We start from the raw sequence: 62,574 nt of genomic DNA, 5'->3' as shown, positions 1-62,574 counted from the left end.
GTTAAAGTGGAGGACACCAACTCACACACACAGACCCTGCAGACGGAACAGTGACTCCTCTGAGGGTAAATTGAGGTTACTACATCCATCGTCTAGAGCAGCTATTCATTTCCGTCATAACTTTGAAGGGATTCTCCCAAAGGGAAGACATATTTTAACAATGAGTGGAGTCCTTGACTGATCCATGGAGGGTCAGCAAGTAACCAGCAGGCTGATGGTGCAAAGACAGGTTCAATCTTGCTGTGAAAACATCAACGTGAAGCATGTTATGCACCTATAACTCAAAATATGAGAACACATAATGAAAAATCTTCATTCAGTCGTCACTGCTAACATCAGCTGTGCTGACAGAATGTCAGCTTACATAGAGTTCAAGCCCAATTTCCTCTTGCTGTCTCACCAAGTTGATGTCTGCTTATTGAGAACATCCCTAAGCTATGACCCATTTCTCTCACCAGAAAGCAGAAGTTTACAATGAGATAATAAAAGTATAATTTGCATTGTCAGATAAAGAAGCATTAAATCCTAGCTGACAGTGTGCCAAACAACCTGCATTGCAGTGACATATCAGTTTACATATTTATATTCAGCTACATTTAAGATTTTAGGCGTTTGGCTGACAATCTCAGAAGGTACAATTGAGTGTAAAATCAAACTAGAAGAGTGAGAGAAAGAGAAAGGCAGCCAAAAAATAGTCATAAATGAAAAAGAGTGGCTTTCAGCCGGTACATTATTAATGTGACTTCAGAATTCCACCCTGCGTTACCTTTTTCATTTATGGTAGATCAGCAGGTGGTGGTGCGAACGAATGCAGGAATGAACAGTGAATGAAAAATGACCATGGACCTTTGAGTCAGACCAGCCCACCAACAATCGCCCAACAACTAGAATTACCACCTTGCATGTCACCTGGCAACAGGCCAAGTAGCATCCATGCCTCTCTGGACTCCTGTAGCCATGGAGCTGCAAAGGAGCTACACATTATAAAACATGAATGCTTCACACAAATCTCCAGCCTGGCACAGAAGATCTATAATAACTCACATTTCCAAGATGAGCACCCAAGAGTTTTTGAGAACATTATGATGTCACAGTGAAGTTGGCCCTTGACCTTTAGGATATGAAATGTCATCACCTCAAAATTTTAATCTATTAGACATTTGTGTGAAATCTTGTAATAACTGATGTTTAAATTTTGCATTATGGCCCATAACTTAGTATTTTTTTGGAGATCACAGTGACCTTGACCTTTGATCTCCAAAATCTAATCAGTTGATCCATAAATCCAAATGGGCAATAATTTGAGGTCAATTTTAATTATAACTTATTTGACCCTTTCAATATATATACTGTATAATATACTGTATATATTAATTACATTATTATTATAATACAAGAGTATATAGATAATAAACTAAGAGTAAAGCTCTATAGAGACAAATGTTAAAGCTGTCTACCAGTGAACATCGTGCTAAAAGGGCCGGAGTGAGTTGCTGCAGTGAGGACAAGGCTGTTCCTGGAGAAAGTGGACAGGTGTGGATGGAGGTGTGGGGGAGTGTTGGGCAGCTAATGATGTCTACCAGCCTCCAAGCTATTGCTGTGGAATTTAAGAAGATTGAGGCACTAAGACACAGAAGGAGTGAGGAGAGACACAAAGAGGAGGGGATAACACAAGCCTGGACATGCTTTTCCACGCCACGTGCGTTCTATGCTTTGAAGGTCTTGTTGTAAACGCTTCTCCCTTTACACTTTCCCTGCTGCACCTCTGTACCTAAATACCTACAAAATCTAAACCTTCTTTCAGCAGTATTCAGTTTTTCAATATCAATCATCATAGCTGTCACCTGTACCTCTTACTCCAGCTGTGCCCTGAGCCCAAATACTTCATCTGTAACCTCTTTATCAAAGTCCAAGTCATATAAAATGACACCCCCATCTCTTCTAACCCTACTTTTATAGCTTAATAGTTAATTTCCTGTGAAATGACTTTAAGGATATGCAAGCAGATGTACTGGAACATTCACTGGGTTCCCAGCTGTCTTAAGCCAATGTCTGTTTTCACTCATCAAAATTAAAGATGGGCTGTGTGATTAGGGAAGAGATGCTGTTCCTAATGTACAATTCACCTAAATGTATTGTATTGGATGTATACACTGTATTTTAAATAGTTCACCCTTCTTCATATTTTCCAAAATATAACATTTTTAGGCATGAATTTTTTCTTCACATTTTACAACTATATTATCCATCATACAGCATGTATATCAACTTGACTTTCTTTTGTTTTGGCCCTACTGTTGGTGCCATCTTCATGCAGTAGCATTGGACAAGAGAGATATTCTGGCTGATGCTACTGGACGGATAAGGCATTCTGGCTGTGTGAAAGGGCCTAGGGGACTGGAATGTTTGCCACAGGTCAGGAGTGGTGCTTTCTGCTCTTTTGTGTGCAGTCTGCAGAGGAGGTGTGGAATGCAAACTTCATGAGAATAAAAGGGACGAAAGGGAAAGAGTAGCTGGGGGTCGGTGGGCGGGAGGGAGACTTAAAAACAGAGAAAGAATGGGTGCAAAGACTAAGAAAGGAGTGAGCTGGGAAAGTGTTTTAGGGGTTCTGAGGCAGACAGAGAACACAGTTAATTGAGAGAGTGCTAAAAGAGTAACCCACGAGCTGCATCAGAAGAGGAGAGTTAAAACAGTTGCTGCAGCTGCGGGCCACACACAATGAACACTCCACAGAGAGTGCTTTGAGAGCAATGACACTCTGAAGATCATAATGTGGCATTTCTGGGCACCAGTTAATGACATTCTTAGACACATTCATGGAGTTACAGCTCATCATTATACGTCATTCATGCAGTCACAGGCCTTTTGAAAAGCTTTACTCAAAGCGTAAAATTTCGATTGGACTCAAAAATGTTAATTAGTCAAATTAAATATGAAGTCAACAATATTTGTGGCACAAGCTTTCTTCACAGGAACAAGCTGAAACACAAATAACATTGCATAACATTACAAAATATATGTTATTCAGAGGTTTTCCCAATATGGCAGAGAGAAAAAAAGAAATCAAAAAGAAACAACAGCATGGTGCCAGTTACATCTGATCTTAGGCAAACAAAGCCCAAAAATAGGTTCCCAGGGGGGCTGTCCACTTAGCCACTGTGGCACCATGTTGCAGCACTCCTCTGACCAAATCATTTGCTTATTCTGATTTCAGTTTAAAATACATCTTATATTGTCAATTTAATTACTTTAATGTATGTCTCATGAGTTTCCTCACATATTTGCATGAAAACTGGTGTTAATAGGACCTAGCATCGAAATTAAAATGTCTTCCACACAGAAGTAAAGTTCAAAGAAATGCTGGTTTGAATGATATTCAGCGTCTGTGTTTTGATTGACCTTGAGTACCCCTGCAAAGACTAGTTTTAAACCTAAATGCCTGGCTATTTAGATCAAAACACAATCATGGTGCTTTGTGCTGTAAACTAACGGTGAAGAGGAGTGTACACAGCAGGGTGAGCTTGAGTGTGGATGCTGGTTACGTTTATTTAGTCTATTTGTTTGAGCAGTTCATTTAACAGACATAGTCCTTAGATGTTAATTAGTTTAGTCTCCCGTCATCTCTCAATATTATAATTATCACCAGACTGGCAGTTCCACTTACTGGCCTTGTGCAAAAGGGAAAATTTCCACACACTTTCTCGTGGTCACATCCCTGGTTTGGCTACTTAACAGCAGGGTTAAGCAACTGACTGTGTGGAGTAATATGCCTGAGAACACAGCTCTGTATCCAACTCTGGTTCTGATGGTGATCTTTTACGTTTCAAAAATATATTTTTCAAATTCCAGCAGATCATACCAAGGTCAAAACATTTTTTCCTCTTACCTGTAATACAATAGATTGTTTGGTGTGAGTTTCTGAGTGTTGGAGATGTCCCCTGTACAGATTTCTGCCTCCTCTTGGAGATAATGGTTAATAATGGATAATAATTATATGGCACTCGGGTTGTGGTGCTCAAAGTGGCAAAAAAAAAAGTAAAAGCTCTTTTCAGTCATAATTTCTAGAAAGAGCCATTGCTGTTGAGTTTTTTAAATGTATTTTATATTTTGTCTTATAGTCATATATTCCATTATATTAAAGAAGACAGAAATCTCCACGGCTGATATCTCCAACACTCTGCAACTCAAACCAAAACAATCTAGATTCATAAATAGTACTACAGGTAAGAGGAAAAATATGTATATTTAATTTGGGGGTGAACGGTCTCTTTAAGGGAAGAACAGTGATTACATACCAAGCTGCCAATCTTATCCTGTCTTTTAGCCCCCAGGTAAACCCAGAATACCTGTTGCAGGGTAGATTTGTATCACAGGGTGTGGTTTGGTGAATTCTTATGTAAGAGCACAGGCTTTCTGATATATGGAGACACTGTTATCAGCAGTCAGTGAGTGGCAGACTCACGTTTCACTTGAGGTGATTTCATATATCAGGAGTTTCTAACAGCTTCTGACAGATTAACCTAAATCTTCCTCCACGAGCAAAATGTGCTTTTGAGTTTTCTTGATTTTATATTCGTAGTCTTCGGTTAAGGATGTCAGATTGCTTTCTTGTTTGGAAATCACTGACAAAAAACACATTTTACACAATACCTCATTAAAGCAGTGAAACCACATAGCTTTTATACTTCGGATATGTATTGCATACAGATGTTGGCTGTTTTTTTTACCACCCTCATGTGCAGAAAATTGAAAAACTTGTTATCTAAAGCTCATTCATAATTCCTGCTATAAATCGTGAAATGAAGTGACAATGGAGTAGCTGTCAGGCTCCCACACTTATACAAACCTCAAATTTAGATACAATCATCATTCACACTCATCTTTAAATCCTCATTATACCACAATGACAGAAAGTAATAATGTTTATCACACAATGTGCAACCAAATGACATCACAAGCCTATTAGGAAGCGGTGGTGTAAGATTTGAAATGATTTGTGAGGTGGTTATTTCATAATGACTGCTTAGAAAAAAGGTATTTTCCCCTTTAAACATACATAAATCTTTTTTTTTGGCACGCTGAAAGAGTCAGCTACCTCTTCCTTTGCAAATCTGCATGCATATCTTTCCTGACGGTTGGCCTGTGGTCCTGTTCTGGCATGTTCTTCAACAGAAGGAGAAGACCGGAGGCAGACTCAATTGAAAGCCCATTTTAGGGTCCCTAATCCTTAAAAGTCATCAGTCCCTCTTGAGGATTAATAAGGTTTCACAGGGCCTAAAATGTAGCGATGACAGATTACCTCACTTCACCTTCCACCCTCTCAGCGATTCAGTGATAAGAAAAGTCCACCATCATTTATCAGCACAGAATGACCTGTAGAGGGAGAAAGAGATACTTCAAATTTGTAACACCATACAACATGTCAGGGCTATGCTTTAAACTCCCATACTGTAAGCAGTATTCATGTAATTCCAAGGAACTATCGAATAAATAAATAAAAAAGGCTGTAATTAAAATTGAGAAAAATACGGAGACACATCCTCAAGCTTTTTGTCCTTCATCTCCTGCCAAACTTCTTCTGTGCATTTTTTCAAACCCACTTATCCATAAAAACATGTCCAAACACTTATGCAGGATAATGAACTGTCTTAGTGTTTCCACATGATTTGTAAGTGTGCAGAAAACAAAGTTGCTCTTTTGGTCTCTGCTGATTGATTATCAGGATTAAGAGACCACCAGCATGAAGTGACTTCATTCTCCATGTTGATCACTGTTTAGCAGCATTTATGTGTTTACATCAACATGAAAAAGGATGATCTATTTACCTTACATCAATCATTATCAGTGTAATGTATAAAAGCCTTTTGGTTAATGAAAGTTGACAAGCTACTGGCATGAGACAAATGGATCAACTTTGATTTTAATTAGAATTTTCCTGGGCATTACAGTCAAGTCATGTGTGGAAATTTAAATGTACGTATTGGGTCCCAGGATAAATCAATGCATGTTTGGTGCCAGTCATGTGGAAAACCAAAGCCTGGATGTCGTTAATATCAGGTTTATTTCTTGATAAATCATTAGAAATTTGAGTTTTTCTTGGTTTTATTGTTTGATGTGTGTTATAAATAATGATTATCTGCAAGTTGTCCCGTAGTTGGACAAAGGTACATAACACATGTACTGGAAATATTTCTCACCCAGAGCTCAGACTACCCACTGGACTCTTAGTAACTATCTGCTAAAAGCTGTTAGGAATGTGGCCCTGACTCAGGCTGGCTAAGCTGGTACTGAGAAGGGAGACGGTGGGAGGTCAGGGGGTCCGTTGTTTACCTACCAGATCAACCTCAATCTGTCCAGTTTATCTTGGTGTTTCCATCAAACCTCATTATATCTCTCACTCCCACATCTTTTTATATTCTCTCTTATCACTCTCCAACTTGTGCTCACATTATTTACTGCCTATGAGGCTACAGTAATGTATCTTTTATCGTTAATTTAGGGGCCCATTATTTTAAAAATTTTGAATTTTTTTTAAATTGATTTTTATTTTGTTGAACCTTTCCGTTTTTGACATTTAATTCAACATTCATTCACCTTAAAGAAGCAATAATATGCTCTGGAGTGACATCATAACTGATGTTTATTGTTTAATAAATTGCAGCTTAGATTTGGGTTTGGCAAGACATAATATGGAACAGAATCTTTGGAATAAAGAGAGAATTATATCTTTAAACTGGGTGTGTTTCTCTATTTTCCTGTGGTTTTGAGAGTCTTCTCCCTTGAGAAATTACGGTTTGGCTTCTTTTCTCTGAATGTTCTCTGGGATTTCGACTCCCAGTTACTTTACAAAGGCCTGTTGTAGCTTGGACTCTAGAAACCTTATCTTTGGTAATTTTCCAATTAGACAAGGTCTTCACAAGTCTTATCTTAGAGCAAGTCTCAACTGAATACCACAGTCTTCCTAGAATTAATTAAGCTTCTGGCTGGGCTATATCCAGCCTGCACAGGTTACAGATACTGTATAGGCTGAAGTTTTGGCAGATAATTGGGACAGATGTCCCTGCAGTATAAAGAGATAGGTGACTTGTCACAACCAATTATTTCAGGTCTTTTGTGTCACCAGTGTCCCTATTAAAACATTAACTTACCGTTGCTAAATGCAAACCCAAATTATGTTATACCTGTAGAAACATGAGGTTAAACATGTACAAAATGGATGTGGAAACAGGAAAGAGCTAAAAGACCTCAGATTAACCCTCTGGAGTCCACAAAAGCGCCGGAGCAGTTACCATGTCCAATTTAAGGCCTTAACCCTTTTTTAACAAAGGTAAAAAACACCTCGACCAAGTGTAGTAACATGATTTTACTTTTTTTGCACAGATTTTTCTAATTAAGCTTTGTGCATTTAGCATTTGTAATGCAATCTTTTGTGTTTACTGCTTTTTTTGTGTGTTATTTGTAATTTCTTTGTGTTTTTTGTGTTTTATGGGGTTTTTTTTCTGTTATTTTTTGTGGTCATATACACTGGCCCTATAATTATTATTTCAATCATCTATATACATTCTACAAAGAAATATGAATTCAGTGCTTTTACTTTAAAATAGCAGTTTTTCATGTAGTGCATTACTTAGTGATTGTCTGTTATTATGTGTCCTCATTAGTTGATATTTCCAAGTAAAATGTAATTGAGGGACATCAGTGAATCTGCAATTTACTTGTGTTTTCATTAAAAAAACAAACAAGTGGATCTATTAAATAAATATTACTTAGAAACAGCCTGAGTAAAGATTACAAACACTTTCTGTGTCTAGCTTTTTTAAAGTAAATGTCACTCCAATTTTTTCGGTGTAAGTGAGGTTGTCTTGAAAACAATGATACCAACACGTCATGGTTAAGATTTTTAAGTGGTTTATACAGGCAGAATGAAAAAGAGCCCAAAACCGACAAAAGAGCCCCAAACTCCAAAGGGTTAAGTAATGTGAATGCTTAGACTTCTAAGGATTAAAGTTTCATGGGTGTGCAATGACACACCTTTTTGTTTTGAATAATGGGTTTTAGCCAGATGCTTGTTTCCCCTGAACTAGCAGTCCATGACCTCTAACCTCTAGCCTCACTGTGGTCAAGCTGCAGCCTGAACAAGCATGCACACTGCAGCAATGCTGGACTGAGATTAGACTGAGGGTGGAGATAACCTGCCATGGTCTGCTAAATTATTGGCTCTATGAACTGGCCAGGGGTGTTGAAATGTTGAGATTTATTTAACTACTACTGTGTGTGAAGTTCAAAGCTTGGATACATCCTCCAGCTTCAAATGACTCAGCCGAAGCTCTGATCTTCACAGTCAGGTCAAAGTAAGTAAGCAGGTGATCAAATAACACGTATGAAAAAAAAAAAGATATACATATTGCATCATCAGCACAACAACACAGTCATTATCATGCATTTTTGTGATGAAAATCACTACATTCAATTACTGAAAAACCCTGTTCAAATCTATGATTATTACATTCAGTTGCTGTATTTGTGGTTGTCATATATAAAAGCAAAACTAGTTGTATCTGCAAAACTCAGGAAACTGACAGGTTACTATTCAAGGCCATTGTGCTCGACATCCTTTCTGTGGGTAATGATCACCATTAACAAGTGAGACCTCTACAAATTATCGCTGGTAATAAAGATGATTTAAGATGGAGTTTTCTTTTAGTTTTTTTTACCCTCCTATGGGAGGGAAGAGGCGGAGGAGGTGGAGAGCAGAGGGAGGGAGTGATGGTGAGAGGGAGAAATTGAATGAGAGGGGCAGAGCGAAACTGTGAGGAGCCACCACAACAAAACTTCTCCAACAATCAAGCAAGTGGAACTACAGACTGGCTTCTCTCCTTTTCTCTTCGCATGGCTGCTGAGTTTCTGCAAATATAACTTCAGTATAGAGTTCTGGTGGCGGAGGAAGGCAGAGGGGGTCTCCGCTTGGAAAGATGGAGAATTTAATAAGGAGCAGGTCGCGCAGGAGAATACCGCTATTTCTTTTTATCCTGCTTCACGTAACGACGACACAAGCTGGTAAAGTATCTAGTTGAACGTGAACAGTCCACTTTATGTAACTTTCTATGACTTTTTTTTTCATGCACTTTCATTCATTAAAGTTATAGCGCAAAAATCATCTATAGTCTGTATTTAAGTTTCACTTTGAAGCGTGCAAATGCAATTATACAAGTTTCATTTTTGTTTATACATCCATATTAATGATCCACGTCATGCACAAGGTGTTTAACTTGAGGAGGAATTCAGCGTTTCCTGCTCCAGTTTGCATTGTAATTTCCAAAACATATTTCCAAGGTTTTAAATTTGAACGCGTCCTTCCTGCGTCAGGTGAGCAGCAGCGACCTCAGGAGATGTATGATGTCATGTTTGAGTTTGCTTGTGACCAGCGTCGGTTTACTGTGAAAAGGTTTAACGTTGGCTTGAGAAAGAGGTGAATGGCTGAACACTGACCGAACAGAGTAGATTAAAATTCCTGTCATGGATCTGTTTAATGTGCCCTCTGCTCACATAGGTCTTAAGTGAAGGCGCTTAGCACTAACACTCTTACTGCCTTAGTTATGATTATTCTGGCACACTTAAATATTTTACATGTTTTATTGCGGCTTCTACCTCAGGTCATATTTTACACACTGCAGGAGTGAAGTAGCTGGACTAATTTGTCAACGATCCACCTGCAAGAAGAGGGCCTGGTCTGTCCAACAGCTGTGTCTTTGACTGTCCTGGTGTCCACATTTGTTGCACTTTCAGGCTTGTTCAGCAAGTTTTGCACCCAATTTAAGACTTCCTTGTTCCTAAGATAGCCAGTTACATGCATACATACTGTATGTCAGTTAGCCCAGTGCTATCTTTGACCCACACAGACCTCCATGCCCTGTGGCCGTCTCCTGAGAATCTTCAACTGGCAGGACACTATTTCCTTGCAGGTGCTGCGGTTTAGAGACTCTGTGATGGGGCGACATGCCTCAACAGCAGGAGTTAACCCTGTGGTCACCAGAAGTGCTAAAAGATGTCTCTTTCTCACTCGTGGCTTTCCAAATGCACCCAATTTATGGTTGGCAGGATTTGTTGGCAGACATAAAGCAATGGCAGGAGGAAGTGGGCCAACTGACATAATCACATTCAAGTGACACAGCGGCTGTGGTGTCCACTGCTCTCTAATGAGAGCCTGTGAAGTGAGAGGCTGAGATGATTTAAAAGTGCATGGGACATATGGTGGCGCTGATATGGCGGTCTTAGATATGTGCATGTGGCTGATAATGTGTCTCTGAGTCTGTGTGTGTTTGTGTGCATGTGAGTGTGTGTTACAATGCCAGAATGTTTTCCCATATGCTTTCTGTGTGTGTTTGAGAGAGATGAGAGAGTACTTTGTAGTCATGTTTGCTGACAGGAAGTGAGACATTCTTGCACAAGTTCACAGCTAGTTTTAGTTAGAATCCTCTGTTCTTTTGCCTCCACACATTTTTCCTCAGTTTTCTTTCTTTCTTTTCTTTGTTTCTGTTCCTGGGAATAGGGGGTGTTTGTTTTTATTTTATATGCCTTATCTCTTCTTTTACATCATCATTCTCATGCGCTGCCTCATCCTTGACTGGTTCTATGACAGAGGGGAAATCGTGCATACAGCCCCCTCACTGTTTCCCGTTTGATCCAGCCTCCTTGCCAATCCTGCACCAGACTCCCAAAGGAGGACGGCAAGCCTTGTTCGCCTTTGATCCACCAACAAATTAGTGGCAAATGAAAAAGGCTGCTGAATTTAGCAGGATAGAGAATAAGAAAAGAGAAATCTCACGCCTGTTACAGCTCAAGTGTTTTCTACTGTTATGTTAGTTTGTGTTTCCGTAATGGAATCATTAAACATCAGAAGAGTCAGAGATGCTGATGTCTGTCCCTAGTTGCTGATGCAGCAAATGTCGAATCAAACTGCTTTGCAGTTTTTTTGATGAGGCAAACGGTTGGAATTCGCCCAAGTCTTAAATATGTAGAAATGATGCTTAAACACTTTGTGGCGCCGGACTGCAATCTATAGTATTCAACACACATCTGGCTTCCAGAAACTCAGTAACTCCCTTTCCCTCAGGCTTCTATGGCTCTTTCTGATCACTGGATGCCTTGAGAAGCTTTCTGTGGGACTATAGTTGGAGATGCTTCCTGTAGAATTGCAATGAGCCGACATCAGAGGGGCTGGCTTCTTTGCAGTGTCCCCTTGCATGTCATCTGCCTCTTTATCCCACTTTATGGCTTCAGAAAACTTTTATCAGTCATCCATCACATGCACATGCACATTTTAGTAGAGGCCACAGTATTAAGCTTTCCTTCCAAAGCAATTCATAGGGTCTTGAAAACAATATGCTATCCTCAGTGACATCGTGACCTGGCTCATATTTCAACTTCTCTGAACCTGCCAAGTGTCCTTTAGACACTAAGCTGCGAACACAGAGGCCGGCAACTTGTTAAGAATTTCTTTAAAGTGTCCCTCAGAAGCACAAAGGAACAGAACTTCTAAAGGAGCATGTGTATATACTTGTCGTACACATGGTGTGACTGAATGTGTGTGGCATATGGTGTTATACTTTGATTTTTCCTGCTCTGGTGTTAACTCCATAATAGCTGCCCCAATGTTACCATGTCTGAGAGACTAAATGAAAGCTTGAAGTTGAAGCTTGAATGGGCTTGGTCATGTGTATGCTTGCATGTTTGTATCTAGGTAATCCTTTGTGCCTGAGGTATGCATGCACATGTGGATAAGCACTTGTGTTTTTATTTACTGTGGTGGTGTGTTACATATTTATGAGAACCTGATATATGAAGGATAAAGAGATGAGAAAGGATTTTGCAACACAATGAAATGTGTACATGGTTCCCCACCTCTTAAAGACCGTTTAGTGATTAGAAATGGTGATTGACTAGGTTAAGGGCTAATGTAAGGCATGCAATAGAGATTATTGTAAGGGTTAAAAACATCCTCACAAGGAAAGAAGTACAAATGTGTGTTTCTGTGTGTTTCGTGTAGAGTGCCTGTCCAGTCATGGGCCTTGAGGGGCAGGTGTTTTCTCTATGGGCCAAGCAGCTTTTGGCCTGTCAGCTCATCATGCTGTGAACAAACATGAGAAGAACAAACTGTGGAGATTGAAGAATGTGGTGCTGATGTGAATTGGAAGGAAATGAGCAACCAGATGACAGAATCTTGCAGCTTTAACACCAAAAGTTACAAAAGGACACAGACACTGACCCATATTCAGCAGAGCACTAAATTGTTTTGATCATTAAGACTTTTGGTCATTCAAGTATAATCTTAAATTGCTATTATTTGTTAATATTTGAACAATATGTGCATTTTCCTCATGTAGTACAACATTAGGACAGTATGCAAATTAATGTATCATTGGTGCAAAAGTCTGAAATGTAAAAACCATGATTTCTGTAGTCCACTAAATATGATGATTGAATGCTAGGATTGTAAGTCTGGACAAGATAAACACAGTGCCTGTATTTGTGCAACTGCTTTATATTATACTGTACACTGTATAATACATAATACAGTGAGGAACTTTAAGTTCAGAAATTGTTGTTCATGTCTGTAGTTAGTAGACAGTCAATCAATGGATTCCCCACAGTCTATATTAGAGCGGACCAATTTTCTGTGATATTGGCTTGTCATAGACATAACTGTATATATGGGTGTCTGCGCATGTTTTCTGATATGCACTATTATGAAAAACCTTTTTACTGAACATTATAATTCTTTAAATTCATAGTATGCCTTTAGGAAAGCACCCTCTGAGTACATTTAAATTGTTATCTGTGTAGAATTGGTGCACAATGCACATTGAAAAGATCTAATTCCATTCCAACTTAAAAAAGCAACATATCAGCCATTCGTTATCAGTTAATTTTCCCTCTCTAAAATCACAATCACTCCCAATAATCCTATTATGGTTGGGCTCTAGTCCATATACTGAATGCATTATGAGTATGCACAATAAATGGTCACAAACTTTTTAAAAAGAAGATAAATTAATGTACACAATATTGCTTACCCCTTTGCTTTATTCCTCAGTTGTGACCATGTTTCACCTAATGTAAAAGGCTTTGTAAAACCTACAGGAAGCAAAGGGTATAGTGCCCTGGTAAACAGCTGTTCCTACCGGATGCTCTCTGTAGTATCATCTGCATGTATATCCTGAACATTTCCTGTTGCTGGTAGCTCAGGTCTTGTCCATCCTCTCCATGGGCATTCCATTCATTTTTTTCAGTGCCCACGCAGTTCAGCATTAAACTCAACAGCCAAAGATTTTTTTATGTCACCAGTAACCTTTGTGTCTGGTTGCTGTTGGTTCTCTTGTATTTCTTTAAGCCTACACAGACAAGAGAATAAATCATATACATATTAATAATGTGGAATTACAAATAATCTTTGCAATCTGAAAATGGATTAAAGACTTAATGTTAGACACTGTTGGTTTCTTTCATTGTCCCTTTATAATATTCATGACTTCATAACCCATGACCCCTAATAATATATTAAAAGCCCTTCTCAGCAGTCGTCTACACAACTGCTGACTTGACTCGCTCCTAAACTCTCAGCGATAACTCAAAGCAGACCAAACCACAAAGCACAATGTGGCAGATAACTATCATTGCCGATCAGTTTGCACGTTTCCAGCCCAACAAATGTCTCCAAGTTACAGTACATTTGCCTTTCTAACATGCTCTTTTTTGTTTTAATAACCCCTGTTTACAAGAAAAATAGCAATGTGTTTGACAGATAAAAGAATAAAGTGATTCTGAGAGAAATTTTGAGTAGGGCACGAGTCCAAAGTGCTGTTTTTCTCCCTCTGTGGGCGTTATAATTGAGCTACATATAAACAGTGTGTGCAGGCTGTTGGGTCATACGAGTGTGACGGTGTGTGCAGTCAATGTTTCAATTTTATTTGGCTGCTCATGTGTTTACATTTTCATCTGTTCAGAGTGTGTATTAGCTCTCCTCACCTCATAGTGTTCTTGTCCACACACAGCAGTGACCCAGACAAAAGGTCACACCCACTGCTAATTAGATTAAGGTTGCTCTTCATGGAGCCTTGGAGAAAATGTGTCTGGATTTATTCCACCATTTCCACTAGATCTGCAATGCATTTTTCATTATTAATCACATTTTTTATTTTTTTATTTTTACAGATTTCACAGTTTTCTGAAGAATTTCTCCCCAAAAGTAGTTTTTCCAGAGAATTTCTGAAGAAGAGTTTCCTTTCCTAATCTCAGGGTGTGGTCCATGATACTATGAGAAATTGCCATTGCCCAGATTCATTTTGGCTTCATTTCTTGTTAAAATTCCCCAGTTCCCAGACCCAATTGTTTTTGACAGACTCGTATTGTGTGTGTGCGAGTGGTATTTCAGGCTGAGCTGGGAGTGTAGGTGGTGTGAGTCATAAAGAATGTCTTCAGAGACAGTTGCTTTAGAAACACAGAGAACACATTATGTCCATGTATGACTGAAGTGCTGCTGAGTTGTATAACTGCAGGGCATGGGGAGACTGTGTCAAGTGTCACAGAGCCAGGGAAGATTCACAGATGTAGACTGTTTCGTGGCATTTCCAGTGGATAAAGCCTGATCTGTAAGGTGGAGTGTTCAGCTCTTTTCTCCCAGGAAGACTGTGTACAGCACTGGGCAGACAGACATTGTCATAGAAAAAACCACAAGAAGGCAGAAATGCCAGATGTCTGTGAAATTGCTGGATGTTTCCGCTCCTTCCCATGTACTCTGACCTTTTGGCGTGATTGGAAAAAACACTCTGAGTCATCAGTCCTTAGAGATTTTGTGATGCTATTTCTAACATGTTGAGCCATATCTGTGAGTGGTGGGGACAGCATATTGCACAGGCTGACAGAAGGTCATATATTCTGTCTATCACTCTTGCTATGCTTCTTTGTAAGTAACATCATTTGACAGGTGAGGTGAGGACATGGTTACTACAGTGTCAAATGAGATGCAAGCAGAGCCTGCTCAGACAGACAGTGCTGCAGGATAGGTAAAGAGGCTGCAAGAATTGGCAAAACTTAAGGGGATATAAATGGACCCAAAGCAGGGAATAGATAAATTTCTTTTATTGATTGCTGCACGGATCCAAACTCTATATGGCTGCCTGCCACAAGCCTGGGGGTTTCCTCTTGACGCTAAAGTTGGATGTGGTGGTATTGAAATGGTGAAATAGGGGATATTTCAATCCACAGGAATTTTTGGTATTTTATGTGGGTCATGCTTGTATTCAACTAGCTTTTGATGTTGTTGCAGCAGCTTTCAGAGTTACATCCTCTAAAGTCCAGCAGCAGGTTTTTCCCACGTTCACAGAATCAGCTTGGCAAACTTAACTTATTAACAGTTTATTTTGCACACTTGGGTGTGGGATGCCTATTATTCCCAGCACGTTTAACTGGCAGATCATTGTGAATGCAGTTTCTGTTTTTGAAGGAATTTCTAATGCTTGTCTCAGATTTCTCCCTTTGGCATTGTTTCACATCTTGACTGTTCTCTGTTGTCTTGAGAGGGTCAGAGGTCAGCAGTGTCCTGACAGCCCATAGCTAGAACATGTTTAGAATTGAACAGTTTCTTTTTTTTTAAACTCACATGGTTGAGGCAGAAATGTGTATTTTTTTCGGTTTATTGGGTTCACTCATTGTGTTTGGATTACTTCAAATTAAACAATTCTGCTGAAAAGTTAATTGTGTTATTTTGTCTTGAGACCATTCGGTCAGGTGCTGTTCCGGATGGGCTGACAGAAACCCAAGAATCTCTTATAATTAGACCCATGTTGCTTCAATTTAGAACATTATTCAGACTGTTCCAAACATTGCTGCCTTATGACCTCTCTTCCTCCCTGTGCATGAGTATGCATGAGAGAGACAGAGGAAGAACAGGATGGATAGATAGACAGATGGAAAGAATAGAGAGAGAGAGAGAGAGATAGAGAGAGAGAGTTTACTGGACTCTGACCTTTCACTAAAACACATACTTTAAACTTTGCTATCCCAAAGGAAATTGATTTGCAGTCAAGGCCACAACCAAGCTACAAAGAGCTCATTTGGGATCAGACAAAGACAAAGACACTCCTACCTATTCAATTAAATGCAAACATAAAGGATTAAGGCCCAGACATGGTGTAAAGTTCAAAGTAAACTGTTGTGAATAATAAAGCGCTTTAGCAGAAATGTAGATGTCTACGCAAGCTTTTAGAGTAATATTAACTTTGGTCTGGCATGTCTTTGTTTTTGTATGAGGGGCGTTTGAGGATGCTGCTTGCCTTTTTGATCACTATAAGGTCATAAATGTAATTTTTGTTGCAACAAAAGCATTTCTTTTACTGGCCTACTTTACTAGCATTTTCAATATTGGCCTATATAAGGCTAAAACACAAAATGTGAAAAAAAATTGTTTTGTTTGATCTAAGTGTGGGCAATCTCAGAACTCATCAGCTATCTGCCTGACAACGATTCAGCCCCTTGGTGCTAAGTTCAATACTTGTCATGTTCTAGTGTAGCCAGTGGACATCCAGAAAATGGATGTGTAGGCCATGACTTCCATTTGCTCGTCATTGTTTACAGTGTGATTAGCAACTTCATTGATACTGTTTGGAGATGGTTCAGGTCCAGACAACATTTAGATATCTGCATTCATATACAAATTATAAAAAATAATGAAAATGTCAATTATTGTCAGATCATAGCCTATGTGTTCTGATATTGAATTGAGGCCAATTTGTTATGCTTTATTTGCTCTCTACACGGACAGTCTACCTGCATTCAGTCAAAGCCGACTCAAACGTGATTTATAAATACTACCAAAACTACAAACAGATAAACATAAATCGGAATGCAATATTGCACCTATCACATACAGATATCTATTCAAAGAGGTTAAAGTGCGTATGACTGGGCTGTGACCTTTTAGAGACAAAAGGTACCTTATTCTTTGACATTTAGCTCTTGGTTCACCGTCATGATGGCTAGAGCAAATTTGAAAATAATCCTAAATGACTGTGTGTGGGTGAACTTGTCCATATAACTTGCCTAAGGTTTATTTTGTTAGAAGCCAGCAGCTTGTGTAATTATTTAATTTTACACAGCTTGTTTATTACTCTATAAACATTCAAAATTGAAGCCCTTAGGTCTTAAATACCTTTAGATCTGTACCTAATATTCTTTCCCATTGTTGCAGCCTGGCTGTAATTCACAGCTTAACCTATTTACAGCTCCGTTGCCATGTAAGGGGACCAAGAGGGCGAGCTCTCAAAGCTGCTTGGAATAAATGGCCTCTGCTATGCAAATAAATAATGCCATAAAATGTAAGGTGGTGTTTTTCTGCAAGCACTGTCTGGGCAACTGTAAACTCTCTCCACATGTTTAATTAACAAGGAGAATAAAAGGCGAGCTCTGTATGAGCAGCAAGAGCTACAGGAGGTAATTTGGGTTTAGGATCCTCATTTCAGATGCCTGGAATGCTTAGTGCTGAGTTGCCCCGAACAGAATCTCTCTAGCAGCTGGTGGGAGACTGGCTGCTCACAAAACTCTGATCCTGGTTAATGCTCACGGCAGCACTTTATCAACAGAACATCTGATAACATGAGCAGCGGACTGCAAATAAAGCTCAGGCTTATTGTAATGAGAGAGCCAACACTGGGAGAAACCGTATCTCTATAGAGGCATTGTTGTGTCAGAAAAATCCACATCTTAGCTATTCATGAGTTTGATTTTCCTGGTTGTAATTAAAATTAACTTGTTTACAGAGTATTCATGAGTATACTATCAAATCCATTGATAGTTTTGCAGCAAATGGCCTTATTCAATTTTGTTTCCAGATATTTACATGCACTTTTTGGAAAACACAAGGGGAAATGCATGCGGAACAAAAAAACAAACTTACCTTATTGGCAGTTTTTTTTTCTCAGGAAAATAAGTCTCAAACATTTATTACAAAACTAGCTGACTTGTTAGGGCAGATGTTTTAGCAGCACGAATATATGAATCACTGATGCACTTATTTGTGCCAGTTGAGTGTTCAAATTGTGATAAATGAGATGCGGACATATTGTTGCTCGCTGGTGCAGGGAGAGCAGTGTGCAGGTGTCAGCTGTCAGGTGTGCTGCAGTAGGATTATGGGTTAGGCTGTGTTCTACCCCTATCCTATAATAACACCCACAGAAGCCTGGCCACCTGCCGCCACATCTCAGAGGAGCTCGTCTCTTCCGACTCTGAGGAAGCAGGAAGCCTCCACACTTTAAAACCAGCTTCCAGCCACACTAAACCCTGCTCTTCAGCCCGGTAACAACCAGCACTTAACTGAGCCAGACAACAAAGTGCTGTCACAATGGCAGAGTTTAAGTGTTACAATGACATGACTAAAAGCATGCTGCTGCAATCTGCCACCCCAAGTCCCACCCTATTATAAGTCGTTTTCAAAGAATCCTATTAACAGAAATAAAAAGAAAGCAGGCCTCCGGCTTATTTAAAAGAACATCAACAGTATCTTTACTGAGACAGAATTAGCTTCAGTCTATGGGCATGAAATAAAATAAACAACCATATGACTTCTGTATGCTCTAACAATGTGCAGATGATTAATTATTTCCTGTATTTCCATTTCTAGTTGATCCCATTGATGTTCTGCAAGTGCTGGAGCTGTCAGAGAACATGGAGGGGGTGTCCTTGGAGGCTGGTTTCTGCAACAGCAGGAGGGGCACGGCGGAGACGGACATGTCCTACAAGATAGATAAAAAGATTCAGCTCAGTGCTCCCACCAAACAGCTCTTCCCTGGTACTGGATTTTTCGTATGAGGATTTCTGAAATTGGCAAAAAGCTCTCAAATGTGTCACTTTTGTGAGGAATTCTTCCCTCAGTAAAAAAAAAAACCTTAAGACATCTGACTTTGAACTCCCTTTACACCTCCTCTTGGGGGCTCACTGCTTTCATGGGCAATATTTTCCATCACTATTATCTTTACTCAGGTCTCACTGGCAGCGGGAGGTGAATGCATGTTATAAAAATATCCGCTCCCTGCTGTGTTCTCGCTTGTATGACTTAACAGCATCCTCTCCTCTCCTCTCCTCTCCTCTCCTCTCCTCTCCTCTCCTCTAGATTCAAAGTTTCCTGAGAATTTCTCACTGATGGCTACACTGCGAGCTAAAAAGGGCTCCCAGTTCTTCCTGCTTTCTGTGTATGACGACCAGGGGGTGCAGCAGCTGGGACTTGAAGTGGGCCGTTCGCCCGTCTTCCTGTATGAGGATCAGCATGGGAAGCCAACACCAGAAATGTACCCAATTTTCAAGAAGATCAACCTAGCTGATGGAAAGTGGGTATTTTGAGGGCCTCTAATATCTCCATTCAAGCATATATTAATGCCTGCCTGTCTGTGGATGTACAACAGATCAGATTCACAGAGCTGTGCAATTTTTTATTAACTGTGTCATATAACTTTCCCAAGCCTTGATACACCTGATTCATACAGTGATTGACCTTGAGCGATCCTAAAGGGAATAGGATGCTTGCTTCAATGATTTGACTTTATCAAAGGAGTTAAATAAATCAATCCTTCACATTTTCAGGCTCAAAGGCCCTTCTGGTTTGCTTGAGTTGAAAGAGGTGTGAAACAGCTCTTTGCATCAATGATTCTACTTTGCAACAGATGAAATACTTGCACTACATATTCCACAATACCTCCCTCCAAGGGAAGCAAATGATACTCAAACTCAAACTCTCACTCGGGCTTTGTTCTTTCAGATGGCACAGGATAGCCTACAGTGTGCAGGACAAGTCTGTGACCCTGTACTTGGACTGTCAGAGAGTAGAGACCCTGGATCTTCTGCGAGGGAACAACGCCGTTGTCAGCACAGAGGGGGTCACTGTGTTTGGGACACGACTGCTGGATGAAGATGTATTTGAGGTATGGGAGCCTCTGAAAGAGAGTGTTTGCATTGTTGTCATACTCTTAAATGTTTCTGCGTGTTTACTAAAAAGGAATAAGAGAAAAAAGAACAGAGATTGTGTGTGTTTTTGTGCATACTAAGGCAAACCAAGGAACTAAGTGAGATTCAGTATCATGTGTATTTGCTGTTATTAAGTATATATAGGTTTCATTTCATTTTAGGTTTTTCATTAGGGACTGTTCCACAAGGGTAATATGCAATGCAGATTAGCTGAATCATCAGACATGGCGGGGGACTTTCTGATGACCTTGTTTTCATTTGTAGGACTATTAATGATACTTTCTTAAGATGTCAGTCTTTCCCACACTGCATTACATTTCACCATATATAGTGCACTTTATCCACACTGCTGCAGACTTGAACATTTTTACAGCCTGATGGAGAAAGTGAGGGATTTGGATAGTTTGTTGGTCAGATTAGAAAACATCTTCATGGTGCACAAATCGCCAAACATTGCTCACATCCACTTTGTTTTAAAATAAAAAAAACCTTTAAAGACCTAAAACAAACAAGCTTAAATTTTGGAGATATGTGCATAAATGCACAAAAATAGTACAGTGGCTTTCAATAGCTTTCTCTATAACTTGAATATATTACCACATACACGCATATCATATTGTACCAGGCCACTCTCACCCTCCCTAGCCCTACTTTTAAAGCTATTTAAGAAAAGATTTAAAAGGGAACCAGAGGTCTCCTGTCAATCAAGTGCTGCAAGAACAAAGCAATGCTGAACCTCTGAACAGAGGTGTTGGGGGAGGGAGTGGGGATGAGGGGACGGGCTGTTCAGACATGTCCAGAATCATCATTTCCACTGCAAAGCCGAGAAATGACACATTCTCTTTCACTCTTGGACATGTCAGTCGGCTATAGATGTGGTGATAGCGTGGATGGCCAGCGGTGCAATTGGACATTAAGAGAGATGCTTGACTCTGAGTGTATGTTGTTTGGTCACGTCTGGTGATAGTCAGAACTAGCAGTAGCAGGGGATGTAACGTATGTCACAGATAAGTCTTTCCAATTTGGCTGAAAAATAAGATCATGTACTATTCTTACGTAAGGAGGAATTGAATATGTGTCCACATGTGTATCAGTATGCTGGAAAAACACGTAACTCACGTATGCTCTGGGAATGTCCAATTCGTTTTTTTTCTCCAGCTACCTTTATTGTCATAAGTCTTTCTCTGTGTTTCCAATGACAATATCAAATCCCAACTCCATTGTCATTCCCAATGAGGCTCCAGTCTAAATCTCTCACCCACAGCATGAAATAGAGATCAGCTCAAGCCCCTTCCCCTGCCATGTCCTCGGGGCTCTGCAAAGCAGCAATAAAGAAAAGGAAAGATAGACAGAGGTAGAAGGTACTGTCAAGTTCAGAGAAATGACCATCTTTTCAACCCTTTTCCCCCTCAGTGTCCTAAGAATACCCTGCAATTTAAAAAAAAGGGAAGATACTCTTAAACTTTAAGAGACTACAGAGGGAGGGTTGTTATCTCTCCCTTATGGCTTAATAGACAGAAACCACAGCCTTCTTCACTTTCACCAGGAAAAAAACAGATGTCCTCAGTTCTGACGAGTAAACAACTTCTGCCTCTGGGTTTTGCGCGTGTAGTCAATAACTACCTTTAGTTGTCAACACATTAACCTTTCCTTTCCTATGACCTCACTTTTAACCTCAGCTGCCACTCCCATGCTATAAACTACTCTCCACTCCCTTCTTACCCTATTCCCTTTCCTCAGTTTTTAAATAACTTTATATCCCACTTCAGTTAAGAAATTTGTCTCCTTATGAGCTCTATATATTTCCCTTTTCAGAAGCAGTAGAGACCATTTAGTCTTTGGCCTTACTCCATAAACACTCCCATGGCCTGATTCATCATCCTAGCCGTAGAGATATGATGATGATGATGATGACGATGTTGTGGTTTGCGGTGATGACTAAAACCCCTCCGTTGATTAGATCCATCTTTTATTCACATCCATGCACATTTTGTGGTCATTGTGTATTGACATTTACGCTGAATAAAAAAAATTATCTGTTTCAGATGTTTTATTAATAAAATTTACATAGGGTGATAAAATATGACTTTCAGTGTGTGGATTTACGCTATGCATTCATAGCTATGCATTCATAGCTATGCATGTCTGACTGCACATATCTAAGCACCAGTGTTGTACACCTCGGGTGAGGCTGGTACCAGGGGAGCAGAGATTAATCAAGCTGACCTCTGGGCCTCTGTTCCCAGGCCCTGGTTCTGGGGGAGGAGGCCGGTGTTCCGGCCCAGCTCTCCCAGCGTGGGAGCTCAGCGTGGGAGCACGGGGACCGTGGTCAGCCGCTAATGTCTCTATTGCTTCCAGATTGCCCCACAAATGACTAAAAGTTTGGTGTCCAAATTCAACACTCGGCTTGCATTTGCAGTAAAGCAAACATCAAACTGTCCACAAGTCTGATCCTTCTTGGCCGCTGTGTGCCCTGTTTATGTGCCTCCAACACGCTGACTGCTTAGATAAGATCCAGCCCAGCGTTTATTTGTTAGGAAATTCAGATCCTTTCTATCTTGATTAGTACTGGAAATAAGATGTTTTTGGCACCCTGTTACAGGCATGTTGAAACTATAGGACTTGTCAAGCATATCATTAAAGGGCAGCTTTCTTTGAATGCTTAGCAACCCAATCGTTTTACCACACAAATCGCAGAAGCACATTAAATCGGTCAAGGTCTGTTAGAGTCATATTTTGTCCTGGTAATTAGTTCAGTCTGATGGTGGTCAGATGTTTTTGGTTAGTATTGAGCATCTGTTGCACTTTAAGCAAATGAGGAGCATCAAAATGCTGTAATCCTAAACTTTTGGATTTTCCTTCACCCACACAAATGTGACTCACACAACACAAGTTATTTTTTAGAGATCTGATTAAGGCCCCTCATATAAGGTATCTAGTGGGTTGGTTAGCTGGCACCAAACACCTTAAATCAGACAGCAGGGGAAGCAAAGAGGTCACTCTCTGAAAGATTAATGAAGCTTTGCCAACAGAGCCATGGGTGACCTCATGCAGGATGTTTTCCAGTCATCTGAAATGTGTGGATTCAGCTGAGGTGATTTCCTTTTCAGCCCATCCTAACATGTCCTCTTTAGATGTCCTTGCCCTGTCCTAAATGGAGAATGGCAGAGCACACATGATTTTGGGCAACACTTTACTTGCTGTGTGTTTCTAATGCTGAGTACCCCTGCTAGGCAAGAAAAACAGGAAAACTTCTCTGTGAAAGTGTTGCCTTTGATCTCAAATTGAGATTGGATTAGATTGGATTAACTCCCCATTGCCTTTCTCTCTCACTCATTCTCTCTGTCTCTCACCTCAGAGTGCAACAATTTCCTTTGCTTGACACTGGCTTTTGGCTAAAACAGGAAGAAAGAAGGATAAGTGGATAACAACTCCTTTGATGTTTGGTGTCAAAAATGAAAGCATAATGTACATGGTAATTCCAAGATTTACAGTTTTCTGTATGGTGATCCAGGCTTTGCGTAGACTTGTAATGCTGATAAGGCATGAGCCGTATTGGAAGATATATGAGCTTGTGGCGGGTAATGGAGAAGCAATATGTTTTGATTTATTTCACCTCTGGCCGCTAAAGCCTAATTAAAGAGATTACAATGGGACTATAATTACCACAGCATCAAGCAGTTAATCTGACTTGATTTATCACAAATGGCTGCCCAGCTGTCCCTGGATAACATTTCACCCGGCAATATGTTTGCAATGGCCTGTCAGTTACATAGATTCTTATCGCTAATGTAATGTAAATGTTGTCAAACACTGTACCATGAGGCTGCTTGCATTTGTTTGATTGAATTACTTTCTGACTTGAGCCATGCAGCTCACGATGATTTTCACTATCAATGAATATTCTTCTGAATATTTTCCTTTCATCATTAATAAATCTATAATATATTTTTAAAAAGTGACAATGTCCCATCACAAATGTATTAAAGCCAAATTTGTTGTGCTAATATTGCATTCTTAACTTATACGATTTATTTTGTAGTAATATGTGACCGAGAAAACCAACTGTAAACCACTGTGTCTGTTTTACTTGACAATGTTGTGCTTTAAAACACAATTAACAAGTAATTGACTAGTTATCCCAGCACTACAAAGCATTATATAATGTGGACTTAGGACAAAAGTGATGTTGAGTGTGGCCATTAAAGCTAACAGTGGCTGTGGGCTTAGTGCTGCAAGGTCCCGCAGCGCTGTCTTTGTGCATGTTTGTGTATACACACTGGCTACGCCTTCAGGGTGAGATGGGAAGTGAAAGGTCCTGGCAGAGGGGTGAGAAAGTACTATTTGACTGTTTCGTGTACACAATCAGGCCCCTCCTAGAGTAATGGGAACACAGAAGCAATAACAATTGAACCAGTAGTGACAGCTTGATGATGCTACGGTTTTATATATTGCTTTACATCTTGGTATGCAGCCAGTCTTTTTGCTTTCATAGTGTCTGTGGTGTACTGTTACAGGTTCTGGTCTTCCCTTCACTGTGTAGTATAGCAGCTGCGGTATGTTTCTGTCACTGACATGATTCTGCTTGTATCTCCTGTATGTCTGCTTTATAACATGACACTTGTCTATCATTTCTGTCTGGTTTATTTCAGGGAGATATTCAGCAACTACTGATTCTGAAAGACCCCCAGGCCGCTGCCAACTACTGTGAAGACTACATACCAGACTGTGACTCTGCTTTGCCCTACAACACCCAAGCCCTGCAGAAGGTCAGTACTGCCACCAACAGGAGGTGGCAATGTCTACTCGAAAAACCTCTGCAAAGCTTTAGGGCACCTCAATTAACTATAAAAAACATGCCAGACACTAAGTTCCGGATATGTCAGTTTATTCTACCTTTTTCTTTGTATTTCCCTAATTTCTTAATCATATGAAATATTATGAGCGTCTACTTTTAGCATTCATGTTAAAACATTATCATGTCCTTCTGGCTGCTATAGTGGGCTTGCAGAAGCCCTCGGTTCACAGCCAACCAAGTAAAAGGAGCTCAAGCATGTCTATCAATAGAGCTACAGTACGTGTCCCCAAGACTCATATGATTTACAAGCAGCCAACAGCCGCAGCCAAGAAGAGGTCTGAGTACAGTGCAGTATACTTAGTGTTTGCAAAAAAGAGACTTGAGAGATTGAGACAGAATAGGCCATCAGTCAAAAGAGAAGTGAATTCTTTCAAATGCAGCCAGCAGTGGAGAATTCTTAAGTTCAGGTGCTCACATACACACACAGAGCCAGGAACCTATAACTCAAACATGATATAAAAGCTCTTCCCCTCCTTAAGGCGTGCATAAAAAATTGATCAATCACAGATATGAATTACTGGTTATTTCTTTGGTGGTGTGTAAAAGATAGAGATATGGAGGAAGGAAGCAGCCAGAAAAATAGAGTCTGAGAGATGTAAGTGTGTGTGTGTGTGTGTGTGTGTGTGTGTGTGGCTGGAATGGAATGGAATACATATTTTTAATGGAGCACTTTAATGTCTTATGTATACTTAATGTGTATGCCTAGAGCACAGGGTCATATAAGTGGACCCTCATGTGAGTGCATGTGTGTCTGTGTGCGAACGGACATTGATTATGCTCCAGAGATGGTTCATTAATGATAGTATGAGCCATTTCGATAGTCGTCCAGCTGGCTTTAAAAGAGCTACAGCTGAGCAATGAGTTCTGAATCCAGAGCATGTCAACATCTGTCACCCTACTGACCTACTTCCCATCATTCTCCCTTACACACTGACCTTGTTTACAAGTGGATCTAAATTACTGATATCTTTCACAGACTGGGCCTTCAGCCTCATTCATATCACTGACATGCAAAGGACATCACTCTGCAGAATGACACAACCCATATTTGCTCACTTGCTAAAGCACACTAAGAATTAGCACCTCTTTAGGATCGCAGACAGGGTGACCTCTGACCACACAAACAAATATGTCCTCTGTATGGCATTAACAGGAAACAACTCTACATCTGTTTGTACCTTCTTATTTCATGTTTGCTTTAGGTTTTTGCCAGCCTGATGGGAGTCACAGTAGGTGTCTGTCCCTATAAGGTTGTCACAGGACTTTACTATTGCTGGCTATTTTCCTTATTGTATTTTTATTCACAACAGTGTCCGTTTGTTTTTCTCCATCATCCACCTGTGCCCTCATCTTGCATTTCCTTTTTCAAAGAAGAACTCCCAACTTGGGTCTGATGCGCTGATACAAAGCGACCAAGCCGATGAATCAAAGGAGCACTCTAAAAAGGAAAGGAAAGGCAAAAAGAAGAAGAAGAGGGACTCTAAAGGCAAAGGCAAACGCAAGGGCAAGGGCAAAAAGGGATCCAGAAAGAAGAAACATGAAGAGGAGGTTCTTGAGGATGGCTTCCTCAGCGTGTCCACAACACTGCCTGAGTATCTATCCCAAGAACCTTTTCAGCCCACAGAGTTGCCAGAAATTAAGAGCACCATAGAAACTGTCATCCCCACTGAAGACTTCAAAAAGACCCTCATGGAGATGCCCACACATGAACCTGACTCTACTACTGAGGCCCCCACTGTGGTGCCCAGTGCCTTGCCTGAATCAAAGGTTACTGAGGAGGTAGACAAGTTTAATTGTAGATGCCCTCCACCCCAACCCACTACTGCCATTTGCAGTTCTAACCGATCACTTCCCTCCTAACCATAGAGAGCACATCTTTCTTGTCCAGTTGCTTACCACCAGCACTAACCAGCACCATCCTAATCATCATCTCTACTACCAGAAAACATGGAGAATTCATCTTAAATGAGACATTTTCGATGATCTCACTGTATGGCTTCTGTCTGTGTGTTATTTTTATTTTTTTTATAAAACAAGCTGTGGTACATGCATACTCCATATTCAAAAAGCATGGTATGCATGGTACATACAGTATATATCTTCCTGTATGTGAACCTACAGAATAAGAATCGGGTTTACAGTTTGTTTATTTATTGTGACTATATGCTCCGATACCATAAAAATCTTTTAAATTATGAATATGCCACAACTGCATATAATTTTTAAAAAAAATCAATCTTGTTGCAAAAACAAAGAATGCTTGTGTATGTCTCCTTGTTAAGAAAACTAATGTTTCATGCTCACGCTGCTTATGTAGCTGTTTCACTACCTGCCATCCTGCCACATGAATCTGATGTAGTCCATCAGCTAATTACACTGAAGCATTGTAATTAACTGCACACCTGTCAACCTGTATGCCGGATAATCAACACATTCCCATAAAATCCACCTGTTTTGCTAACATTAATATTATGCGTTATAAAATGTGCCTATCCTTGGCAGCACTGTGCGCTAATGAGAAGAGCTTAGTGTCCCCTGGTTCATCTTTGCTATGACTCATTTATGTCTGTGTGTTGGCCTGCAGGAGGATGAACCAGTGAAGAGGCCAGAGATGGAGGACCATGGAGATGACCTTTACAGAGACCTCTATGATGATCTCTCAGTTTCCACGGTAACAGTGGGGCCAAATGCTACTGAATATGAGGTAGGTTAAATGCAAATGTCAGAAATGTCTTGGCACAAAAACACTGAGAGGTTATTGTGGGTTTTCACTACACCTGAAAAGAGTTTTCATTACTTAACAGATTCTTGAATATGAAGATTACAAGAATGAAACAGAGTCGGAGTATGAAGAGTATGAATCATACGAGGACTTTGAATTTGCAGAGCGGGAAAGAGCAGAGACGTGGGATGGAGAGGTAAATCTCAAACTGAACTCATACATCAAGTAAGTGGCCATGACTTCAATTGCCTGTGTCAAGTGATTTCTAACAACCCACATCTATTCATCTGTTTCTCCTCCTCAGGCTAGTCTCAGAGCAGAAAAAGGCCAGAAAGGAGAGCCAGCTATTATTGAGCCGGTGAGCTGCTGGAGACATTTAATGAACAGTCCAGTAGCAGCAGCTATAAGCATGGGAATGAGTTGATACTCTCCTAATGTACATGCCATTCTATCTGTGCTTGTTTCTAGGGTACATTAGCGGCAGGACCCCCAGGTCTACCAGGGCCACAGGTAAGCCTATTCACTGCCTGAACACAGACGAAAATGGACATTTTGACAGTGCCTTGTCTCTGTAATTAAACAGGATTTGGCATAGTGTAACAAAAGCATGAACTGTCCAGATGGACTCAAGCCATCAGGATGCAATGTGGTGTTTTCATAACAGGAAACAGGGTTTTCAGGGGACGACCCACCAAAAATACACCCCTGCACTATAATGCAAGATGATTGCACTTTGTGAAAGAATATTTGATGATATTTTGAATAAATCTATTAACGCATAATGAAAGAATAGGCATGAGCCACAGTCCCCAAAGTGACTTGTTAGGATGGATGGGTTGAGCAATATGTTTTTTTTGAGTTGTGGTTCGTTGTAAGTTGTGTACATATCAATGTGTCACATATCTACTTACACTAACCCCAATATTTTTTTTTGCTAGGGGATAATAAAATGTATTGTATTATATTGTAACATACACAAAGAAGTGAGCATTCACTAGCAAGGACCAGGATTCAAGAAATATGATTGAGTTGTGAGGCTTGGAAAGAGCTTGTTCTTTTTGCCATGTTGTCTGCGTTGTGGGAAAGCTTTGATATGGAGTCTGCTGTAACACCCCTCAGAGGGACAGGGAGAGACAGAGACAGGGTGGTAGGGAGGGGTGCACAAAGCCAGAGTGAAAGAGGAGGGGAGGATTAGGTGGGTATATAGAGGAGGGCCGGAAGTGGTGCAGCTGAGGTGTGGTCCAGCTTCTGAAACTCTGCTATGCAGATATAACTAAAAGTGCATCTTTAAAAAGAAAATAGTTAGTAGTTTAATCCAAACTACAAAAATAAATAAAAAGGGATTGATGTTAAGCATTTGCAGGATTAGAATATTACGTAGAAAATTATTATTTTGTTGAAAATTAAGCCATTTAAAAAAAAAATGTTTGAGTGCTGTGAATGTGTCCTTTACAGGGGCTCACTGGCCCAGCTGGACCAACAGGCCCACCAGGACCCAGGGGAGATCCTGGTGATTTGGTAAGTGTGACTAAGGCCTGGACCTGGGATGATTTTGTTTAGTTTGACCCCCCTTCTCCTATGGGAAAGAGCTGTGGGTTCTAGTGTGACCTCACATTAAAACATGTCCAGTCCTGAACTGATCCTGCTGGACTTCAGGGACCAATGCTGACTCACACATTTGACCTGATTTTCCTTTGCAAGTGTGTGTCCATGATTCATCACAATGGAACACACTCCCACGCTCATACACCCATACACACACACACTGACAGATGCTCTTTCATTTTCCAGTTGTTGATGGTTTCTATCATTTTGCTTCCATTCAGAGTCACATGACTTTTGAGCCAAACACCTGCTGGTTCAGCCCACACAACAAATACATCTAGTTGTACTCTAAAGATATTATGATGCATTTGGCACCAATATCAATAAGCGATCAAAGGATGAACAAATGTAAAATATCTACAAATAATATCTCACAAACGTGAAACACCATTAAACTTTACTTTAAAAAAAAAAAAAAAACTAAAAAGAGGACAATACTGCTTCTTTATGCATCAAATGTACTGTTCATCACAGCTTCATTTCTAATCATCCATTTATAGGAGTATATTAACAGTCTGGTTTAAAATAACACTATAATGAATTTATTCATATTTTATTTACCTAGTATATGTTTTAATAAAGTATGCATGGTATCATTTTAAAGCAGAAATAGCCTCCAGGTCCTCCTGAAACACAGGTATTGTAAGCATTACATATGAAGGATCCAAAGGCAGAGAGAAGCCTTTGTTCATGCTGCAGCATGAGACCGTTAATCACACTTAAACCTGTCCACAGTGATTGACACATATGAATTAGCTCATGTCTTTAAGGATTAAGGTAATACTTACAGGGACATCTTGTAGGCATTCAATGCTTAAGGTAGAAAATCATCAGTCTAGAACTTATTTTAATACATATTCAGAAAAAGTATTCATTTGTTTCAATAAACAAAGAAAAATGTCCATCAATGAGGTAAGATCATTCTGCTTCACTTGCTGCTTTAAATTAGTCATGCAATTTGAAACAAACAGAACCAAAACCTTGATCCATAAAAATAATTTATTACCAATTTGAATACTTGAAATAACTTTAGCATTAATCTGATGAACACAATATTAATGACTCAATGCTGCATTAAATGACTTGTTAAAATGGATATTTAAAGTGTGTAAACAGAAGATAAGGCAGTGTGTGTGACATGCCCTGTGGAAATGGAGCAAAGGTTGTTTTTACAGATAGGAGTGCTGTTTTTCTCTCCATTTAGACCCTCTCTCTCCCTCGCACACACACACGCACACACACACACACGCACACACACACACACACACACACACACACACAGAAGCTGATGTTTATCCCTTTCCCCGACCTCTTTTCAGGGTCCCCCAGGACGTCCTGGTCTTGCTGGGGTTGATGGGATTCCAGGTCCCCCAGGAACCCTGTTGATGCTACCAGTAAGACCTTACAGAACACTCACGCATGCTTGAGCACACACAAACACACACACCTTTTACCCAATGTGGTGCAGTGGCATGACCACAAGGGGGTGCTGTGTGATTGAACTTCATTTACATTTGGGGAATCCTGCAGTGGGAACTGATCCCTCTTTTTTGTTGCCTCTAGTTCCGGTCTGGAGGTGATTCCCAGAAGGGACCTGTAGTGTCTCCACAGGAGGCGCAGGCACAGGCCATCTTGCAACAGACACAGGTACACTACACAGAAAACTGTATCATGAGACACAGATCATGCCATATTATAGCATCATTAATTGTTGACATGATGAACACTTTATTGCATATTAAAAGTGCAGTGCACATAAACCACCCAGTTGTATTTTTATTCCAGATATCAATGAGGGGACCTCCAGGTGCAATGGGTCTCGCAGGGCGACCAGGCCCAGTGGTAAGGCACTCTGTTGACCTTGACTAACTTTGCGTCATACCTCAGGGGCTCCTGCAACTTTTGAACTCAACTTTACATTCTTCCTGACCAGACACAAGCTCCTCTCACCCTTAACTCATCATTATGCATGCTCAGTTTGGTAGTTTGTTAAAAGTGCTTCTGAAATCATAGCAGGGTTGCAAAAATGTTTTAAAAAATTAAGAGGATTTGCACTTGAATTTGAGTTGAAAAGCTGAATTGTTCCTCTGCAACATGTCAGGCTTAAATTAATTTGTGTTTTTATTTTGCAGGGAGTTCCAGGTCCCACTGGGCTCAAAGGAGACAGCGGAGACAGTGGTCATCCTGTAAGATGAGACATTATTTTTACTTCACTACTAGCTTCCATTATATAACTCTTTTTGTACACTATTAAATTCCTTTAGTGCTCTTGCCTTCCTTGAGTCTTGCCACACATTTCTTTAGTCCTATGCTCTTTCTCATATAGGGACCACATGGGTTACCGGGTCCTCAAGGAATTAATGGAAAGCCAGGAAAGAGGGTGAGATATCTTGAGTAATGCAGGTTTCCACACTGCGTTTCTGCATATTGTCTTAAAGCACAATGTACTACAATGCAAAACCTATTTTAACTGGATTGTGTATCTCGTAGGGGCGTGCAGGTGCAGATGGAGGTCGTGGAGCTCCAGGTGAAACAGGCACTAAGGTAAACTCTTTGAGATCTCACTGCATGGCAATGCAGTAGTGACAATCTCGACATACTGAGCAATATCATAAACCGAGAGATTTGTTTGTATTCATGTCTTTACTGCTTATTATCTCCGCCTAGGAGGATATGGATTTTGGTTTGGTTTGTTAGTTTGAACCAATTCGATTTTGGAGCAAAACCACATCATGGAGCTCACTTTTATTCACATTTTAAACTATTGAGATTTGGATATTAGTTGAGGTTAATATTTGGGTGAATGCAAATGACAGCCACTGGATCTGAAAAGTGAGGACTTAAAGCTACATTATTTCTAATAGCCAGTAGGGGGCAACTAAAAATAAATATAATTGTATTGAAGTCTATGAAAGAATTACCCTACTTCTCATTGTATTTATTACCTCATAGACATTTTCCTTAAGAGTTTATGGTGTCAGTCTTTTTAATTAAGACAATAAAGCTGGGTATGCTTAATGGAGTGGCTATCTTGTGATTGACAATTTGCTACTCTTTCACGGTGTGTTTTTAGTTCAGAGTTAAGTGTATCATTTTTGTTGCCTTTACGGTGTTGTTCATTGTTTGTTTGTACTAAAAGGCAATCTAAGGAGTCAGCTGTTCGATCACTGATGCATATTGCTAATCAAACTAGCAAGCTAGCACTAGCATAAGCTGATAATTTGTCCTCCTTCTCAGCTCCTCCCTATTGTCCAAATAAGGTCACTTCTGGCGCCAAAAACCCACGAAAACAAAAAAACAAAAAAACAAAACTGTAGTTTTTTTTTAATGACGTCATGGTGTCAAAGTCCACTTTTTATACAGTCTGTGGGTCAATGCTCCATTGCCAGTTGTTACACCATATTGCTGATGTTGCTGGTGTTGAGTTTCCATGAATTCATGAATTCAGTTTCCTGTTTCCTTGAACTCAACAATACCACAGTTTTTTAGGCAGCAAGGTCTTGTACGATAGCAAACTATCACCACTTGCAAGTGTAAGCCTTTAGGTATCCAGCAGCCCACAGCTTATTATATGTATTGACAACAAGGCAACTCAATACCTAACAGCTGCAGGAAGAGCTTAGCAAATAAATCAGACTCCCTTGATGCCGGGTCTGACAGAACAGCAGAGTCTTTATCAGTCAAAGCAGCGTTTTAGCAGACCTACAGCTAATCTGAAAGCTTCCTCTCCACAACACATACTCAGAGCAGATGGGAGGCTCTGCCAGGGGAGACTTTCAGTACAATTCTGCTAATGTTTACACATTACCGTATGTGAGTGTGTTTCAGGGTTTAATGCACTTGCCTCTCTATTACTTTTCAGGGTGATAGGGGTTTTGACGGCCTGCCAGGTCTCCCAGGAGACAAGGGACACAGAGTGAGTTAGATTTGGTAACTTAGCATTTTCACTGTATTTATTTTGTCATTTAGGCACTAACACGCTAACATGACATGCATGAATACCCTACACCTTATATGGCAGGTGCTTATTTGCACATTATGATCATGATTATTGTGATTTCTGTGATGACAGTGAACACTAAAAAGCATCTGCTAGAGTCTGCTTTGCTATAAACAGAACAGTCCTAAATATCTCGAGGCTTGTGGCTAATGCTTTTATCTTGTAGGGGGACAGAGGAAAGCCGGGTCCTCATGGGCCTGTCGGAGAGTCAGGAGAAAAGGTGAGTGCACAGTACTTCGCAAGATTGGCTTGCAACAAACAAAGCCTGGAAAATACATCCTACAGCAGTGATTTGTTTTTCTTAGTTTTTGCATCATGCAAGGTTAAAATAGAAAAATTTTCAGATCAGTGAATCAATTCTACAACCCATTTAGATGGTTAGGCACCACAGATCAAAGTAGGCTATACTGAAATGAAGTCATAAACTCTTGAAATTATTAATTCAGTTACGCTGGCCTGAGTTCATTCAGTATCAAGGTTCGTAAAAGACATGAAAGCTATGCAGTGCATCCCTGACATAGAATTGAAAATATGAAAGATAGAAGCTCTGTCAAGATTGTATCAATCCATACAGGCGGGCGGGGACATTGGAGAGAGCAGTCTATTAGTCTTTGCTCGAAGATAGTTGAGCCTTATCTGTCAGGCAGAGAATTTCTTTAATGAGCTATTTTCGCAGATTATGTCTGTGGGGATATAAATGTATCCACGCCTGAGGTTGACTTAGAGAGGTGCATGAGATTTATGTGTTGAATTGGTTTCTGTCTTTGTTATTTTAGGGATCTGATGGACCTGTGGGGCCAAGGGGGCAACCAGGCGAACCCGTAAGTAACCATATCTGAAAGGATATAATGCTCCCTCATAATGCACATAATGATCATGCAGTGGGTGTATGTATCAAGTCTGTGGGTTCATAAAAAGATACTAACACAGAAACCATTTTCTTAGAACAGACCACATAAAACCATGAGGGGATTGTAGGAGATCACTAGATTTAAGCTCAAGCAGAAGTTTCAGCAGAAATCTTACAGAAGGACTTACACAAGTACAAAATCCACTGCTCATATTGTACAAAACAATACAAACAATGTGCAATACTTTACCAAATACAACGACAGAAGAAAATAGAACGGTCAAACCTCATTACTGCAGTACTGCCACAGTGTTCACGCTAGCATCAAGAGAGAAAAGGTCACTGGAAAAAGGCATGCAGCTTCAACACAGGAATATACAATATATATATATATATATATATATATATATATATATATGTCATAGAGATTCTACCTGCAGAGTAACTTTGGATCACAGAGAAACCACAAAGATCTTAAGAGCACTGTTGGAAAAGCTGTCATTTTTTCTGTGTTCTTCTGCAGTGAACACGGTTGATTGGTTATGACTCACACTCCATCTTTCACCTCGTAGGTGAGGTTGAGGCTCAGCAGGGTTCTGTGCACTCCACCCAGTGCAGGAAGAAATAAGAGTACCAAAAGACATGTTAAGAAAAATGTGTTGAAACACAAAGAAACAGGAAAGGAGAGTAGTTGGCTGTTTTGATGAGAGAGAGAGGGAGCGATGGGAAAAGTGAGACAGCGAGAGACAAACGCGAGGCAGAAATTTGGTTGGTGGTGAAAGAGATAAGAGAGATGGAGAGAGGAAAGAGAGAGGAAAGAGAGGGAAGAGATAAAATCCTGGCCTGAATGATTATATTTCCATATCAATCACTTCCCAGGAGATCACAGATGTGGCTTTGGAACAGGTGGCTTGGCCAGGCTACAAAGAGGGAGGCTGACAAAAACAGAGCACACAAACACACTCGCGCAAACACAGGCTAGTGCAGTCTCCGTGGCTAGCACATTCAAAACCAGATGCGCCCACACACATACTCAAATATATTATTTGTCTCTCCCTGTTTTTCATTTTCTCTCTCTCCTTGGTTCTGATTTATGATTTAGTATTCCACACTCGACCCATCTCATCATGAATGCAGGTTCGCTCCTGACTATTTGCTGTGTTTTGTCTCCAGGGTTCTCGGGGTCTTGTTGGGCCAAGGGGGCCTCCTGGCCCACCTGGCCAGTCGGTAAGTCAACATCGCCTTGATTGCAAGATCAGAGCTATTCAGTCTGTTCAACTCCATAAAATGTCCTCTAGTGCCTGGAATCATCAATATGCCACTGAAGATAAACAGGGGAGCTATTGATCTGTGTCTCTTTTTCCGATCAAACTTTGACATTTCATCAATTGTTTTCTGACATCTTGTGTTTTATCAGGGTATCAGTGGAACTGATGGAGTACAGGGATCTAAGGGCAACCTGGTCAGTCCTGCTACCTTCATTACTGACTATAATAAATGTAAAAATTGTTCTATGAAAATGAGAATGTGCTTAACATGTTTCTAATGGTTACCTCAGCTACGGAAACATTAGCTTGAGAGGCTTAGTGTGGCCTTTTAATGAACCTTCTAACCAGTCATGTGATGATGAGCTTATGACAAAGATCATGTGGAGTGTGTGACTATCAGTCTTTGTTGTTGTTGTTGTCAGGGTCCAGCTGGAGAGATTGGGCCCCCAGGTCAACAGGGTAATCCAGGAGTACAGGTACTGTACCTGCAAACTAAAAAACTATTCTGCCGCTATGAGAGTTATCCGCTCATTACATAACCTATAAATGTATTCAAGTCATATAGACATGCCTCAAATATACACCATCATATGCAGGCTGGCAGTTGCATAACACATTTGTTCTCTCTCACATATACACGATACATCTCTTTGTTTGTGGCACAAAAGCTTAATAATATATTTTATATTATTTGTTATATTTTTACTTCAACTGAATGTTTACTTGCTTGTCGACAGGTTCAGAATGTTCTCTGGCCTTTTGAGCAAACAGAAGCCTTTCACAGTCCAATGACACAAAAATGCATTCATAAAGCAAGGCTGGTTTTATTACCTCAATTAAAGACTGTTTTTGGAGATTTGAAGGTTTTAACCCCACAGCAACAAAATGTAATTTTTTTTCATCCAACCCTCAGCTCGCTCACACACACACACACACACACACACACACACACAGTGCTTAAATATGCGCAGACTCAAACAAAATCTCTAGCTTTCTCCGATTCTTGTGACATGTAACCTGATTGATGCTTTGTTCTGGTACAGGGCTTGCCTGGTCCTCAGGGTGCCATTGGATTGCCAGGAGAGAAGGTAGGTAGCATGTTTCTCACTTCATTTCAGAATTAAAGCTTTGACCTTGTGACCCCTGTCATCACATACCCAAGGGAGGCCGGTTGAGCTGGAGAGTACAACACAGCCACTTCTGGCTCCCATTCAGATGAGACAGGCCAAGACAGGAAATCGATACACAAGAAACACACACAGGCAAAATAGACACAAGGGACTACCTCGGCTACCGAGGTATCATGAGGCTAGACTGATAAAAGAAAGAAAAAGTGGACATAGTCATAAATACAATATGCTTGATAGAGGAGCAGCAACGTGGGGAATGTGGTTATAGGCATGAGTTAAGGTGCTACAGTATATCATATCTGAAATATCAGAAGCTCATCTCAGTATTCATACCTGTCTTTGTCCTATACAGGGTGCCCAAGGGAAACTAGGCATGCAGGGGCTACCAGGCATTGATGGCCCTACCGTAAGTACACACAAAAACATGTATGCATGAATGAGCACAAACACATAAACATGCACATATCCATGCATCATTTTGCATATCCAGTAAATATTTACATATCAAAAGAGAGCCTACCGTTGCACCTTCATCAGTCAACTCGGTGCTCAAGTGACAAGGCATCTGGATGACAGCTCCACAACACCAACAGATTTGCGAGAAGAGTCAGCAACACATCCTCTCACAGATTGTTCACCCAGATATTTTTCTCTGGATGGGTAAAAATATACAGAAATGGATACATTTATACTAGCAAAAACTTATACGGGCTACGTAATGATCGCAATGACTACATAAAGAGTCCAAAACCCAGATGACCAGCTTCTACAGCACATATTCCCAACAATGTATTTGTCAAGAAATAAGCCTTTTAATTATGCATGACTGTTAAACATAGAAAACAACGGGACAAACTTATCTCTAATGCAATAATGACAGAAAAAATAATGTCAGATCTCATATTTTATCATATCTCATAGTTTGTTTGTTTTTCAGTACTGTTACTGTTATGTATTTAATATAATATGACATTTCCATAAAACATGTAACTCAGTCAGTGATAGAAAAGATGTCCCTTAAGGAAAAATGTTAGGAACTACTGCTCTACAGTATAGGGTACACATCTAGTAATCAGTTTCCAAATAATAGCTCACACAATGTTATACCAGCAATATATAAACAAACTAGCTGTCTATATATACACATTTGTATTAATACATATTCAACCCAGAAGTGTATTCATCTAAAACAAGAGAGAGGCTAAAATTTGCCAACCTACATGTCCTGTTCTGTGCCCTGCCAGTAGGGGGAAAGCAAGAGGAATTTCTGGAATTGATCCAAAGCAGAATGGCATTTAGAAAAGAATGAAAAATCTTCTTACAGTGTGGCTTTTCCTCATCTGCAATAATTAATTTTAGATTGCAGTCAGACACATTTCAATGAATTTCACTTAATACTCCTTGCATTGTTCTGCAAAGCTTTGTGACACACAATGATATTGTTATGGTGCTTCACTCTCAGTGGCACTGGCATTTCCTTTTTTTCATTCGTTGGTTTCATTGGGAAATTTTTCATCAAGGAGTGATACAATAATGATGTATTTGCGATAGTCTTAACTCGATGGGATTTCTGTTTTCCTGTTTCAGGGTCACCCAGGAAGAGAGGGCCCCGCAGGAGAGAAAGGCATCCAAGTGGGTAACTGCATAGCTTAGGCTTGTCTGCTGCAGAGCCATAGCAAGATATTACACATGCAATATCATGGCGCTTCTTGCAATCTGTTGCACTCACTCACATTAGGTTACAATAATGCTCACTGTTTTCATTATAATCATTGTGTTCCAACAATGTCATCATCTTTATTGTGCAAGAGCATTAGCTCATTAGAGTCAACGGCATGCACTCATCAGCATCATCTTTTCAGTTTGAAAATTGACAATTAAAGACAGGATACAGTGGCTGAGTGCAATGCCTATTTATATCTGATCAGAGAAATGCATTTCTACTTGCTGCTGCTCGTTGCGACTAAAGAAAACTGTGTTTTTTTAAATATAGGGTTTACCAGGCGCTTCGGGGCCTGTGGGGTACCCAGGGACCCGTGGAGTCAAGGTGAGACATAAATGCAGCATGATCTCAGGTGTAATGTCCACTGTGATGTTTATTCCTTCGCACATTTCATTCTGCGAGTACGTCTACGCCTGTGATGGACAAGCTGTTTGAGTCTATGACTGACAGATGACAGGTGGAAGGAAAGCACCTGGGTTCTCAAGGGGACTGCTAACAACAGAGTGGGGAACATTTGATGGATGGGAGAGATGTCAAAGTCTGATAGAGTAGAGCTGTGTGCAGAGGTGTAGAGCAGTCCATTTTGACTGAGTGTGCTTTTGAAATTGAGGAGTAAAAGTGAAGTTATCATGAAATGGCATTCTGTTTGGGGTTTGTTTTTGTCACATTCACACAGCTGGTATTTTATCCGTTAGTTTGGCTCAACATCCTTTAGGGGAAGCCTGACCTTGTTGCAGATGATCAGTATTAAATGAATGTAAGGTCAATAACTACTCAATAACAGAGCAATGTTAGGTCAAGGGAAAATCAATACACACTTATAAATCATTTCACTGTTTTAAGAGGTGGTATTTCTGGAAATGCAGTTATTTTTCTATATGATCTAGTCTTTTCTTAAGAGTAGGATTGTGTGTGATGTTGGATTCTTGGGAAATTAAGTGTTTTTTTAACTTTTTTTCCACAGGGAGCAGATGGAGTTAGGGGTCTAAAGGGGAGCAAAGGAGAGAAGGTGAGTTAAACAGATAGTGGGTCTCCATTCTGTTGTTGTTGTTGTCAGACTGAGGATTGTGACTGGGAGGACACTTGAGGAATTACAATGTAATGATGCCATTTATCATCAAAGTGCTTTCAGTAGACATCTCCTCTCCTCAATGCATCACAGGGAGAAGATGGTTTCCCTGGGTTCAAAGGTGAAATGGGCATCAAGGGAGACAGGGTGAGAGTGCCTGCAAATCACAAGCCTCTGTAGCATTTTCTTTGTTATTTTACATCAGAGTGGAGATAAAATTGTCTCCAACCCTTCTACTCTGATTACCAACTTTAGGGCGATAATGGAGCGAATGGTCCTCGAGGAGAGGATGGACCAGAGGGACCAAAGGGTCAATCAGGACCCTTGGGAGAATCAGGACCTCTTGGCATAGCTGGCGAGAAGGTACTGCTTTTTTTTCTTAAAGATTTCATTAATATTACATGACACGGATAAGACACAGAAGAGGATGACAGGGGGATCAAATAGGCTGCCAAATTATAAGAACTCTTTTCTACAGTAACCTTGCATTGTGCTGCTTCAGCCATTATAATGTGTTCTAGGTGTTAGAAAATAGTAGGGTTACATTTCTCTAGCTCAGTTTTCAGCTGTGATAAAACTGTCTTATTAAAAGGAGTGTCTGAAAATCACTGAAATACTGAACATATGGATTTTAATGCCCTCACATTTATTATATCTGGTAACAGCCCATTCCAAAGGCAAAGCTGCCACCAAACAAGTTTTTAAGCATTAAATCTTTGTCATAAATATATGCATTATTTAAAGATATCCAGCTGTATTGGTGCATGCAAAGTCAGCAGTATGTCATAAAAATCTTAATTAAATGCTCCTCATGCACTTTACTTCTTAATATTTCTGTTTTATTTCTTCCTCCCTTCTCATTCTGCCGGTCTCTCTGCAGGGTAAACTTGGTGTGCCTGGATTGCCAGGATACCCAGGAAGGCAAGGTTCTAAGGTGATTTAGCATTGATGAGCCATCATGATCAGTTAATGTGTCCTCTGGTTCCTTTATCAGAGCTGTAACCAGCAAGATGTGTGTCTTTGGCTGGACTGTTTCCTGTCTGATTAAAAATAAAGGATGATAAATGGCTTATTAAAAAAGGGCTATTTTATTAATAGTTCATTAGTGACATCAATTCATTACGTGTTGATGAATGGTGTATTTAAGGCTGTGTTGGGCTCATGGATTAGATTTGCTTTAATTTGATACAGTAGTTAATTATACGTTAATGAGGCATCAGGGGTGATGTGTGATGAATGGAGGGCTGAGGCTGATTAACCTCTATGTGTGTCTGCAGGGATCACTTGGCTTCCCTGGTGGGGCCGGCGTCCCTGGAGATAAAGGACGAAGGGTGAGGACTACCTTGACATTTTATCAAGTTTCTGACTGCTTCAGAATATTTGTGTGTGGGAGCTGATAAATAATTGTCTCCAATGCAGGGTCCAGCTGGTCAGCCGGGGCCTGGGGGCCAAAGAGGTCCTAATGTGAGTGCACCTATAGGTGCCATTCCTATACCACGATGTTTTCTCAATTTATGAAGCTCTATTTGCTCTAATTAGATACCATCAATTTACCACAACCTGTGGGAGGCACACTGTTACATCACTGCAGTGTTTTCACATCACCAGATGTTTATCTTCCACCCCCAGATGAGTTATGTATGTGCTCATCAAACTGTTGTTTGTTTTCCAATAGGGAGCCCGGGGTGGAAGAGGAGCAAAGGGGCCCACTGGAAAGCCTGGAGAAAAGGTGAGCTTAGGCTAACACACACACAAAAACACGCTGACATAAACACAAACAAAGACATATGTGCATACAGTTACAGACACATCAACACACACCTGGCTGTCTCATAAAGTATGGATGAATGCGCCGACCGAGTTGGAACTGGTTTTTGCTGTTCACTTGGAGATGACAGGCCATCTGGTGCAGTGAGAAGCGACTACTGTCTGGCAGGAGATGCTTCAGTTTACACTCTCACCCTCAAAGACCATCTTGGGACAGCTCAAGATATCTTGGCGGCAGGAAACTAAAAATGTTTGAGTGGCTCATGTTTTTGTACTGTGTTTTTTATTGTCCACCTGGTAGGGTACTGCTGGACAAGACGGTCCCTCAGGATCCACTGGAGAACTGGTAATCCTTTGATTTTTGGATAACACTGTACATACAGTACATAAATATGACAATAGATGAAAAGCCTGAAAAACCCATCTTGGCATCATAGATACTGTCATACTGCCATAAATCCGTGAAGGACAAGTGGCAGAAAACATGACCTGGGGTTAGACAGTTTTGACATAATGTGTTATTATGTTCCAGGGACCCCAAGGACCTCAGGGCAGAAACGGTGAACCAGGCCCTAGAGGCCCTAATGTGAGTGAGCTAAAATGTATTTATAGTGATTACCATAGCATTTAATGTTGTTCATTTCCAACTCATCCCACATTTTATGCTCATGCTATGGTCATGCTCAGTTCATTACAATGATGTAAGGAAATTATTCTCTTTCAGGGTCCACCTGGAAAAGATGGATTGCCAGGTCATCCAGGCCAGAGAGGGGAACCAGTGAGTCACCTTTAATCTCAATAAAGCTTTCTTTTTTTTTTTTTTTTTTTTTAACTCTGTGAGTTTAGTAGTTGAGACAGATAACGTTGTTTATCTGTTTGAAAATGTCAAAGGCACATTTAGAAACCTAATTTAATTTTTTTTTTCACATACGAGTATCATAATCCAAATTATGATCAGGGGCCTTCTTAGCGATTTATGTGTGTGGAAATCAGGCCCATGCACTTCCAGTTTCATAATGATTGAGTATTGATTGAGTGTATGAAACAGAATCAGGCCTGCATGCATCTTTATAAATCTGATAAAAGAATTTGAATGCACATTTCTGTCTTTTTGTGTACATGCAGTTTTAGTTGTGGACCTGTACAGCATGTGGACTGGCAGCTTTGCACTGTTAAGGTGCCCTGAGCAAGGCACCGGTCCCTAACTGCTTGGGGCACTGTGCTGTGGCAACTCATCTTTTTTTCTCTCCACATTTGCTGCATGTGCATGTGTAAATCAAGAAAAATAACAACAGAATGAAAAACGTCAACATGGGAAAAAAGTCGAAAAGCTAAGACACTCAATTACTGAAATCTGAGTACAAGTTGAGAGGCCTCTGCAAAATCTAGTAAAACAACCAGCCATGTCTGCACCCTAATGTTTCAACTCTGAGGTTCACCAAACACACTTGTCCTTTTCTTCAGGGATTCCAAGGCAAAAATGGACCTCCTGGTCCCCCTGGTGTTGTTGGACCACAGGTAAGACGATCAGCCCATAGTAAATTAGTTGACTGTTGAGCACACAGCACACATATTTCAAACGCCAGTTTTAAAAAACACCTGTTTTGCGTGTTGTGTAATTTGCTCGTTTCCAGGGAAAATCTGGGGAGACAGGACCAACTGGAGACAGAGGCCATCCTGGTTCACCGGGATCACCGGGTGAGAATGGATTACCGGGATCTGCTGGAAAGGAGGGTGCCAAGGTGAGTACTTTTCATCATAATGTCAGAATCATAATCACTTATCAGCATCACCTTATTACTGTTATATTAGATAAAGCCTCTAAAACTCTCTCACCAGAGCCTGAATATCTTATCTCTTGGGTCTCATCCTATCCACTAATTTGCTAATAAATAACAGAGGAAACCTTGCGGTGTTGAGTGTATTATGGCTCATAAAAGATAAATGTTCCTTCTTGGTGTGACACGCTGGTTGGTGTGATTTATGACTGCATAAGGGCCTGCTGTCTGCTGGCTACTTGCCTTATATCTAATCATGTGTGTATATGTGTGGTTCCCAGGGAGACCCAGGTCCACCAGGAGCCTCAGGGAAAAGTGGCCCTGCTGGGCTCCAAGGCTTCAGAGGGAGCAGAGGGACCCCTGGTGCAATGGTAACACAAACCTCCATACATCTCACATTTTTACCATCACTCACTGTCAGCATCAGATGCCCATGAAATATGCTGCTTGCATTTAGATCATAAAATCATAGATCATAAAATCGTTTAACGAAAGAGTTTTGCAAATGGAAACTGACTTCACTGATGGTAAATCTTAGAATGGATGTGGTTGTCGTTTGATTGTGAATGCTGTTTATGTGTGTCTCCAGGGTCCTGCGGGTCTGAAGGGAGGAGAGGGCCTACCTGGTGTTGCGGGAGCTATTGTAAGTCTAATTTTTTAAAATTACTTTCCAACCCGCCCCCTGCTCTGTACCGAGCTTCTGCGTTATATAGAAAGCTCGGACATATGAAGCAGGAGGCAGTTACCATGGTGATCACTGATCGTGACCGCCACATTAAATCAAAGAGCGAGTCATGTGACATACTCCCCTCACCTCTCTCTTTTTATGTCCAGGGTGCCACAGGAGAGAGGGGTCCTGACGGGTCGGCTGGCGCTATTGGCCAGCCAGGAAGGCCTGGTGGCGTGGGTCCTGCTGGGCCTATGGGAGAGAAAGGCGAGCCAGTAAGATTTGGCACATTCCTAATTTTGTTTCTAAGGCAACAATATCCATAAATGCACACTGTACCATCACCTCCCACCATTGGGTAATAAACAACATGTGCTCTGGCTTTGGGATGTCTCATTATGAGATGGAGAGCAGAAGAGAGGTGAAGGAGACAAAGAGAAAAGCAGGGAGAAAATATGAATGTGATCAAGCCTGCTTTCTTGGGTGCGAGTTTTCATCCTGGTATGGTGCATTAATCAAAGTGTCATGCTTCTATATGTGGATAATAAGTACTGTAGTTTTTTGCTAGATGTGTGCTCTTCTCCCATCCGTTCCCTAGGGAGAGAAGGGGCCTGTGGGGCCAGCTGGGCGTGATGGGGAACTGGGACCTGTAGGGCTGCCAGGGGCTGCGGGATCTCCTGGGCCTCCAGGAGAGGACGGAGACAAGGTAGCTATATTGGACAGCCAACATGGTCTGCAGCACTTTTGTAAAGTCAATGCTGATTTTTTGACTTGATGTTGTTTGTGTGTGTGTGTGTGTGTGTGTGTGTGTGTGTGTGTGTGTGTGTTCACTAATGTGCATTTGTTTCCACAGGGAGAGACAGGAGGACCAGGTCAGAAGGGCAGCAAGGGAGACAAAGGAGAAGCTGTGAGTGTAGCATGTATACCAATAGTATGAACATCATTAGCTTGCATCACCAGGAGGTAGAGGACAAACTGCCTTGTAATTGCTTTGCAGCAATTCATATTAATAATGTTTTCCTGGACTGTGCATCATCTGGTAAAATAAGCAGATGATTTTTATCAGGTCTTTCCTACACTGAATGTGTATTGAACTGCCCACCTGCTTTTCTAGGGACCCCCGGGACCCTTTGGAATTCAAGGACCTTTGGGCCAACCAGGACTGGCAGTACGTTATCATATACAGTAAAAATTGTACATCATTGTACAATACATTTTTGCAGTGTTAACCTATCTGTGTATCTTTCAGGGTGCAGATGGTGAGCCTGGTCCTCGTGGGCAGCAGGGCATGAACGGGGCGAAAGGAGATGAAGGACACAGAGGCTTTAAGGGGGCATCTGGTCCTTCTGGACTACAGGTGAGAATTACTTTCAATCCAAAAACTGACTTTATCTCGACTGGCTCCTCTGACTTCTCCTTTACACCTCAGCTTATATCTGTTTCCATCTTATGCCTGGGCCTTCATCTCTCACCATGTCTGCATTTGTAGGGAATGCCAGGACCACCAGGGGAGAAGGGAGAGAGCGGGCATGTTGGCTCAATGGTAAGTACTGCTTAGCAATCTCAGCACATACAACACTCATCTCAAGTCCACTGCTGTGTTCGAGTGTCAGTCTCAAGTCTGTTCTCAACACCAGTTTTCTGACATGTTACACTTTGCTTCATGATTGTTACGACTTTGATATTGAATACTGACTTGACTTTTCTTTACTTTTCAAAAGCCTTTCTTCAGTTTCATTCTAGTATCACAGCAGCTCATTGGATCTATTGAAGATAAAATGTGTGCATTTATTAGGAGAAAAACAATGAATTATTGACTAACAATATTTAGGGTGGGATGTAGAGCTTCTGCAAATATTATACATTGACATTTCTGTTTATGTATCTTCGGAACCTCTTTGTAAAGGCATCGGCCTTTAGTGTGAAAGCACCCAATTGTAGAGATAATAAAAATAATTACTTATCTAAGAAGTACTTTATCTAAGAAGCAGATGAAGTTACATTATGTGTAGATAGGGCTGGATGATATGACATAAGTGCAGTCCATTTATATTTACCATGACAATATATATATAAAAACGCTATAAAAAATGGCTATTGTATATATTCTTTAAAAATTGGTTATCAAGACCCTTAATGTTTGGGAGCCACCATATGCGTATTTCAAATAAAAACAATTTCTTTATTTAATTACCAGAAAACATGCTACATTGTGATATATATTTTTATAAGGCTATGAAATTAAACAACTGCAACAATATTATAATAATGATCAGAAGTCTACCATAACACATTGAGTAAATGTGAGAGAAATACTGTAATAAAGCAATTTCACGGTTAATTATTTTACTTAAGATGATGAAAATGTTTCTTTTTATACCCTTCTATAAAAACAAAATAATGTTAATGAAGAGAAATGATAAACCCCTCTGTCTGACCTACTGTTTCCCAAGCCAGTACAATATTGTAAAGACTCAAGGTACCATACAGCATATCAAGTATAGCTACCACTTAAAAAACCCCACAGCTCTTTAAACTTTCAATACTACCACTTTCTTTGTATTTTTTGTTTTTGTGCTGCCTGCTGCTATGTGTCAAACTTGTGAATCAACCATTTTCCTCTGCCGGTAATCATTAACGTTTGCTGCCCTCAAACTACAGGCAGTGGCCTTGAGTGGGGCTGAGTTTTTTCTGGTCCTTGATTAGTCTCAGTGTCATTTAGGCTTCAGTTGCAGAAAGAGGTGTTGACAGATCTTTAGAGTAAAGCCAGTCATGGTTTGGAGCAGTCTAGTTTGAGACTTGAGACAAAAATTAAGATCAATTAAGCTACTCTCCTCCCAGAATACTAAGAGCTGTGTTTCCATTGTAATAGTACTGACACCTAACAATCTAACCAGCTTCATCTGTTGAGTAACTGAGGACAGCTAAATCTGTGATTTCCGAAGAAAATGCAACTTTAAAGCAGACAAATTGACAAATTAGAAAATAGAATATGGTGTAACTAATACTGTTAATGATGATTCTGCTCCAGATAAGTATAGGATAAACCATGCTACTGAGCCATCATGCAGACTTCTGATTCATAGAGTGCAGACATATCACAAACATGACATAATGACTGTTGACAAGTGCTGAGTAGCTGCCAGCTAGTCAACCATATTACTATGGCATATAACAGACATAGGTGTGAATTTGGCTGATATGGCAGAGGTCTCCAAGGTTCCACTTCTCCCTCCTTAGCTTATAAACCCCCACAGTGACATGCAAATGCCTTGTAATGTACTATCTGTTCCTCATTTATGTCAACTATTAATTATCTTAATCACATATTTCAACATCACTGAATGCCAGAGCATCACTGTATAGAAGGTCGCAACTATTCCAAGAAGATTAACAATTCTGTTGCTCCAGTAATATGTAAAAGGTGGAAATATACCTCTCTACAACAGTTTAAAAAATGGAAGGAATTTAAAAAGTCAAAGCAGAATGACAGAGTGGAAATGGAAGAAGGACAAAGACAGTGTCTCCCTTGCAGCTCTAAAACATTTATTCGTACTTATCAGTGTGCAATCAAAGAAGCAAGAAACTTTTCAAAGTGATTTTTTTTTTTTATGAACAACAATCGAATATTTGATCAATTTCAATTTGGTTTTTGCTCTCAACATACCACTGTGACACCTTTGCTTCAGTTCTGGACACTTCTAGTATGGTGGGTCATTTTCATGCTAGTTACATGCATAGTGGCTTTTCAAAATAAACTTTGCATTCTCAGGAAATGGTTAACTTTAGGCAATAAAACCACTTAGCTAAGGCTAGGGTAATGTGACAATGCATCGGTATCCGACAAGTTTAGAGTGAGATGAAAATGAGGTCACAGTTTGTGCTGAATTTAAAAAAAATTACCTGAAGGAATTCCTGAGATATCACATTTCTGAGAGAGAGAAATGGATGGACAACCCAAAAAAATTGATTGACAAAACACATACTTTCCAGTCAACTCATTTTTATTTATTTTCCTCACATTTCTAGGTCTGTTGGAATTGGTTATATATTTCCGTTATCTGAGAAAATTATATCCACAGTAAAGATGGTGAAAAAGAAACCTTTTAAACCTTTAAACTTTTAACAATATCAGCTGATCTTGTCAACGTGTGATGGATGTTCAAGGCTGAAAGTGAATGACAGCAGACCATGACTATGTCGAGGACACAGAATGAGGTCCTGTATGTAAAAGGAAGAAAAGGATAAAATAGAAAAGAGAGAGAGAGTGACAGAGAGGACGCAGTGGAGCAATAGACTGGAAGGAAGGGGCGGGGCACTGATTGTGAGCAGGAAGACGGTGTGACAGCTGCTAATCAGATTAGCCTCAGCCTTGGCTGTCTAATGAGCATCCTCCTTTGTGACAGTCATCTCACAACGCTGTCAACCATGAACACAAGCTCAACAAGATTCTCTATAGCCCCTCTTCTCCACAGCCAGATTAGGGAGGGAATGCATCAGAATGGAACCAAAACAAAAGAGAGAGAGAGAGAGAGAGAGAGAGAGAGAGAGGATGGGAGAGGAGAGAAGAGGAGAGATGCTGAAGACTCGGTGGGGAAGTTTCATTCATGTGTGAGCGTTGCGGATCACAGAATTCTCCCCTCTAATGCTCGAGTATCTCTCCGCCAGAAGGATATGTGTTTCCTCTAGTCCCACACAGTCTCTCTCTGGGCAGATTGTCTGTCTTTCTGTCTCAGTGTCTTTACAACACAAGGCTCCCTCCAAGACTTCAGAGTGATTCAGAGCACAGCTCAACATCTACTCAACTGAAACTGAAGCCGAGCACAGTTAGGATTAATTGCTTGCCGCTCTCTCTTGAGCTGCACAGAAGAGTCAAATCACATGCCGTCACTGTGGCTGAGAGAATATGGTCGTGCACATCACAGGCTAGAGGTTTCTTATTAATAAGAGAGAATAAGATAGAGGGGGTGAAGGAGGAATCAGAGATTGTGTCATATTGAGGGTAATGACCTGTCTGGATGTCTTCATCATGTCACAACGATAATGATCATAGATACTGGGGCCATTGCATAAGCAATCCACCATGGCCTGACTTCTAACGCTCATTTAATTTAGGAGGCGCCAGCCAACCCCCAGCTCACTTTCAGTTTGTATGTCTGTGTGTGCTTTATTGATGCAGTATATCCATATTGGCTGCACTGATATCCTAATGAGTCATTTCATTCCTCTCTCCACAGGGGCCTCCAGGACAGCATGGCCCACGAGGCCCTCAGGGGTCCATCGGCGGAGAGGTAGAGTGCAGCATGACTTTTTGAATTACTTATTTGGTCTGAGATATGAGCATTCCTTTAGTGATATTACCGAGATAAAGAGAACACTCTATAGATGTACAGCTTCTCTCAAGTAAGTAAAAGGAAAGTAACATGCACAATTCAAGCTGTTTATATCAACAAGCTGTTCATAGCCTTTGCCATAACACAAATTCTAAATATTCTGAGCATTAACACTTCAAATCAAAATGCTATGATCATGTTTAATTAGTTGAAACAGGAAATGCACCGGCATGCTTCATTTCACAAGATAATGCTTATCAGTATGATCAGCATTAGTAAATATTATAATTGGTCCCCATCAGATTTTAGATTCTTGCATTTTTAAGATAAATGATTGAGGTTTACAAATATTCATATTTTTTGTTTTTGAAACGTTCTTTGTGAAAATGTATCATTGATGCAAAATCATTATTTTTATTAATTTAACCCTAAGAGACCTGGGGGACAGCCATCGATATCAGCCAACTACTATGTTACTATGTTTCAGAGGCTGCTACAGGTTCCCTTTCAGAGCTAGTGAAATTGTTGGTATTATATACAATTAGATGCCCTTAGGCATCCTTTGGTACCAACCAGGTTATGTTAGCCTGTCAGGAAGGGGGATAAATAATGCTCCAAAGTTAGGCTACATTTTGGCGAGGTAAAGAGATCCCTTGACCTCTGACCTCAAGATGTCTGAGTGAAGTGGGTTCTCCCACTTAATGCTAATCCCATGCTGTCTTTGGCTAAATCTATACAGTTATTTGCATATTCAAGCCTATGATTGCTGCACTGCTTTTCGACAAAAACACCACAACAATAAAACAGCCGTCAGTTTCTGAAGTCCTCAAAACCTCAACTTTCCAAAATTTTAACTGAAGAATAGCTTATCCTTTGGCACCACGTAAACTTCATATCTCCCACCCCCTTATCTCTTCATCCACAGTCTCTTCATATGAACACTTCTTGCCACAGACCCTCCACTACTTTTGAAATTTGAATTATTAAAACAGTATTAGGATGTAATCCATGGGAGAGAGTTATATTTACTGCTCTATGAATCATTAAGAAGTATTAGACTATCATCCCTGAGAGGCAGTTATATTTACCTCTAGTAATGGCTGTCTCTCTGCAGCCTCTCACACCGGTCAATTATTCAGCAGCAAGCTGCGGAAATGTGTATGAGCCACGCTAGTGCTTCATCACAGGAAGCATGGAAATACAGTGGAGCAGAGATGGTGGGATCCATAAATGGATTGATACAGGAATAGGGGAAAAAAGCGAAATGGTGATGAGATAGCATGTGAGGAGAGCAGATGACAACAGGAGCTCAGTTGTAGTTCATGGCTATACTCTCATGTTTGTGCACTCTACCGAAAACATGCTTTTACTGGGTTTGTCTCAAGACACAAAGCACAATACACCGACATATATGCGTGCACGCAAACATGCATGCACATACACAAACAAATAAACAAACTGATTGAGAGGAAAACAGCATCCACACTATTCTGTGACTCAGACACTATCCACATAGCAAACCTGACAGTATTTTTCCTTGTGTTGTGATAATTTTGTTCCAGTTTCAGCATTCTGTGAGCAGAACTGCTGACAAACAACAACAACAAAAATACTGCACCAAGGACTTGATTTTTGAGAAATCAAATGAATATTTCAAACTTGCCCTTGTTTTAAGGATATTTTAGTTCAAGCTGTTCTTTCTCCCCTTGCCACAGGGCCCACCTGGAATGGCTGGAGGAATCGGTCAGCCTGGTCTTGTCGGAGAGAAGGTCAGCATTTCTGTTAGAAGCTTCACACAGAGTGGAATATTGGTTTGTGTTGGTTGCCTTGTGCACATTTGTGCGGTGTGATTTTATTTCATTTCTATTATTATCCATCAGGGTGAGGATGGAGAAGCTGGAAACCCTGGGTCAGCTGGGGAGACTGGCATTCCTGTAAGTTGTGTAACTGCCATCTTTCCTTCCCGTCTTACTTAACCTCATCCTTTCTTCGCCCTGTCATTAATTGTCATTTCATACGCTTGTATCCCAGGGTACTAAAGGCGATGTGGGTGAAAAGGGTGACTCTGGTCCTCCCGGTGCAGCTGGGCCTCCAGGACCCAGAGGAACACCAGGAGAAGATGGATCTAAAGGCAACCTTGTGAGTCTTTGTCTCTCTCGATCAGTCACTTTTTCTTGCTCCGTTTGTCAGGTCAGTCAGTCTGTTATTGCCATGCCATGCATACGATAGTTTTTAACTCACCGTTTGTGGCCACAGGGCCCAATTGGTTTCCCCGGAGATTCTGGACCTCCTGGAGAAGCTGGTGCCAATGTGAGTATTATTGTTGTTACTGTTTTATTATTAATTTCTCATCAACTAATTGTTTGATAATTCCTTCGACATGCCATTTTTTTCATCCAGGGAGTAGATGGTGGACCAGGGCCCAAAGGAGACAGTGGAGAATCTGGCAAAGCAGTAAGCAGTGATATTTCCCCCCACGTCTTGCATGTGTTGACAACACTAGTAGCTTTTGGATGCTTAGCTGAATCAGTGACATAAGGAGGTTTTGCTTTTTTTCACCAGTATGTTTGGATATTCTTGTCAGTGTTTAGTAACTGGGTGGGAATGATTTTTCTGTTTTAACTTAACTCCTTCTTGTGTTCTGTGTAGGGACCCCCAGGAGCCTCTGGAGAGCCAGGTCCTTCAGGACCTCCTGGGCGGAGGGTGAGCTTAACATTTTGTATATGTTTATGCACATGTATATTTAGCTATATGCGTGTTTGTTGGTAGTCAATAGCTCTTGTCATCATGTCAATTGTCTCTCTTACCCTCAGGGTCATATAGGTGCTGCAGGAAAAGAAGGGAAGCAAGGCACTAAGGGAGCTAAGGTAAGGACAATGTTTAGCACTGAGCTATGTGGTTGTGTATGGTGCTTTTAAACATGGTCTGTCTGGTCTATTTGCTCATAATGCCTTGCTGTCTGTGTATCTGCTCTGTAGGGGACGATAGGAACTCAGGGTCCAGTAGGGAAGACAGGCCCAGTGGGTCCTCAGGGCCATCCAGGGAGGTCTGGCCCAGAAGGTCTTCGAGGCATCCCAGGTCCTGCGGTCAGTACACAAAAAAAAGCATTAAAACATTAGTCTAAGAAGAAACCTTGGGAACGGTTTAGAAATGGGCTGCCACTTTAACAAAAAGTAAACTTATGTTGGCATTGCCAATGTTGTTTTGAACAAATGACCACCTCTTGCTGCACACACCCGAATTACAGCCATTGCTGGCATTGCTATCACTGAAATCCAGCTGCTGTGCTGCGTTTCATCATTGCTTCAGCAAACTTTACACTGATCTCTTATTCTTTTGTTTCTTTTCCAGGGTGAACAAGGGTTAAATGGGCCACCAGGACAGAGTGGGCCACCAGGACCAATAGTAAGAGCCATGTATTTGGCTGTTAATGGAAAAGGGGCATTAAAGACATTAATAATAATAAGTCAGGATTCAAACTCAACACACAAAAAGAATCTATATCATTAATGCATCTATCACTGTTAATAGGGGCCACCAGGACTTCCAGGATTAAAAGGAGACCCTGGATACAAGGGAGATAAAGTGAGTGTTTAGCCCATAACAGAGAGAAGATTCTGTACTAGTCTGAACCCTGGGAAACAATGCTGATGGACCATGTTTCTGTCTGCAGGGTCATGGTGGGTTGATCGGTCTAATTGGCCCCCCAGGAGAACTTGGCGAGAAGGGAGACAGAGGCCTGCCAGGTATCCAGGGTACACAAGGGCCTAAAGGAGATGAGGTATATTTAGTTTCAACTTGACACAAACTTCAACACAAAGGAAGTTGAGTTCACTAACGAGATAATATGTTGTCCCTACATCTAGGGTACGTCCGGCTCACCTGGTCCCACTGGCCCTCTGGGACCACCTGGACTGTCAGTAAGTGATGTAGCGGTAGCCATTACCTGATTAAGCTGTTTATTATTTTTCAGATCTATCTTTTTAGACATTTTTCAATTAAATTATCCCTTTATTAGAGTTTTAACTGTCTCCTCTTTTCCACTCTTAGGGCGCACCTGGTGAGAAAGGATCGAAGGGAGAAACGGTAAATTCAGTAATCTGTCTTATTCATACACTGCCATTGCTGCACTCAGACCTCATCCTGGCTAGCATCTGCTTGGAACATATTCTGGAGAAGAGAGAAAAAGTGTTTGTTGGCTTAAATGTACCATGCTTCGTAATCATAAAGCCCTACTGTGTTTACCGCATGTCTTTGGAACTAAAACCCTGCTGTACAGCCACGCTAGTCTTGTGTGTGATTTTTCCTTCGGGCCCTTTTAATAGGATTTGGTTTTGGTGAGTGTGATGTTATGAAAACCACTATAGTGTGTCTTGAGAGCCAAGGCTTTGACCACAGAGTGCTGATGCACACAGCTGGATAATCCTATAAAGCAGCAGCCATATCTGCTTGGATAAAGCTGGGTTTTAGCCAAGTGGCGTGAGAAATGCTCCAGGTGAGACATGAGTGACACAAAGTTTTGTCCTCTTTTGTTCTCCAGGGTATTGTTGGTCCCAGAGGAGATACAGGCCGTGCTGGACCCCCAGGACCCCCTGTGAGTACTGCCAATGATCCACATCCTGGCCTTCTCAGTGCCAGCTATACCCTCTTTCTTTCCTGTTCACCTCTTGCTCAACTCTCTGTGCTACCTGTAGGGACCCCCTGCGACAATGATTGAGCCCCTGCCTATCAGGGAGGGCAGGCGGAAGAGACGAAGACACTCTGATAGGGCAGGAGGTGCAGCCCCATCCAGGGAGGAGGATGTGGATCTGGATACAGAGGAGTTCCTCCAGGGAGATCAGCCTCTAGAGGATGCTGAGGGAATGGAAGAAGTCTTTGCCACCTTATCTTCTATGAAAATAGAAGTGGAGATGATGAGGAGGCCCCTGGGAACTTTTGAGAGCCCCGCTCGGACCTGCAAAGAGCTCATGATGGTCCAACGTGACTACAAAGATGGTTAGCAAAAACATTAACAAGTTATTCCTGTTTCACAACCTTAAACGTTTTATCCAGGAAAAACTGGAACACTTTTCAAATATGCAAAAATCCCCTAACATACACCTTCTTATCATTTTTCCAGCTGCAGGTTATCATCTTGTTACCCACGATGTGTTTATTATATCAACATCTGCTGCTTGATTGATGTCCCTTCTTTATGCACTTTGCAGGAGAGTACTGGATTGATCCTAACCAGGGCTGTCACAAAGACTCCATCAAGGTCTACTGTAACTTCACAGCTGATGGAGAGACATGTCTCTACCCTGACAAGAGGATTGAGAATGTAGGTCTCCAATCTCCTGCTGTCAGACTTTACAAAGCCGATATCGTCATGTTACATCAAAGCACAAATCACTCCCTACATCCCTTGAGCCTAAAATTTTACTCAACATCCTCCCTCTGTGTGTGTGTGTGTGTGTGTGTGTGTGTGTGTGTGTGTGTGTGTGTGTGTGTGTGTGTGTCTAGGTGAAATTAGCAGCATGGAACAAAGAGAAGCCAGGAAGCTGGTACAGCCAATACAGGAAAGGAAAGCAGGTACAAAAAAAATCAAAAACCCCTTCTACCATTAATCTCAGCTGGCTCCAAATGCCAGACACTCTTTTTCAGCTTAATTACTCATCCTAAATGAGAGTGTTTGCATGACACTGAGGTGCAACCATTTAAGTGTGTTCACATAAATGTGTAGGCATGCATGTGTGTCCATCCATGTGCACACGTGTGTATGTGAATGCTTTTAGTTTATTTGTATATTTGCACATTGGTATCAATTTATAAGACCGTGTGCAGTGAAAGAGCTGATTTGATATTGCCAGCAGTTGATTTCAGCAGTCTGGATGACTCACACACAACCACTGCCAGCTCTCTCATTGACTAGCATTCAGGGCAGCACGCTCAGAGCTCCGGCCTTTCATGTGCACCTGATCAGAGGTCTCATAACCCTCTCAGATAATCACAGAGCTGCCAGCACAATTGCAATTCACTGACTTTCTCGCGCAGAGTCCTTGGATCTGCCTAGGTTTTTTTTCTTTCCTTAATTTCCTACTTTACTTTCCTGTCTGTTTCTGGTGCTGAACAGAAGTTGCTGTAACTTTTTCACCCTGGCTTGCGTAAACAACTCATCAGCACAAGCTAGGAGATGTGTAATTTTAGTGATGTAATTAAAATTAGAACTCATATTTATCTGAGGCAGATTATAGGCTCAGATGTGTTTTTCTGCGGCTTTGTCTCTTTGAGAGAAAACCTGTTTTCTGTATTTTATTCTCATCATGTGAGATTTTGTGTAATTTAAGGATAATGCTGTTTTAAGAATGTGTTTGTAGTACATATATTATTTTTTGAGATGTTCTGATACCATTTTATCCCTCCAAATACAAATACCAATTCCTAAACCACCTGAATTCTCGATACCAGTCCATCATTAATTTCAGTCACAACAACAAAGCAGATGATGGAAGTAGCTTACAAGTAAATAAGCTGATAAATAATATGATAACATGGAACCAGATCTGCGCATAGACCTGCATGCTTGCTCATACCCAAATTAGCATTTTAGGCTGTATCATAGGTATTTTCAATACTGGTATCAAAAAAATATTCATCTGTCTATGTAGCACACCAATTCCTATGTATCTGTGTCATCCAGTTCTCCTACAGTGACAGGGATGGGATCCCTGTGCATGTAGTTCAGCTGACCTTCCTGAAACTACTGAGTGCCACGGCAAAGCAAAGCTTCACCTATACCTGCCAGAACTCCGCAGGCTGGTTTGACAGCACCGCCCATTCCTACCAGCATGCAGTCCGCTTCCGGGGCAGCAATGATGAGGAGCTGACACAAGCTAAAAGCCCCTTTATCAGTGCAGTGCATGATGGATGCCAGGTCAGTGCAGGGGTATGCCAGGGGAAGGGACTAGCTGGACAAATCACAATCAGAATGAAACTAATGTCTTCAAAAATTGTGGTACTGTGGTAGCCATTGAATCACTGACTTTTAGAGATTTAGGCCCCCGAGTGGGGGGAGCTAGTTAGTTGTGTTAAGCTAAGCAAATTCTAATCATGGCTTCTAATTTTTCTCTTTCAGTTCCGCAAAGGTCAGGAAAGGACTGTTCTAGAGATTGACTCCCCCTCGGCAGAGCTGCTCCCGATTATAGATGTGGCCCCAGCAGACTTTGGCAACAGCAACCAGAAGTTTGGATTCCAAGTTGGACGAGTATGCTTCAATGGTTAACATCCTGCCAACAACAAACAAAAAAAGACCTGCACAGCAAGTTTTCAGCAAAAGAAACTGGACTTTTACCGCTGCCCCAAGCAATATTTATTATAATATGTTCCTGTATGTGGTGGGATTGAGGTATATTATTTAAGACTCTTCAGCAGCCAATGAAATAGGTTCTGTGGCTTTACGACATTGAGAAGAATGGCAAGAACGAGGACAAGTACCAGTGGGAACAAAGCACATTTACCAAAGGGAAATATTCCAATTAGACATATTTAATTTTAAGTGTTTTTGTTTTCTTTTTCCTCTCACTGTTTGAGTGTGCTGTAAGTGATCCTCCAGAATTGTAAGGACTGCACCACTTCACGATGACCACTTATAAACAAGACAGACCTGTCCGATTGCCGAAAGGACCAGTCTGTCCTTCTGTGGTAGTGTGGGCCAGTTAAGTTGGACTTCTCAGACCTCGGATGAACTAGTTGCTACCTAATGTTTTACAAAGACTGCGACAAAATAAATCAGAGATGTTGTCATACTCATTTGCATGCTCAGATTACACTATAATGACAACTGCATAGCAGTTGTGAACTAGCCTAGCATATTAATTCTGCACAAGTTCCATAATTAATTTCCTGTGAGCAGGAATGATAAATTGTCCTTTTTACCCTTCAACTGCAGTTTGCTCAGTGAATTACCTTGATTAGTATTCAATAGGCGTAGCTAGTTATTGAACCCGACACTTACTTGAACGGATAAGGTTGTTTCCTTTATTGGACTTTTCCCTCCATGGGCTTGATAATAAGCTTTTTGAGCCCTCCATTTTTCCAAGGACTACAGTACTGTACACATCAGCATAACATCCCTTCTACTGTGGTATTTACTTGCTATGACATACCTCAGCATCTAGGTTGGGGATATTTCAGGGCAAGAATTAAGAGCATGCTGATTAAAATGTTCTCTTGTCTCAACTGCAGTTCTTTATACCAAGAGACATTTCACGCATCTCTTGAAAGCATTTTAAATTCACTGACATAACCTGTGTTCACTTTTCTGCCCTACTCAGTGGTTTTGTTTCTGTTTTGTTCATATGTTGAAATTTTGACAGACTACGTTACTGTTTATTTGACATGATTTGCTCTTCAGTGGTGCTAAAGATGATCCTGTTATTTTTGTGTCACTGTGTTTGTGTGTCTCTGTGGGCAGGATTATAGGACTAGAGAGGGAGAGGGTTATTGCTCTTTCAGCAGCACGAAACACCCTCAGAGGCTCGGGACTAGCCTACTGTATTTTTGCACATCTTCTGGCTGGTTGTGCCGATTTCACAGGGCCAGTGAAAGGAGGTTAGGGACAGTCCAGAGCAATGTGGTTGATAGCTTTAAAGGGAAAATCCATCTTCAACTGAATTTATATTGTGTTGTTCCACTGATATTATATAGCAAAGCCATTATCTACAAATACAGACTAGAGGGTGATTTTCACTCCTGTCCCGTCTTACCCTGTTGTCCCAGTACCAAAAAATTCCTTTCTGGTCCCAATGACTCCTGTGCCATCCCATTTCTGTGGAAAGACCAAAAACGCCTTGACTAAAGGGCCCAAAAACATAAATAACGTGTTGGCCAGAGTTCCCTATACTTTTTCTAATGAGGGCCAGCTGCTAGATCCATGTCTCTAACGCATTTTGAGGGCTGGAGTCTTTCGGTATTTATTTATATATAAAAATTGAATGTTACAATGATTTCAATCCCGCCCACTCCTACTGATGAATAGTGAAATTGACTCACATCCAGCCGGAATGCCACAGGAATCTCCCGTTAATTGTGTCATCAAGTAGCATTGTGAGAATCTGATCCATTGTAGATTTTTTAGATTTCTTTCAAAAAGAGCTTCTCATCAGAAATTGCTCTCACATCCTAGCGCCATGTTATTTCATTATTTGCTGTCTGTGTAGCAGCTCTAGGATTTGTTTTTAGATTACATCATTACTACAGTCTGTCTCTGCGTGTCACCTTAAACAGACTTCTTGAACTTAACAAATGGAGCTGTGAAATATTACAGAAATGACATATGTATGTGAATTCTATTTTTTACGGATGATTTTCCCTTTAGCGAATGAGATCCTAATGCTCTGCCTGCCTCCTCCAACTCAAACAGTAGGCTGTGTACCCAGCATGTATAATTTTGCAATTCACTCCCACTGTTCTATTTGTTTCATAGCATTTAAACATTCCAGTAATTAACTCCTCTCCCCCTGTCCCATCCTGTGCTGCCCCTCCTGTGTATAGTGTTTGTTGTACTAATTTTATATACTGTACAGTTATTCTGAGGACTTTATGAGCAGTAACCTGCTGCCTGAATGAAAAAACAAATGTATTTGTCAAAAATTGATGTGCGAATAAAAACAAACAAGAAATCATTCTGTTATCCTCTCCAGACCCAACAGGCGGCTTAGGACAATATCCAGGAGAGCATGTGGCTGTTTGCATTGTCCAGTCAGAGTGTAATACACAAACAAGCCTCTTCATTACCAACTAGTTCTGCAACAATCCCTCAACAAGCTTGCAATCAGCGTCCCCACACAACCGATATAATCAACTCTGATTTGCTCCCCAGTTCATTTATTTCAATTAGCTCTGTTTCAGTCCTCAAGAGGGAAGCCAAGGAGGAGACAGAAGCGAGGGAAGGACGGCTGGTGAGAAGATTAAAGATTAGAAGAGGACAGGTATGAAATGGCTGAGGAGGAGAAGTGCGGCTGTGGAGATTTGGTGAGTTTTCTTAGGTGGAGCTGTTCTAACAGACAAAAAGAAGTCCAATAACTTATTTTTAACCACTGTTTGAATTTCTTGTACCACTTACACATACTCTCTCCATCTGTCTCTTTTTCAACCAACTTATCTCTGTTGCTACCATAAACACACATACAATAATTGCTTTTTGCTCCAGCCGCGCAGACTCATGCACACACACATACACAACCAACAGCCTATTCTTTTGCACAAAGTGAAGTACAAGGCGCTCATCCCCTTTGGGGCCCACTGTTCAAGGTTAGCGTCAATGGCAGAATAAAGGTTACCATGTTATTTTTTTTTTGTCCTTTCTGCTGCCTTCCACTCAATTGAATTTTAACCACACTAAGCTCCTGACCAGGAAAGGTCATCTGTTGCCACTAACTCAGAATAATGATCAAGCAGAAGAGCAGTGTGACTGTCAATATGGTATTTCCACAGCACTATGCCCTTTTCTTTCTCCCTCTGCTCACATTCTCCCCTCTAGTGCCCACCACTCCTGTGACACTGTGTCTCCAAAGTCTTGTATTTCTGCTGCTGAGTACTGAACCTTTGTTAGATAGCATTACTGCAGTGCTATATACTGTACAACTACTTCCTCTGTTGACAGCTGGAAATCTTTAAAATAGACTATTATGCAAGAATAAACTCTTGGATTGAGTCATCAAACATGACAATAATTTGGAACCCAGTGATACCGTCTCTCCACTGCACAAAGATAAACCAGCTGAGCAAAGTACTGAGAAGAGCTCTTCATCCAGCTGATCCCAGAGCTCAGCTTTGTGAAAGACTGAGGAAATCCCATGGAAATGCACTCCCACATGAGGAAAATTGCTATTTTATGCTCACAAATACAAACAACATATCGTATACAACAACGCTGAAAGGTGTGGATGAGTGAAGGTTTCTAGAGTCTTTGTCAAATCCCTGTGTCTGAGGAAGAAAACAATAAAAAAGTGTAATGCTGTTTTACAGATTTTGTCTTTCATGGGTCTGTAAGTGGTTTCATGTTACCGATGTTACAAAAACTACAGAACCTGCGACCCACTTGCTGTGAGGCAAAAGTGCTAACCACTACACCACTGTGGAGCCCATCTGTCTTTTTCAATAACTGTAATTTCATAAAACATTTGCATTCAAGGAACATGCTCATTCCAAACAAGATGTTTCTTCTCCTATAATTTTGACTTGTTCTCTCCTCTAAATTTTTACTTCAACAGATTGTTTTGAATTTTTAATGTCAGCGAAGCTCACAAAAGTAGATTTATGCAGCTAATTCAAAGCATTGCTGAACTCTATTATTGATTGGAAGCACAATCTCTGGAAGACACCAACCCCTGCAGTGCTGTCTTTTAATGCAATCTGGACAGGACTGTTATACTGGAGTAATATCTTTTTTAGTAACTTTCAAGCAGTGTCTAGAGGGTAACACAACAAACTTGATCTGCAAACATTATCTGTGTTAAATAAAGAATTTCTGCCTTGTAAGCATTAACATACAGGTATGAAAATTTTAGGTGTACTGTTGAGCTAAGCTCCTGGCCAACTCTGCATTGCTGTTCACCGCTATTTCATCAAGGATTTGAGCAGAGCTACGGGTCTTATAGCTGGCATTGATGAGCTACTTTGAGACCTAGGAGTACATTAGTGTAACCCACGGGCGGGAGGATTCTTTGCTGCATATTGGAAACAAGATTGTCTCTCTTATTCCATCTCTCTTATCTCTGTTCTCTCTCTCCGACTCCCCCTCTCTCCCTTGCTCTGCTCACATCTCTGTCTCATTATTCTGGAGTTGAAAATGTTATAGACGTCTCTTTGTTGTTTGTTGGACTGTCTAGTCTCCCTTCTATACTCACTCCCTGTAGTTTCTCATGCCCTCAGCTCCTCCCCTGTGACATTGATTCTAACTAGGCTGAACGTGTCACAAAGTCAGAGTGAGAAATGCACAAATTAAACAGACGTTCATTAAAGAGAGCGAGTCAGTGGGAATATCCACATTTCTGGGTGAACGGGGACACTCCCTTGGTCTCAACACATCCACCCAAATACGGATGTTGTGTCACAGTAGATAACAGCAGACATTATTTTCCACGCCACTGATGTGTGTATAAGTGTGCATGCTGCTTTCAGTTTAGCATCTTGTACTGTACAAGTGGCGGGGAATAACTTGGATCATCTCTAGATTGTGTTGAACGTGCTCCTCGAGGCGTAGGCCTGTAGATGTGCCTGCGTGGGCATGTGAAATCATGAGCACTTGCAGCAAAGCAGGGGAACTCTTATTAGTGTGCATGCAAGCGCCTCTCCTGCCAGGTCCCATCCACAGCTCCTTTATCTCAGGAAGGGTGGGGGAATCATTTCCGCGGATGCCTTTTCCATCAAAAGCGCTTATCGACAAAGCTAACATTAGTAAAGCAGTTTAAAAAAATGACTTGAAGGCGAGGGAGGGCAATAGAAAACCCTGGGCGAGTGGACAAAGAGTGCGGCGACAGTTCAGAAACTCAAGGCCCTGTGCATCTGAGAGTGTCAGATGATTATCTGGCAGACAGAGAGCCCAGATTCAAACGCACAGCTTGAGAACACCCCCGCCGCCTCCAACACACACATACACATCCTACTCCTAATTTGCCGTCTACTGCAGCTCTCAGCGTCCTCCGCCACAGCCACAACCACTACTACTGCCGTGCCATCCTCACTTAACTTAGTCCTCAGTAAAAGAAAGACCGAGTTGTTTGCAGGCTCCCCAAGACAGCCAAAGTAATCAGTGGTGTCTTATTTACCACAGTGGGAGAGGGACACGGAGAGAAATTGATGTATGATGAGAATAAGAGAGCAGGAAGAGAGAGGAAGAGACCAAGTCATTCACTTGACAGGCCTGTGTTGCATGAATCACTCAGGCCAATTTAAACATGCACAGCTGTTCATAAATCCAAGGCAGAGAGTGTTAATGAACATACTTAGCCCTGATCAGGAAAACTGGGGGAATAGTCACAGGGGAGCTGTGTTCGGCTTTGTGTGTCTCTGATGTGTCAGTGAATGAGAGTCAGAGAGAGAGAGTGGTAACTGCATGACCCCATCGCTCAATAGAGATGATTTTTTGCCATAAATCAGACGAGGCAGCGAAGGAAGAGTGTGAGAGAGACAGAGACTGAGTGATTCAGCTGTGGGAGTACACTGGCTCAGACCTCAGTTGAAAAGCAAGGGAAACTAATCGTTTCCCTTCACCTCTATGAATCTGGCTGCTCTCATCTCTGGACCTGAATGCGAAGAAATCCTCATTTCTCTCTCCACCTCTCACTCCCTCACCCCTCCACCCCCTTTTCCTCCACTGTCCCTCCCCTTTTTTCCCTTCTCTGTCCTCCTCTCCCCCCCTGTGAATAATCAACATCCTGTATCTGACACAGTTGTTATTTTATCACAGAGAATCAGATGCGGCAGCATGTCATGGACACCTGGACACTTTTCATAAATCTTGCAAAGGCAGAGGTGAGCTGCAGAGGAAGCAGAGCTCGTTGTGTGACAGACCAGGAAAATCTCATTTAGTCTGAAGAAAGATATAGAGAAAATACCTTGTTTGGTGAACTCATATAGCAGTTAGAGACGGCAATGTGTTCTCTGTCACTCTTACGAAATCACCAGCGTTGTGTAATCTCTGTGCTTATACCAGCAAACTGGATAAGGCCTGGTAATCAATACACCTGCTGAGGGGATAAAGTGCATCCCTTTCTCTCCACTTGTCGGTGCAACTGGCAACGTTTGAATTAT

The 62,574-nt window shown here is 41.0% G+C and overlaps 1 protein-coding gene and 1 long non-coding RNA gene across 4 annotated transcripts; one reads left to right on the top strand and one right to left on the bottom strand.

The window, feature by feature from the left end:
* Window positions 1-8,803: 8,803 nt before the first annotated feature.
* On the top strand, window positions 8,804-58,435 carry col5a3a (collagen, type V, alpha 3a). Its single transcript, XM_059347318.1, has 67 exons — window positions 8,804-9,057; window positions 18,674-18,841; window positions 19,163-19,376; window positions 19,805-19,967; window positions 24,663-24,779; window positions 26,240-26,635; window positions 27,453-27,572; window positions 27,673-27,786; window positions 27,895-27,948; window positions 28,059-28,100; window positions 29,046-29,108; window positions 30,515-30,589; window positions 30,759-30,842; window positions 30,981-31,037; window positions 31,328-31,381; window positions 31,522-31,575; window positions 31,686-31,739; window positions 33,058-33,111; window positions 33,362-33,415; window positions 33,972-34,016; window positions 35,219-35,272; window positions 35,463-35,507; window positions 35,736-35,789; window positions 36,357-36,401; window positions 36,796-36,849; window positions 38,031-38,075; window positions 38,437-38,490; window positions 39,131-39,175; window positions 39,329-39,382; window positions 39,491-39,598; window positions 40,116-40,169; window positions 40,513-40,566; window positions 40,655-40,699; window positions 40,911-40,964; window positions 41,304-41,348; window positions 41,535-41,588; window positions 41,727-41,780; window positions 42,467-42,520; window positions 42,637-42,744; window positions 43,062-43,151; window positions 43,370-43,423; window positions 43,615-43,722; window positions 44,046-44,153; window positions 44,301-44,354; window positions 44,562-44,615; window positions 44,697-44,804; window positions 44,937-44,990; window positions 48,685-48,738; window positions 50,496-50,549; window positions 50,661-50,714; window positions 50,812-50,919; window positions 51,037-51,090; window positions 51,181-51,234; window positions 51,430-51,483; window positions 51,594-51,647; window positions 51,759-51,866; window positions 52,132-52,185; window positions 52,312-52,365; window positions 52,454-52,561; window positions 52,647-52,700; window positions 52,831-52,866; window positions 53,321-53,374; window positions 53,475-53,775; window positions 53,988-54,100; window positions 54,283-54,351; window positions 55,460-55,693; window positions 55,895-58,435. The coding sequence occupies exons 1-67, from the start codon at window positions 8,973-8,975 to the stop codon at window positions 56,039-56,041; spliced, it is 5,595 nt and encodes a 1,864-aa protein (XP_059203301.1). The 5' UTR covers window positions 8,804-8,972; the 3' UTR covers window positions 56,042-58,435.
* On the bottom strand, window positions 36,756-51,225 carry LOC131982741 (uncharacterized). Of its 3 annotated transcripts, XR_009395420.1 has the most exons (5): window positions 51,022-51,225; window positions 43,595-43,699; window positions 42,602-42,724; window positions 36,964-37,095; window positions 36,756-36,844 (listed from the first exon to the last, which is right to left on the bottom strand). It is a non-coding gene; the product is annotated as an uncharacterized LOC131982741 (long non-coding RNA). The 3 variants fall into 3 exon arrangements; XR_009395419.1 differs by lacking the exons at window positions 36,756-36,844; window positions 36,964-37,095 and having other exon boundaries at window positions 42,316-42,724; XR_009395418.1 differs by lacking the exons at window positions 36,756-36,844; window positions 36,964-37,095 and having other exon boundaries at window positions 42,316-42,721.
* Window positions 58,436-62,574: the final 4,139 nt, after the last annotated feature.

This window comes from Centropristis striata, chromosome 13 (genome assembly GCF_030273125.1).
Source record: "Centropristis striata isolate RG_2023a ecotype Rhode Island chromosome 13, C.striata_1.0, whole genome shotgun sequence".
NCBI lineage: Eukaryota > Metazoa > Chordata > Actinopteri > Perciformes > Serranidae > Centropristis > Centropristis striata.
Note: the sequence above shows the minus strand (reverse complement) of the source record. Positions and strands in the feature narration are given on the sequence as shown.

Bases quoted from the DNA above. Each gene is read 5' to 3' on its own strand.
- col5a3a (XM_059347318.1), top strand. From the start codon at position 8,973: ATGGAGAATTTAATAAGGAGCAGGTCGCGCAGGAGAATACCGCTATTT. The intron at 35,790-36,356 runs GTACTGTACCTG...GTTCTGGTACAG, and splicing joins AGGGTAATCCAGGAGTACAG to GGCTTGCCTGGTCCTCAGGG. The intron at 41,589-41,726 runs GTGAGTGAGCTA...ATTCTCTTTCAG, and splicing joins CAGGCCCTAGAGGCCCTAAT to GGTCCACCTGGAAAAGATGG.